The sequence below is a fragment of the Theropithecus gelada genome, chromosome 14 (genome assembly GCF_003255815.1).
Source record: "Theropithecus gelada isolate Dixy chromosome 14, Tgel_1.0, whole genome shotgun sequence".
In the NCBI taxonomy this organism is placed as follows: Eukaryota; Metazoa; Chordata; class Mammalia; order Primates; family Cercopithecidae; genus Theropithecus; species Theropithecus gelada.
Window position 1 is genome coordinate 118,293,086 of NC_037682.1, and position 72,089 is coordinate 118,365,174.

At 42.8% G+C, this 72,089-nt stretch overlaps 1 long non-coding RNA gene across 1 annotated transcript; it reads left to right on the plus strand.

The window, feature by feature from the left end:
• The first annotated feature begins 10,521 nt into the window (after positions 1–10,521).
• LOC112607226 lies at positions 10,522–41,597 on the plus strand. Its single transcript, XR_003115755.1, has 3 exons — positions 10,522–10,637; positions 38,727–38,907; positions 39,574–41,597. It is a non-coding gene; the product is annotated as an uncharacterized LOC112607226 (long non-coding RNA).
• The last annotated feature ends 30,492 nt before the right edge of the window (positions 41,598–72,089 follow it).

Consider the following 72,089-nt stretch of genomic DNA (forward strand, 5'->3'; position numbering starts at 1 on the left):
ATGAGTGGTTTTATGGGCCATGCTCTGATGAGGCATAGTCAGTGTTCACTGAGATTTCATTGACTGGAATTCAGTCACATGGTCACAGAGGGTGCTGGGAAGTGTAGTTTGGGTATATGCTCAGGAGGAAAAGGAAATTAATTTTGGTGAATACATCATAGTTTGCCAACCACACCTAGAAAAAAGGAAGAGGAAAGGAAAACAAAGGAAGGAAAAAGAAAGAGAGAGGAAGGAAAGAATGAAGGAAGAAGGAAAAAAGGAAAGAAAGAAGCAAAAAGAAAATAAAGAGAAAGAAAAGGAAAGAAAAAAAGAGAAAAGGCCAGCAAATGCTCAATTGTTCTCTAGAGGTAATTAAAACATGTTTTCTGAGGCCCAGAATACGTCAATTGGTAGAAGAATGGAATCGATGAATGTCATTGATTCCAAATGGATTTATGTGTTATCCAGCGTTCCCTTCCTTCAGAAGGGTCTTGTTCAGCACCTCCACGTACAGAACACTGTGGCTACAGTTCACTGGGGATGAGGGGAAGGCTCTCTATGAAAGCCAGTGTGGATTCACAGCCCCAGCAGAGGCTAGACTAGTGGAGCCTATTCTGTTCAGGAAGGCGAGTGGCCCAGGAGCTAGAGAGATCTTGGCCAGAATCTGGGTTCTTTGTTGTAACCAAACCTGAGGCTTACCCTGAGCAGGCAACTCCCCTTTTATGGGCTTTGTTTTCTCTATTTCCTGATTTGTAAAGTAGGAATAATAATAACTGCCCTATGTGTGTCCCTCTCTCGTTAGGAGTAAGTAATGTAATAAAGCTCTTGGCCCAGAGCAGAGGCTTAGTAATTGCCAACTGTCGTTCTCACCTACTTCGGCCTTCTCTTTAGTTGGCCTCTTGTTGCCTATGGAGCAAAACGTCACAGCATGGTGAATGAGACTGTTCTCTCTGGCTCTACCTATATTTCCAGCCTCATTTCCTGCCACATTGTTCGTTTATAGTTCTGCTTCACACCTGAACTTCTACTGTTCCCTAGGCCTACCAGGCCCTTCTGACCTGCCAGGCCAGTTCTGCAACCTGACGCCTCTGTTCCTGTCGCTCCCTTTACTTCTAATGTGGGGTCTCTCATTCTTGGCACTACTGCTGACATTTTGGCCCAGGTCATTGCTGAGGAACTGTTCTGTGCATTCTAGGATGTTTAACAACATCTCTGACTTCTACCTACTAGAAGCCAGTAGCACTCTCCTGCCCATAGTCATGACAACCAAAAATGTCTCCGGACATTGCCAAATGCCCCTGGGGGCACAATCACTGCCTGTTGAGGACCCCTGTTCTAATGTCTTGCACTCCCTTGTCTGGCAGGAGTACTAAGAAGAGAGATGCTTTGCTTTAGCAGGAGGGCAGCTTTGGGAAAGAGCCTACACATATTTGAATCCGTACCTATAATGTCAGTCCCCACTGTAAAACTTCCCCTGTCTTCTCCAAAAATAATCAAATATGAATCGCCTTGTCCTCTGTGGCCTCATGGCTCTTCATTTGTTGTTTTTTTTTTTTTTGTTTAGCATTTACTTCTCTTATTCTCATTTATCTGTCCACTAGACTTGCTGCTATCTTGTTCATCTCTTTATCCTCAGCATCTAGCATAGTTTCCAGATGCTTTTTTTAAATCACAAAGTAAATTAAAAAATATTTAAAGTTAAATGAATATATTAATGACTGCTGAGTAAATAAATGCCTTCTCAAAAGACAGATTGCTGTTTACGATTAATTTGAACAGTGGAGTTACTGTCTGATTAAAATGAAAGCTGAAAGTATGAGTGCTGCTGAGCGCTTGGGTGGGTTCAAGGAACCATAGAACTCAGGAGGTGTGCTTTGTCGGTGACATCTGGATTCCAGGAGGTGATGGAAAGAAGCTTGGGAAGTTAGAAAGGAGGGAGGGTTGGGATGACCATGGGGCTTGAAAAAGATCTGCTAGGAAATCTGGGGAAACTTCAACTGCTTTGGGGAAACAAAGCACAAGGGTATGAAATGGTGAAGCAGGTGACAGACAAGGTCCAAATGAACCACTTGGGGCAGGGCTAATAAGGGAGTTCAAAGAAGGGTGTCAGTCACGGCTAGAGAAGAAAGGGCTTCTGGTCAGAGGCCTCCCTCCCTCTTTGACCACATCTATTACCATGACAACACACTTCCCGCAAGGGCTCCAGTCCAGCCCAGCTGGCCTCCTTGCTGTTTCTCCACACCTGCTGTGCTCCCACCTCAGGGTCTTTATGCAAAGAGACCCTGGTCTCCTGCTTATCTTGCTCCCTCATTTTATTCAGATTTATGCTCAGATCTCAAGCCCTCTGACCTCTAGATCTACAATATTATCCCTCTCTACCCCTTACCCATGTTTATTTTTACTCATAGCATTAAATATTTAACTGCCTGTGATCTACTTCCTAATTGAATGTGAGTTACATGAGGACAGAGATTTTTTTTTCCACTGCTGTATCTTTGATGCCTGAAGCAGTGCCCGACGTACAGTAAGTGCTCCACAGGTATTTGCTGAATGAATAAATAGATGATAATTGGAGGGAGTTTGGTTTCAGCTGGCCTTGAAAGAGCAGAAGAAGAGGTGGGTGTGGAGCCAGCCAGTGAGTGGGGATGGAGGAGGCTGCAGATTCAGGGCCCCTTCCAGTGGTGGCCCCTACTCATCCCCTCTTACAGTATGCCAAGGAACCAGGATGCCTTCCTCAAAAGCTGGCAGGAATAAGGGAGGGCAGAAGGATTCGCATTTGGCCTGCTTCTTGTGCTAAGGCAGACGTGTTAGAAAAGATAATTGCAAAATATCAAGTGCCATGGAAACACTTATTAATACCAGGGGCTGGTGCTTCGATGGAGCCGGAGGCTTGCTCTGGCTCCAATGAACAGCCAGCAGTTCTGAAGCTCATCCAAAGTACTTGGTTTCTTGGACCCAAAATCATAATGCTCAGTACACAGTGATTTAGTGCCTTCTGTCAGAGCTTCTCAGAGCATGTCACCAGCACTCACCCTGCCCACGTCCTCGGGAGGAGGTGGCACTGAGCAGCGGGTGCGCGGTCCAGTTTGTTTGTGACTAATGTGTTTTTGGAAGCTTATACCCCCTCTTCAGCTACCCAGTTTTCCTTTTGCTTTGCGTGTCTCTGAGCTGTCTGTTTATTCTTTACAGCCAGGAATAATAACCTCTCTAACCTCCAGCATCAAAACCCTGCTCCCCAGCCAGTTGTTTTAGAGGCTCACAGCCTCAATGGGGTATGGAAGGAGGGTATGGGAGGCAGCTATAGGGACACTCTCTGTCTCTGTGTTGCCCACAGGAGGAATCTGAGTGGTAGCTTCCCTAATCCCATGACTCAGCTAGGGACAGAGGAAGGAGAAGGGAACAGGGAGACGCACTGGGGGTTCAGTTTGCTCCTGGGTGGTGCTATGTGGGATCCATACACACTTACTCCATTTCCGGGTAGGCTGAGCTTCTCTGAGTGGAACAGCAGAGGGGCTGGCACGTGGGAGACAGAGATGGGTAGGTGATGCCATGGGATGCCAGAAATAGGAAACACTCAGGACAGCCGTGAGTCACACCGGCCTCTCACATTTTTCCCTAAGTGTGGGGAGGGGAGGCAAGTTCATGTAGACTGTGCACTCAGAAAGCAGAAATATCTAAATATCTTAGCCATTCCCCAAGGATGCTGGTTTCTCTTAAGGTAATCCCTGTGTTTTCTTGATTTGATGGTTCAGGAGTGAGCAAATCTGTTGTCTTGCATGAAAACATTTTAGAGTCCCATAATGGGTACATCTTTCCTCCTTCATAGCCATTCTTGTTTTCAAAAAATTTTCTTAATCACATCATATTTTCTCTAGCTGACTTTATTGTAAGAATGCAGTATATAACACATATAACATACAAAATGTGTGTATACCAGTGCTGTGGGCCAGTGCTGGCTGAGAGGTAGCACTGTTATAATTCTTTTCTTCATCTTGGTTTTAATTTTAGAGGCCAAAGTCGTGTGCTTATGTTATTAGTAAGGCTTCTGGTCAGTAGTATCCTATTAGCAGTGAAGTGTTAGGAAAGTCAAGTTATAAGTGAATTGTTGTCTGAGCAGGGAGTCAGTGCACCTAACTCCCATATTGTTCAAGGGCTATTGTGATTCTTTTTGTTTTTTCTTTCAGGATGCCCTCATGTTTATAATAACCAGAATTTGCCTGTTAAAACATTAGGCAGCTTTGGAGACAGAAGCATATGATGTGATTTGTCTTATACCTTGCCCCATTTATTTTTATTATTTTTTATTTTTAAAGATTTAGTGACTACAAGTGCAGTCTCCTTGCATGGATATATTGCATGGGCTTTTAGTGTAACCATCACCCAAATCATGTACATTTTACCCAATAGGTAATTTTTCATCCCTCACCTGCTTCCCACCTCAAATCCATTCTACGCATATGTGAACCATCTCTCCAGTCCACACAGGGGTGGGTAGCTGTGTGGCCACAAGGCTTGGCAGAAGAGCTCCAAAACTTCTCCTTGATTTGCTTTGGCTCCTGACTAGGTTGCATTACCTGCAGGGGCATTAGCTTCTGCCCTGTTCATATTTGTTGGGCATTCGGCCACGAGCAGAGGAGCTGGAGGCTGTTGCTCAGTGAACAGAGGAATCAGGTGCAGGGAGCCGAGACTCCTTGTTGGCTGGGACTGATTTAGGTGAGCAGCTGCTCTTACCAGGGGCCACTGGGCATGCTAGCCACGGGCCAGTGTTGGCTGGGAGGTGGCATTGTTATACTTCTTTTTATCATCTTAGTTTAAATTTTAGAGGCCAAAGGTGGGTGGTGGAGGGAGGAGAGACTGAAGACAATGAGGGTATGCCAAAAGCTTACTGGAGAGTGCATGGGAGGTGGATTATCTGCTTTGCCCAGTGCACTTCCCTATTCTGAGCCTGCCCCCATCTTCTTTATGCCAGGCCATCTCCTTCTGGCCTGAAGACAATTCCCCTGTCCCATCCTCCTCACCCTCCCTACCTGCTCCCAAACCCGTCTGCTGTTATGCCTTTTGATGACTTCTCCTTAGTTGCCACGAAGAAGTGCTCATATCAGCAAACAGATGGCGGCTGAGGCATGTAGCATAAAATATATTTATCAAGGCAAACAGCTGTAGCCCATTTCATTCGGCAGAATTCTATTAAAAGTTCTCCAGAGCTACAAGCCGCTCGGAGATGGCAACCTGAACGCAGCCCGGAGAGCGGCGGCTTTGTGCCACTTTCCTCCCCCTGCTCCTTTCTTTGCGAGGCCAAAGAGATGGCGGCCAGTCTCTTGTATTCTTCCTTGCAGGCTTCAATTAAAATGCCACAATTGCACTGGCAGCCTCGACTCTCCTGCCTCCTTGGGCTGCTGGGGGGCCCTTCCTAAGTGCTCCCGCTTTCCAGGCAGACAATAATGACTCCCAGCTGCACCATTACAATTACTGGGCACTGTCTGGGGCAAGTGGCTGCTCTCTGGGCTCCTGTCCTCTCCTGTCCTCGGTCAGAGTGAACAAAAGTTTACTCACTGGGGACCAGGAAATGCTCCCTGTCCCGTCTTCAGCTCTCATCACACTTTCTTGCTGTGCTTCCTGTGTTTGGGGGGATAGCCAGGAAACTGCCATGATTTCCCCCGTCACGGTTTGGAAGAACACTGATCTAAGAGTTGGGAGACTGGGATCTATTCCAGATTCAGCCATTAATTTGCTTTGAAGTTGGGCAATCCTTCTCATTTGTCTGAGCTCTTTGTTTCCTCTTTGAGGGGTGCGACTAGATTAAAGGAGCACATTCAAGTATGTTTAGGAGCCAGACAAGTGTGAAATGTCCAGGTGTAGAAAATGCCACAGTGCATAGTGTGTGCTTTTCTGAAAGGCAGGTGCTATTCTAAAAACAAGAGCTGTACCAATTTGTAGGAGCACGTTTGGTACATGGGACTCTAGTTTGAGATCCACCAAGACTAAATATTTGCTAACATTCCATTAAGATTCAATTTTTTTTTTTTTTTTTTTTTGAGATGGAGTCTCGCTCTGTCATCCAGGCTGGAGTGCAGTGGCACGAACTCTGCTCATTGCAACCTCCGCCTCCCAGGTTCAAGCAGTTCTCTGCTTCAGCCTCCAGAGTAGCTGGGATTATAGGCACCCACCATCACGCCTGGATAATTTTTGTATTTTTAATAGAGACGAGGTTTCACCATCTTCGCCAGGCTGGTCTTGAACTCCTGACCTTGTGATCTACCTGCCTTGGCCTCCCAAAGTGTTAGGATTACAGATGTGAGTCACCATGCCCGGCCAAGATCCAATATTCTGTAATAGCTACTAAGTTACACTTGGGAGAAAAACTGAACTCCAGAGAAGGCAAATGGATATGAATTGGTAGTCTATAGGAAATTACCACTTTTTGCATTTTTTTTAGAGGAGTAATGAAAGAGGTGATTGGAGACCTTGGACATTCTACCCATCCTTGTGGGGAGTATCCATCACCTTGACAAATCACCTTGGTTTCATGGGACTGAAATAGGGGCTCTGGTGCCAGACAGGGTTCAAAGCCTCACTTTGCTCCTCAACAGCTCTGCAGCCTCTCATAGGTCGTTGAGCTATGCCTCAGTTTTACCTCAGGCAGGTTATTTAACTGCACCCGAGTTACAGCTTAGTTTCACCAATTGTGAAATGGCAGTGAAAGTAGTACTTTTTCTTCACAGAGCTTATATGAGGATGAAATTGATGAATCTGAATAACTAATCCAGAATCATGCCTGTTGTAGAGTAAGTGCTCAATAAATGCTAATTGTTATTTATGGAGATGACCTTCCAGCTTTGTTGGGTTGGCACAAAATTGGACAAGTGTGCAATGAGTGGTTCTGTGGAACTAATATTTACAAATCCCTGGCAACTGTGGTGAGGTTTATCTCATCTCTTCCACCAAACACATCATCGTATGGCTTCTGCTGGCAGCCAAGACTACTGCACACTGACAATTCCTCCCATAGATGATACACTTTTACATGCATCTTCTAATTAGATTCCTTGGAGGGAAAGAGGCAAGTAATGCCTTCCTCATTTGACAAAGGCAGAAGTACAAGTTCACAGAGGTTACGTAATTTGCTCAAAGTCACCCAGCCGGTGAGTATTAGAGTCAGGATCTGAGTCTATGACATCTAATTCTCTTGACAATTGTCTTTCCATGTTATGGGACTACTTTTACACACATTAACTACTTGCTCATGATTGGGGTTAATTAACATGTTATAGCCAGAAGAGCTCTGTTCAGTTGCAGGGTTCTCTAAACTTACGCAAAGCATCACTTTGGGTGCTTGTTTCGAACTCTGATTTCTGGGCCCCCATCCAAGCCTACTGAATCAGGATTTCCAAAGGTAAGACTCAGTAATCTGCATGTTTACCAGGCTCCCCGGGTGATTTTCATGATCAGGAATGTCTAGGAAACCCTAGGCCAGAAAATTCTGCCCAGGAAACTCACCAATCAACTTTCACCTGGTCAGATATTAGAACAGCTATATAGAAACATCTAGTAAGGTCATGACAGGAAGTGGGAAAAGAGTGTGACTAGCTCGAAGAACTAAAAGAACAAACAAAGCAAAGTCCATGGCTTGTTAATTTAATTTGCAACATTGGTATTGCATTCTTATTTACAAGCAAGGTGCCTTGTTAGGTCTTGCATGGTGAGTCAGGAGTATCATCTTGGAAAATAAGACACTTATCAGAGCCAAAGAGCATTTAGTGGTTGAAAACAACTAATGTGCTCACTTGCCTGCTCTACTTCCAAGGAAAGGTTCTGACACAAGGTGAGGTTGTTGTCTTGCAACGTCTATTAGATTGTGTTCAGTTGAACACTGCAATGAGCTTTAAGCTACTTTGTGGTCAATGAGTCTTTTGGGAATATCCGCAGAATACAGGACAATATGCCAAGAGCTGGGGGTACAGAGTAAAGGCTATGCCTAACCTCAAGAAGCCTTCTGTTCAGTAGGTGACAAAATAATTGAAATATGTCATTGAAAGATGTAATTCAGGCAGTTATAATCTCATAATAATAACACTCCAGGTAATGGTTAGCCCCCTCTTCAGTTAATGGCTTATTGACATTTTGCAAGAGAGAGACAAAATCCTCTTTGAGTTCCACACTCAGTGTTAGCTTACCAGTAGTACTTTCCAGCTTCTGCCTTTTTGCTCCTGCTTTGTTTAGTTGGCATGCTATTCCTTCATTCGCTACTTTCACTCATGGAAACTCCACCAACATGTCAAGGCTTAAATTAAATCCCACCATAACAAAATGATTTTTCAGTACAACAGGACTTGCTCATCCCGAGGAACATCCAGTGGTTCCTCCCTCATGGTCCCATGTTCTGCACTAGCTTGTTTTCTGTGTTCTTTCCCTGTCACCTTGCCAGACTTTACACTTCTAGAAGCCTGGAGCTGGAATTACTGAAGTTTCACTAGCACATTTTAGCATCGAATCCCACTCACAGCAGGTGTTAGATGATCACATAGTTTGTCCGTAGCCTATTTGTGGATGACACAGCTATGACAAGCCCAAACCTCTGATCCTTGAAGCTGGTCTGTGTGAGCTGGACATTTTTGATTGCACCAAATGGAAATCAAATTCAAATCATTTCAAGTAATAACAGGGATTTCATGGATCACATAACTGCAAAATCTGTGGGGGTAGTTTTGCTAGCTTTAGGCACAGGTAGATCAGAGTTTATAAAAGTTGTGAGGAGTCTATTTATCTCCATTTGTTAGCTCTGCTTTTGTTGAGGTTGATTTGGTTCTTGTGTAGACTCTTTACATGTGGGGGCAGAGATGGTTCCCAGCATTGCTGGGCTTATGTTCCACCTGATTAATAATCTCAGAGGAAAGAGAGCCTCTGTCCTATTCTCGACAAAATTCCAAGGCCCACCCTTCACTGTGACCTGATTAGCTACTTCCTTACACAAAGGTGAGGGCTCATTACACTCCACTGGAACTGCAAGAATGCAGAGTGGGGAGAGGTGTACACTTTTTTTTTTTTTTTTTTTGAGACAGAGTCTCACTATGTCACCCAGGCTGGAGTGCAGTGGCACAATCTCAGTTCATTGCAACCTCCGCCTCCCGGGTTTAAGCGATTCTCCTGACTCAGCCTCCTGAGTAGCTGGGATTACAGGTGTGTGTCACCACACCCAGCTAATTTTGTATTTTTAATAGAGACGGGGTTTCACCATGTTGTTCAGGCTGGTCTTGAACTCCTGACCTTGTGATCCGCCCACCTCGGCCTCCCAAAGTGCTGGAATTACAGGCATGAGCCACCGAGCCCTGCCGAAGTGTACACTCTTAAACAGAAATGAGGGGGATGGAGGCTGAGCAGGCAAGAACAACAGATATCTCACCCAGGGTTATTTAGCTTTTCATGGGAAAATATTCCACAAACTACTTTCTTTAACACTGACATCACTTCTGATGCTAAGCAGGCATTGTAAAAAATGCACACATTAATCATAAGATGAACCAATCCTGCAGCATGTAAAAAGCTCAGGGCACCTTGTCTTCTCTATGGAATGTCACAACCCATGCAAACTTATCCTAAAGAAGTAATCTCAGATGCATACCAAGAGTCAAGGCTGTTAAATGCAGCAATATTTAAATATAGATTGCAATAAAATATTGGAAATAACATAAATATCCCAAATAGAGAAATGGTTAAATACCTTATAGTTTTTTGCTATTAAAAGTGCTGTTCCTAAAATGTACTTGGTATAGAAAAATGTTCAGGAAATTATGATACAATGTTCCACAAAAATGCGAAGATGCAAAAGTATTTATATTTGACGATCCCAGATTTGTGTGAATATACACAGTTTCACTAAAGGCTGGAAGGAAATACTCTTTGGTGTTAAGAGTTCTCTGAATGGTAAAATTGCCAGTGAATTTTTTCTTCCTTTCCACTTTTCCACAAAAATTTGTTCTTCCCAAATTTTTGCACAAGAACGGTATCATTTCATGATTGAAAAAACACACTCAATATTTTTAAATACATACTTCAGTGTCAGTGCAACGGAAAACACATCCCATTGGATTTACGGTGATTGCAAGTGGGAGGACCCATTCTTTCTGGGGCAGAGGCCAGAATACACACAGAGAGGAGCTTTTTGGCTTGCACTGCCCCAGGCTAGGCAAGAGGGCATCACTGGCTTCTATTTCTCATGGGCCAGGGTTCCTGTTATTTCCATATGGGTAGTTTCTTCATTTGCTGCTCACTCAGGCTTCTGGGGAGATATCCACCCCCCTCCTTATTTACTAAGTGGGGGAGGCAGAGCAGGAGGAAGACGGAGAGAGAGAAGAGAGAGTGCCGCAATCTTTCCCCTCAAAGGACTGCAATAAAGGAGCATATGTATCAACTAAAAAAATTCCTTGGCAACAAAAGCTTTTTAATTGAACACAGTCTCTTCAGCCAACTTATGTAAATTCTATCCCAATTTTGGGCATCTATTTTGAGCACAGAGAGAAGTGGTATGAATCTTGCCCTAAAATTGTGCTCAACAGAAGGGGTGACGCCATATGGATGCCATATTATGGGAGCCTGTCACCTGCTAACCGAGATGAGAAATTACAGGTTATAATCCCCTTCCTGCTGTCTGAGGAGCCCAGGTGGGTGGGGAGCGCTTTGGGTATCAGGTACTGGGTGACCCCTTGATACTTGCCTGGGACCTCCCCACAGGTGTCTGAGAGGTCACAGGGTGAAGGGTAAGAGAAGCAGTGCCTCTAGATGGGGCGGCAGGGTCGGGGGCGGAAAGGGCTTGCTTCTGAACCCAAAGGAGCTGGATTTCCTTCTCCTCAGCCTAAATGGGAACCTGGCGGATCCTATAAAACTAACCAGCTGAGAGTTAGCGAGTGGCTCTTTGGGGACTAGACCAACCGTGAGGAATGGCCTCGCGTGGAAGTTGGGAACTGGGAGGAGGGTGATACACCTGTTGCATTGTACTATTAGTGGAAAAGATGGACAAAGAGATCCAGGGAGGACTGTGGGACCACTCTGAGTATTCTCCTCCATGGGGAGTTGTGAGTACCGCCCACATTTCCCTCTGTGTCTTAGGGACATGACGAGTTTTGGGATCTGCAGGAGGTTGGCTACAAGTCAGATAACAAAATGTGGGTAGTAGGAACTGCAAGTTGCCTGGTTTTTGTAAATGGCTTCTAATAAATCTGGAGATTTTCTCTGGAAATGCATTTATCATAGATAAAATGATTGTTTAATATGACGTGGGAAAAATCATGTGGACACGTGTTACATTTATTTGTCTATGCCTAACTTGTTTTCCCCCAAAGTCACTCCAAATCACAGGCTAAAATCCCAGGCCAATTCAATTTCAGGCGTTTATTCTTTCTCTTTCCTTGCTTCTTAAGTAGGTTTAAAAGCTTTATTGGCTACCTGAGCACACAGGTGGTTCCACCATTAACACCATGTGCTAACTTTGGATGATCTGAATCGTAGGCTGCACAAAAATGGTGTATAATTGCCTTTCTGGAAAGCTGTTACAGGACTGCACCCTGTGTCCCCAGTGCCTGGTAGAGGACCTGGAACAGAACTGATAGTAAGAAATGTTATTAAATAAATAGATACATACACAATTTTCATTGGTCCTGCCCACTTTTGCTTGGAGAGATAAGGCATGCAAGAGACCAGTGGGGTTGTCAGTGAGAAGTATTGTATCCAAGAGTTAAAGCAATAGGATAGAAGTAAAAGAGTTCTTTGTCTAAGGTCAATTGAGAATATGATGGTTGTTTCACTAAGATTCCCTAGTTTTTTTCTCTGTAAAATGAGGATGATTGTCATATAGCAAGTGATTGATAACTCACTAGTTATAAATGTCCAGATTTATTAGAAGCTACCTATAAAGACACAAATATGCCCACTGATTTGCTGTTTTTCCTTTGCTTGACTGTTTTCCATGAACCAACTCACCTGGTCCATGGAAAATATTGTTCTTTCTCTCTTATTTCCTCTCTTCCGTTCTTCCTTTCTTCTTTCCTTTTACCATACATATTTATTTAACACTTATTATATTATAGGCACCATGACAGTCATTTGGGATAAACAAGGGAAGGGGCCATGCCTGACTTCAAGGAATTTCTAAAGAAGGAAGCAAACAACCAAATCAATAGTTATACTAGACTAAGATGCACTTACATGGACATATGCAGGGTACAGTGGGAATACAGAAGTGAGATAGCTAAGTCAGATTATGAACCCCTAAAAATAGTAAATGAGGTTCCAAGATGGCTTATAAGATTGCATGGATGTGTACGAGAGAGAGAGAGAGAGAGAGAGAGAGAGAGAGAGAAGTGGAAGAGAGTAATAATTTATACAATACATTATCTGTGAAAGATAACGGACTAGAGATGACATCTATGATACTTCCACATTGTTTTGAGGAAAAACTGAAGAAATACACATGAGGCACTTATCATAATGCCTGGCTAATGAAAATTCCAAAAATAGTAGTAATTAGTGGTGGTCATAGTAATATTACTATTGTATCTTATACACATCAATGAACATTTAAGAATATCTATTATAGGTTAGGTACTGTATTAGGCCCTGAAGAAACATATGGTGTGGTAAAGAATGTGGATACACAAATAATTCATTAGCTTATAGAACATCATGTGTGAAAATAGAAATATGGAAAAGTAAATCAATAGTATAGAAAAGAGAATGCTTAAAATGGTTGGAATAGTCAGCTGGGCATGGTGGTTCACAACTGTAATCTCAGCACTTTGGGAGGCCTAGATGGGTGGATAACGAGTTCAAGAGATCAAAACCATCCTGGCCAAAATGGTGAAACCCCATCTCTACTAAAAATACAAAAAAATTAGCTGGGCATGGTGTTGCGAGCCTGTAGTCCCAGCTACTCAGGAACCTGAGGCAGGAGAATCGCTTGAACCCAGAGACAGTTAATGCAACCACAGCTGCTATCCCCGTGGAGAATGGTCTCTTAGTAGCAATTGCTGGGCCCACAGTCGAATCAATGTTGTGCAGTGTAGCTGATGGGAGGTGTTAGTTCTCTTAAGTCTTTCCTTTTCCAGGATAATCCCCTCACTGGACCTGAGGAGCAGAGAAGAGCTGGCCTCTGAGCAGGGTGCTGGGGAAAAGTGCAGGTTACATGTCCTGCACCTGCTTCTCCCTCCCCAGGAGACTGAGGAGCTTAGGGAGGCTTGAACCATCTGTATTTGACACGAATGTTTTCTCCCTAGCTGACCTCACCACTGTGACCTCACCTTGGTGGAGAGCAGCAACAAACTCACAGCTGCTGCTAATTGAAACTCAAGGAGGGAAGCAGAAATGTGTGCTATTTGGTAGAATGGGCAATTCAAGACCAATTTGGTTTTGGGATGCATTAGCTGTCTTATTTCACATATGTAACACAGATGTTTAGAGATGGATGGGACCATAGAGGTGATTCATTCCCAAATCTTCATTTTGCAATGGGGAAAAGGAAGCGTCAGGAAAGAATTGATTAAATAATGCCGTTTTATTGGGTAGTAGCTGACTCCCAGTCCATTGCTTATTCCAGTAAACAAAATTGTTTCCCAGATATAAACAACTGTGTCTACAGAAAACAAACAAATGTTTTCGGGAATCACGGCCATAGATAATCAAGGTGAAGAAAGATTTCTGAATTCTTCAGCCAGCAGGACCCAAAAGTCTAAGTTTTCCTGGAGAGGAGGTGCCTTTGCCTTGGGTTTGCCATTTCAGCAGAGATCAGCTAGTGAGTTGTATCTCCGGTCTGCAGAGCTTGTGAATGGCACAGAAAATGAGAAGGGTTTTGATGCCAGCTGAGGCCAGGTTTGTATTCTAGTTCTGCCATTTTCCTGTCTACTGTGCAACTCCAGGCAAGTCAGTTCGCTTTTCTGAGCTCGGTCTCTTCTTTGGAAAAAGTCAATGACATATGCTATGTACCTGTTCCTTCTGTCTTGTCAACAATGGTCACGTACCAGGCACAAGATGCTCAGGTTTGCTGTCTCTATGTAATGTCTCACTACATCTTCACAGTTTTTTAAATGAGGCAGCAGTTAATATTATAACGTCTATTTTACAGGAGAGGAAAGCCTGAGGTTTCAAGAACTCGAGGTTCAGTACTAGGTCTTAGAGGAAGACTTTGTTTTAGCTTTGGTGCTCTCTGCTAGGCATGGAGACCCCTGAGCAGAATGACAAGACCTTCTGTTTGAGTAACTCATGTTCTGACCAGAGAGACAGACGTGTCAGCAAGAGGTCACAATACAGTGCGCTCAGATTCTTCAGGACTTGGAGCCCTTGTTCCAGAATGGAAGGCCAGGGAAGTCTTCCAGGAGTAGGTGGCGCCTCTGCCGACCTGAAGGGTGAGGAAAAAGTGTCCAGTTGCAGAAGGTACGATACTGATAACATAGAGATAAGATAGCTTTTAAAGACCTAGATGTGTAGACTAGTTGGAAACAGATTGAGGACCTACAGGTAGTTGTGTGTGACTAGAGTAGGGTTGGGGTGTGTGTGTGAGGAGAATTAGAATTAGGCTGGAATCTGACCGCCAAGTGCCACACATACCATGTGAGGGAGGGATCTTGACCCTAAAGCATTGGGAATCCGGGATGAGTTTCAGTAGGGAGTGACATCATCAGATGCGAGTTTTGGCACGATCACTACCTATCTCACAAGATTTCTGTAGGAACAGTACAGTCTACTGTAAAACTGTTTCAGATTGTGGCTGAGCAAGAAGCCAAAATAACATACAAGGCAGCTAATTAACAGCGTTTTCCAAACCTCCGACCTAGGTGTTTCTACCTCAGCTACCTTGCATTCCTTCCTGACCTCATCACAGACACTAAGCCCAGTCTGAGTGCTATTGTAGAAGTCCAAGGCTGGCAAGAAACAGAGCAGGAGAATCGGAAACCACCGGGTGGATGGTTGCATCTCTGCAGCTCCTCCCCTTCTGGCTTAGAGAAACCTGGGTGCACTGACTGGCAGGCAAGGGTATCCTCCTCCTGGGCTCTCATCCACCCTTCAGGGAACAGCCTGGTTGGCCTACTTGCTGCAGGAGCATCTGCATCTCTGCTTAATTGGATTCTCATCTTTTTAAAAATATATTTTTGTGCGGTTGCCTAGAGGCATTCAGATAATGGGTGCATTTTTAATAGACCCAATAAGTAAATAACTGTTATTTTCTCCTCAAGAAATCCGGGAGGGACTAGAGTTCTATTGCAGCTTTGAAAACAATCACACCAGAAATTGGACTAGGAGACATTCTTGCACAGACTGTCTGGGTGATTCTCATTGTTGTTGTCAGGACAGATGAGACCCAGGTGTCACCAGACACAAGTATGAATCAGCTTGGGAGTGTGTGGCGCTGGGGCAGCTGCCCTGCCGCAGACACCTGAGGGTTCACATGCTGGCGGCTAACCCCCTCTAGTGTTGATTAGAATAGACTATTTGCAGCTACGGGAACAGACTTGCATGTTGAGGCGGTAAATCTGTGACTAGATGCCCCACCCCATGCCCTACTCTGCGTCTCAGGCCCACAGTACTGAGACCAATGGTTTAGGGTTTCTAATTTTGTGTTGCATGGTGACTCCATGACCCTTTTGGTAGTCTGCCCTGATTGCTCCCCCACAACCAAGGCCTCTCTCATTCTAGGCTGCACTGCCCTCCGCATGTCTCCCTGAGGTGTGATGCTCATTCTTATCGCCACACTGTGTTCATGCCACTCTTTCTACCCAAAATGCCCTCCCCTACTTCCACTCTAATTCTTTACATTTCAGATTTCAGATCAGGTTTCACTTCCTCTTTCCCTCCCCTACTACAAGTTCTTCTCTGCAAATCTTGCAGCACTCAAGCACCAATGTCTTGCATTTGAGATAAGCCACCTCATGCTTTTATTTAGCTCTTAATGGTTACAGAAGCTCTTGCGGGGGCAGAATGCTGACGGGCATCTTGCATGTAGCAGTTAACCCCACCTTGTTTATCCCAGGAAGCTGATGGACTACAGCAACCATCATTTAACTCTTGCGTAGGAGCAGCTTAGACATAAGGTAGTTTCTCTGCCTGCCCTCTTCAGCTTGTTGTCTCTGTCACACCAAACCCAAATCTTCTCTGACAACTTTCCAAAAAATTCTGGGTTACCAGCACTGCCAAACCCAGTGTGAATTCTATGCCTGAGCCTAAAGTATTCCATCCTAGTTCCAGACTTATTTTGAATTTGTGGTGAGCATGCAACTTAAGTGACATAAAGGGTGGTGGTTTGAGAGCTATGTCCTGTGCTGTGTATTGTTTTATGCTGTATCCAGCCACATTCTTCCTCAGAAAAAGAAAGGAGGTGAGCTTGGCCCTAATAAACAGCAAAGCTCTCATTAGAGGGAAACTCTCCAGGCCTGACCCCTTATTAAATTGATTGGATCCGTTTTACAGATTTGTCCACTGAGGCAGCCATGCCCTGATTGCATTTTAGGAGGACCACAGAAGTCAAGAAGTTCAGCTTCTGAACTAGCCAGGCTATCACCGGTTCGTTCTGCACCCTGAACTTTTACCCCTCCTGTTTTGCTAATGGAAATAGGTTAATTCAAAGTCACAAGAGCAACTTTGAAGTGGAAGCTTGCTTGAGATGAGGATTATAGACTTTATTTCTAATGAACCCTAATGGAACCTTTCTTCCTGGGAAGATGTAGAGCAGCCCTTCTGTAACTCTCCATTCAAACCTCTGCAAATGCTATCATCAGCCATTGCTAAAGCAGATCTCAGCAAGTTTCTTTGGGGCCTTATGCATCATATGTGCTCTCCTTCCTTTCCTCCCTCCTTCCACCTATGGTCTCTATTCCACTTTAACCACCTCTAATTCCTTCTTGTCCAGATTTAACAAGGTCCCTCTCAACCCCTCTCTCAGAGAACAGAAGTTAGTAGAGGGAATGCCACAGGGTCCCACTGCCTGCAGAACCTCTTCAGCTGAATCCCAAAGGAAGCTCAGCAGCTGATGGGGAAGTGATTTACAATCCTAAACACAGTTCTTTCACTGTTGGTTCTGGCTTCTTGCATCGCAAATCACTTTGCATATTAGCATTACATTGATGACATTCAAAACAGGTGCAACTGCCTATAGAACAGCTGCCGCGGCCCACTGAAAGCTTCAAGCCGAGACCCGAGGTGCATGAACCCTCCTTCTGATAAGCTTCAAAGCGGGTAAAATCATCATTAAAGGAAAATTGACTTGTAAGTACGTGAAAGATTGTAGTTATTGCATCTAACCAGAAAGAAAAGCAAGGAGCCAGCAGCCAAGGGAATCTTCTTTAAAAATGTATTCAACTGAACAACAGAAAAGAAATTGCCATCTCAAGAGTGTTATGACACAACTTTAAGATGCCAAGACAGCAGACTGTTTGTATTTTCCTGGAATAGAGGGGTCACAGCCTGGAACTGGGGCCTGGGAGGCAGCATGGTATGGAAGGCCAGGGAGCACAGGGTATAAGGTCCTACTTTAGAAGATACGGAGCAAGAGGTTGTATTACGGGAAAAAAAATGCAACCCAAAGAAGCCTGTGAATATCAGATTTGGAGCCGGCCTAGCTAATGCTGGACCCTAATATGTCACCCATGATAATTTTGATCCTGAAGGATAATTTCTAAGATGTATTCCATTTAAAAGAAAGTGACCTAAAATTTTTCACAAAAACAGGCTGAAACTCAGAAGGAGGGTAAAACTTAAGGTGGCCCTGGTCTGACTTCCACATGCAATTCTGGCTTCTACTTTTATCCCTATACTACCATTTACTGAGCACTTACAATATGCTGGGGGCCAAGTGTGTGGTTGTGAAGACCACAACCATATCTGATAGGTATAAATGTCATCTAACAAATGAGTTTAACAAATGAATAAACAAATAACTAACAAATGAGTAAACTGAGGATCAGGGCAATTGTTACCTGTCCCAAATCACACATCTCGAAAGAGGCAAAATCAGGATTTAAACACCAGCTGCCAACCCTAAAAGGGGTTGACCCTCTTTTTTCAGAGTATCATGTAATTTATTTCACAGCCATAACGAAGCAAGAGAATGTGAGTGTAGATAAAGCCTTCTCCACAATCCTCTCCTTCCTCTGGCCTGTATACAAATAGCAAAGTGATATTGCAAAAATGATGGGGAAGGCCAGGTGTGATGGCTCACGCCTATAGTCCTAGCACTTTAGGAAGCTGAGGAGAGCAGATCACTTGAGGTCAGGAGTTCAAGAGCAGCTCGGCCAATGTGGTGAAACCTGTTTCTATTAAAAATATAAAAATTAGCCAGGAGTGGTGGTGCGCACCTGTAATCTCAGCTACTTGGGAGGCTGAGGGAAGATAATCACTTGAACCTAGGTGGCAGAGATTGCAGTGAACTGAGATCACACCACTTCACTTAAGCCTGGGTGACAACGAGACTCCTTCTCAAAAAAAAAGATGAAAAATAAGTAATAAACAGATGTTCTCTTAGCACAACTTCATAAGTAACACTTTTTCAGATTTCAGCAGTGTTACTGATGGGTAATTGACACAATAAAGGGCATGTGTGTAAACCAATGTATAAGACATCAGTTGGTTGGAATGGTCTTTTGATAGACTGGCCAGGGCAGCCCCTCTTCCCAGCACCATGGCTCTGTGGGATTTAAATCCAACTGCTCAGCTGTAGTCACACCTTCATTGCTGCCTGAGCTGTTTTTGCCCATGGTTAGGAAAGGGACTGGGATGGAGAATTCTGCAGAAATAAAGCCCCAACGTGTGGGGACAGACTCGGTTTAACCCAGGTTCATGTCACTTCTGGCTGCCCTCCCATCTTCCTTGGTGAGTCAAGGAATCTTAGAAGTGGGAGGAACTGCAGGGATCACCTGGCTTACATCCTTCATTTTATAGATGAGGAAGTTAAGACTCAGAGAGATGAAGAGAATGATCCATAATGATACAGAGATCATGACCTAGGTCAGCTGACCTGAGGCCACATCTTTCAATGACCACTTCCTCATATGTCCACACTGCAAAGCTTTGTCCTAGTTGTTTCTCTGGAGGGTGTGAATGAGTGGGGGAAAGCGATCACTTCCTTCAAGAGAAGAGGACCTCTGTGCCTGTGTACAGCCATTGCCCAATCTCCTGCCCCAAGCCCAGCCTTTGTAGTGATGGAGCAGAGGCATCTTGGTAAGGGCATTGGGTCAAGCTTTCAACGAGGTTCTGCAGGCAAGGAGCTACAGCAAAGCAGATCATAGGAAACGGAGAAGCCAGGGCATCCTTATACAGTCAGGTACTGCGAGAATGAAGGAGAACAGCTCAGGCTATTGGCTAATATCTGCGTTTTAGACTACTATATGCACCAGGCCATGCACTTGGTGTCACAGGGGCATTCAGACATGAAGAAATGAACAGCATACAGCAGACAGAGGCTCAGAGATCTTACTGCACATGAGAGGTAAAAAGACATCTACACAGAAGAAAGAAAACAGACCACTTGCAATGAGTGGGGGCAGAGCTCCCTGTGGACTGGGGTCCTCAGGGCAGCATCAGGGAAGGGCGAGCTTAGGAAGGTCTCTGTGGGGACAGCATTTTCATTGTCAGGAAAAAGGGCTAGTCTGGCTTGGTCTGGGACTGTCTCTAGTCCCACACTTGTACAGCTGTCACTAGAGAAATTAGTGTTCACCTGACCTCCACTTTAGACAGAGACTCTCCCCTTCTACTCTACCAAGACTTCCACTGGGCTCCACGGCATTGCAGGATCGATTTTCCCCACCTTCTGTGTCTCCAAGTACCATCCAAATAATCACATCTGTGCAATGCTTTGGGGTTTAAAGACTCTTCAGCACCCATTGCCACAGTTCTTCCCATTACCTGTAAGGTGCATGGGGCAGTGTCATTATAACAGTGGAGGACATTCAGTTTAGGTACCTTGACTAGTAGAAGAGAAAGCTGGCCTTACGATTGTGTTTTCCGGATTCCTGCGTGAGACCATACCACCTCTTTGCCTCCTGTCTCTGTGCTGATTGTAGCTGCACCCTCCATGATCTGAGACCCGCTGAAACGTGGGCCAGGTCCTTAGGTGGCGGGTTAGCTGGAGTGACAGGCCTGGCGCGGAGACTGCGGACCATGTGAGGTGCTTCTTTTGTCAGACAGCTGTCCCAGCACAAGCGGCTGCCAAAGCTCATGTGGAAATGCGGGGGTGTCTGGGAGAACATTTAGGATTTTAATCAAGGAGCCGAAGTGCATTTGCTTTTTCATTAATCCCCACATTAATTAGTGTCATTTGCAAAAAGAGCCTGATGCACACTTGTGTCTGCTGGAGCCTCAATTGACAATCCTGGGAGGCTGTGATGCAGCCTCATTCCTGCATGCTGAGTCGGCGCTGTGCAGGAAAAAAATGTAATTTTGTTTCAAAACCTGAGGGAGGTCTCAAGGTCTCTCTAATGGAGACAAAACAACAACAACAAGAAAAATACGGGGTACAAGGTTCCTCCCGACTTATACCTTGGCCCAACGGCAGTAATTACACAGATTAGAAGTCGTGCTTAAAAAATCATCTTTCCCATGTGCCCCCACCTCACTTCCTAGTGCCCCTCATGGCTCCTACTTACCTTCCTGACAGATAAATACCTGGGATCCCCTCATTCACGCCTCAGTGCGGCTCCTTGGCACTCAACCAATTCACCTTCTGTATCTCCCCTGGAATATTCCCCTGTCTCCCTTCCTCAGGGACTGATGCAGCATTTTGGAGACTTCCAAGGGAGAGGAGCAAGATAAAAATTGGGGGTCTGGGGGAGAAGTTCTAACAATAACAGCTACATGAAAATAATATTAATATCATTTGCTTATTAAGGGCAAGCCACGGGCCCCACTGTTTTCAGCACTTCACCTGTACTAACACATTTAGGTGATGAGATCCTTCTCATTTTAGAAATGATGCAACCGAGTCACAGAGAAGTTAAGTAATCTGCCCGCCAACACTCGGGTCTATGCGGTCTCATTCCATCACTCGGGTGATGGAGCCAAAGGCCACGTTCACAACCACTAGGCTGTCCCGGCCCCTTGGTGTGATTTGTCCCCTCCTAGGGTATGCTTCTCTCATCTCTGGTCTTATTTCTAGTTGTTTCTTGACCCTTCACCATTTCCCTTTGGCCCACGACCTTCATCATCCTGGCAGGTGGCAGGGCCTTGCCCTTTGACCTCCTCCTACCTTCACAGGAATCAGCGTTTCAACATTTGTCTTTCCTAGTCTCTGGATATCAAAACTCATCAATTCCATAGCTCTCCCCCCGTGCCCTGCTACTAGCTTAGATAGCATGGCTGTCAGGCCAGAACCCCAGCAGCCTCCCCCATTGGAAGTGCCCGGGGTGGGGTGGGGTGGGACGGGAGCTGAGTGGGCAGAGTTTCATCCGCAGCGCCATGTACCCACTGTCTTCTGCCGTGCGGTTCACAGAAAAGAATGTTTATTTCACTCCTAAAAGCCAACGTGAAAACATTGGTCTCAGAATACCATGAGTTAACCTAACCGACTGTTAATGTTAATGATGAAACCCCTCCCAAATCTCCCAAATAATGCTTGGCTTCAGCGGAGACCTTTGTTTAATGAGGTAGGACAAAGGGATGTTTCATTTGTAAATTTCAGATGCTGCAGTAAAGCCCATAGGGTGTGACGTTCATGGCTTTGGGGAGTCTGGGGGATCCTGAAAATCATGCCACCCTCAGTGAAGCTAGTGTGGTGGCCCTTTCATTTTAACTCTGGGTGGGCAGAAGGAGTGTGTGTGTGCATGTGTGCGTGCAGGAGGTGGGCAGATAGGGCTGAATAGCTCCTTCCTGCCTGCTCACAGCATGCCACAGCCTCAGCCTCTGTTCTAGGTCCTCAAGCTTCCTGGGCGCTCTGGGTACACATTTGTTTATCCATCTTTCTCCTCCACCCCAAGCAGCTTCCCGTAGGCCACCTGAACTCCGCCTCTCCAACTTGTCAAAGAAGAAAGCTGCAACCATGTAATTATGACATCCTGGGGGTAATTTTAACTATAAGTCATTATTCTCAAACAGCCGATGCAATCCCTATTTGCCAGCACAAAGAGATGATTCTCACTAGCCTGAACTCACTGTCAAACATGCCAGGAGAAATAAAAAGGTGCTAATGTAATATAGCCCAGAAATAGAAAATAAGATTAGAGGCGACGCTTGAGATTTCAGGCTGTTGGGCGGGGGAAATAGCACAGGGTTTAGTTACTAGCAGAACTGTCAGACAAAAAGCCTCCGAGGTCATTAATACCAGAACCTTCATTAAGGCAAGTGGATAAAATTAAAGGGTGTTTTGTGAGGATTTAATTTTTCCTGGAGGTTCGCAGTCTCTGAAGGGCATCTGGGGCTGGCTCTGAGGCCAAGGCAGTAGGCCCTGGAGTGGGGAATCAGGATGTTGGAGTTCTCATTCTTCGTCTTCTCAGTGGGCCCGCTGAGAACAGGCTGCATGAAGGGTGCCTGTGCAGTGCTGAGCTGCAGCATCAGGGAACTGCATCTCCTCATCCCCAAGCCACGTGCTTTGAAACAGCAGGGAGTCTCCTGCACAGCTGGAACAAGCATAGCTCATCCTTATCATGGGTGGGGTGGGGCAGAAGAAAGGCTGTGGCTGAACAGGGCATCTCTGTGAATTCTGAAGACCATCCAGAGACTCAGGGCTTCTCGGGCAGTATTGGTGGAAACGTAGAAACAGGTCTGGTTTTATGCAAAGCGGAGAAGTAGGCAATGGTAGTCTTTGGTGACTTCTCATGGGTGCTTTTAGGGGTCCACTCTTACTGCTTGTACCTGTCCCTCACCCTGTTCTGGGAATGTCTTTGTGTCAGCCGGTTGTTACAAGAAATCTAATACATAAATTCCCTTGATCTTGTTAAATGATTAAGGTTCAAAGGTATTAAACAGTCCTCCCAGGAATGTTTATAGTTGGAGAAAGACATTTCTGAGGGTGAAAAGGACTTAGTAGAATATGCTTTAATGTGGAATGCAAACATTGTGCTTAGTCAGTCAGGGGGCTAGATGGGAACTGGCCTTTCCTCTGTACTCTTCTTTCTTAAAAAATTATACTTAAGTTCTTGGATACATGTGAAGAATATGAAGGTTTGTTATACAAGTGTACACATGCCATCGTGGTTGGCTGCACCCATCAATCTATCATCTAAATTAGGCATTTCTCCTAGTGCTATCCCTCCCCTAGTCCCCCATCAGCTGACAGGCCCCAGTGTGTGATGTTCCCCTCCTTGTGTCCATGTGTTCTCATTGTTCAACTCCCACTTATGAGTAAGAACATGCAGTGTTTGGTTTTCTGTTCCTGTGTTAGTTTGCTGAGAATGATGGCTTCTATCTTCGTCCATGTCCCTGCAAAGGACATGAACTCATCATTTTGTATGGTGCATAGTATTTCATGGTGTATATGTACTACATTTTCTTTATCCAGTCTATCATTGATGGGGATTTGGGTTGGTTCCAAGCCTTTGCTATTGTGAATAGTGCTGCAATAAACATACGTGTGCGACGTGTCTTTATAGTAGGAAGATTTATAATCCTTTGGGTATATGGGATTGCTGGATCAATTGGTATTTCTGGTTCTAGATCCTTAAGGAATCACCACACTGTCTTCCACAATGGTTGAACTAATTTACACTCCCACCAACACTGTAGAAGTGTTCCTATTTCTCCACATCCTCTCTAGAATCTGTTGTTTCCTGACTTTTTAATGATTGCCATTCTAACTGGCATGAGATGATATCTCATCGTGGTTTTGAGCCCATCTCCCAGCACAGCACTCGAGCTCTGCTAAGGGACAGACTGCCTCCTCAAGTAGGCCCCTGATCCCTGTGCCTCCAGACTGGGGGACACCTCCCAGCAGGAGTTGACAGACACCTCATACAGGAGAGCTCCGGCTGGCACCTAGTGGGTGCCCCTCTGGGATGAAGCTTCCAGAGGAAGGATCAGGCAGCAAAGCTTTGCTGTTCTGCAGCCTTCCCTGGTGATACCCAGGCAAACAGGGTCTGGAGCGGACCTTCTCTGTACTCTTAATGCTATTGTGTAGGGTCACAAATCAGGGCATTGGGATTGATCTTTACCTTGCTCTGGGAGGCCGAGTAAGATCCTCCTTTGGCATTCCGTAATTCTTGGGAAAGACTGGATGGTGGTAACGTGCCTGTTCTCCCACCCTGGGTGGGGGACAAAGATGGTGATGGAGTATGTTGAGGTTCTTCACGTTTTCCTTGTATGTTGATGGGAATGAACTCTCTATGGAGTCTCAGTGTTCCAGGACTTTTTGGGGGGCTTCATCGCAGTCAAATAAATCCAAACAAGAAATCCTCTCTGGGCTTCTTCATGTGGGGCCTAGGAGAGGATGTGCTTTGATTTTGTACAAATGGAGAAATGGAAATCCAGAGAGGGGCTGGGACTTTTCCAGGGTCCTAAGTTGGGATTGGGAAGGTGTCTTCTGCAGGTGATTATGCATCTGGGAGCTAAAGACCACTCAGTCCTAACCGGAATCTACTTGTGACATCCGGCCTAGGATTTTAGTAGCTTAAAAAATGTCTGGCCAAATGAAGAGCTTATAACCTGACTTTTATGGAAACCCAGCACTCATGGATATGGTGTCCAAAGCTACATGATTCCACACCTACAAGGGGCTCATTTGGGAGCATGTTAGAATGCAGAATCCCAGGCCCTATCCCACACTTGTGGAGTTGGAATCTGAATTTCAATATGTGCATACTCCAGGTGATGTTTACATAAAAGCTTGAGAAGCACTGCCCTGAAGTCACAGACTGGTCATAATGGAGATGGATTCCAGGCTAGGGAGATATTGGGCACCGGCTAAATTCCATGGCAGAGGAGTAACAACCCCGGTACTGCTTACTCACCTTGGTGCTTGGAAGATCAAACGGCACAATAAATGGAAAAGCACACGGAGGAGCACATAGTGCTTGGAAAACGTACAGCATTTTCATGCTCATTGGCAGCTGGCCGGGCCCCACCCTGTTAGCCAGGGAGTCCTCTTCATCTCCACAGCCAAAATTAATCTATTTCTCTGCTCTGGCGCCTCTAGTCTTTTTGAAACAACATCAATTTTGGTTGCTTTCATCCAAACTGCAAAGAATATTTGAATTCACATAACTGCCTTTAGTGAGATTCTCTTTTTTCCCTCCATTTTTTTTTTTTTGACACACATTTGCCGCGGTGCCTGGGACCCAGTGCAGAGGAGATTAGCTCTGTGTTCAGCCACTGGCCATGCCTCTGAGGAGCAGAGCTTTCTGTTTATCTCTTAGAAGCAGATGCTTTGGATTTTATCCCTGGGGGAATTTATCAGGGTGCCCTGAATTCTTTCATTCATTCATTCTCGTATTCTTCTCCACCCTGAATACACACACACACACACACACACACACAAGCACACACACACAGCTCTACACATCAGCCATGTCACTGTTGTTTGCTGTATATTTGGGAGGATGTTTGCCATTTAGAGTCATTCTGGAATTGTCTGTAGTTTACTTCTCTTCCCTCTAAGCACATTCTTAGCTTGGGTTTCTTTACTCCATCAGTGGCAGCCTGTCTTGGCCCCAGTCCTCAGATGTAGCCAGTGCATATGGATTTCTTCCAGTCCCAGCAGCTCTTTCATCTGACCTGGCCTTTTCAGAGCAACACCAGGGTTTTCATTTTCTTTCATACAGGCGCCCGTGTTAGGATGACTTGAAGCACTCAGAGAGAGACAGAGTCATTGCCCATTTGTTCAAAGGGTTCATTTTTCTTTTTTTTCAAGCATCAATACACATGGGCATGCAGTTACAAATGCACAGCTCTTACCATGAGCACATTGTAAATGCATGGTTAAGTGATTGATTTATATGGTGATTTATTTATGCTTTTGTCTCCATGAATGACTGTGTGTTTAGTGAGCAAGGTATGGTACTCATACAAGTATATGAGTCCATGCATGCATTAGTATGTGCTCATTCAGTACATATTAAGCACTAATGTGTTCAAGTGTTGTGTGTCACATACAGATACAGGCTCTGCTTTCAAGGGCTTTCAGTCTCCTAAAGGGGATGAGATAATACCATGCAACTTTCATACAAAGTTGAGGTTTTTTCCTCCCAAGGTTGTGGTTTAGAGGCTTTTTAGCATGCCTCAGCCACTTGGAAATAGCAAGAAAGTACATAAAGATCAGCCATGTCAGCTTTAATTCAAGACAGAAAATGAGAATCCACTGGAATCATGAAGGACATCCCAGATCCCAGGGAGGAGAACACTGGCAAACAGCCCCCAAAATAAAAGAGACTGGCTGATAAAAGTGGATGAAGCCTAGTACACAAGAGAGGAAAAGAGCCTCCGTCTGTGACTCACCTTCCCACTGGGGATCCAAGGAACCCAGGCTAAGGGGTTGGGGGGGCACTTTTGTTTCTTCCAAGCCCTGGAACTAACTTGGGGAGAGGCTTGGAGAGGCTGTGAGGGAAACACACTGGGAAAAGCTGCAGGCATTTTTCCAGAGCGGGACTGAGAGCAGGATGCCATTTTTAATCCAGGAGCATAACAAGTCAGTCATTCTTTGGTGGCCTAGCAGCAAGGCCATGCAGGCATTTTAGTCTCGGGCCAGAGACTGGATCACCTGCTCTTTAGCAGGATAGGAGGCTCCACAGCCAGAACTGTGGAAGGTGCTTCAGCAGTAGGTGCTAGAGTTGTCCTCTTCTCCCATAGCACCTGGGGGTGGGAGGAGAGCTACTAGAGCTGCAGTTTCTCCTGGGTGGTGCGACTTGCAGCCAGGGCCAGTTTGGCAACCTGGAACCAGTCTGCATGTGACATTGCTAGGTGCCCCAGCCTACTCCCCTAAGATCGTGGTGCATGGGGCCCTCTCCACCTCACCCTCAGGCAGATCTCCAGGCATTTGGAACACCCACTTGCTTGGACCAGCAGCCTGAACCACTCTACCATTCCTGGGCATGGATCACGGTGCAGCAGGGCTTTCTCTGCCCCATGCCCAGGCAGATCTCCAGGCATTTGAAGCACCCCCTCACCTAGATCAGCAGCCTGACCCATCCTTCCCTTCCTGTGTGGTGATCTTGGTATAGGGTGGGGTGTCCCTCTCTGCTCCACATCCAGGCAGATCTCCAGGCATTTGAAACATCTGCTTGACTGCATCAGCAGCCTGAGTCGCTCCAACCCTTCAGTGCAGAGATCTGGCTGCAGGGGCCCTCTGTGCTCCATGTCCAGGCAGATCCCCAGGCATCTGGATCACCTGCTCTCATGGGGTTTAGGCTGCCCCCATCCCCATGCAGAGACCTTGGTGCTGAGGAGGTTTCTCAGCTCCAAGCATAGGTACACCTCTAGGCATTTAGTGGCCACCCACTGGATTCTCCCTCAGTGCTGGTGCTTGTGCCTGCCATCAGGAGACCTGATGTAGGTGGACCTGCCCAGTCTGGCCCTGTCTTTTGTGGCCCCTGCCCTCCCGGGGGTTGAGTAGGGGGCTCAGACCACTGTGCATTCCATGAGTTAGCCCAGAGGCAACAGAGATCTTCTGTCAGAAAACAAGAATAAAGTATACCCCCAGCCATATTGGCCATAACAGGCTCATATCTATAAGTGCCGTATATTGGCTTAGAGGTTAAATGGCATAGCCCAATACAAAACCTGTCAAAAGAAGTACATAAGGCTATAGAAGCAAAGCCAAAAGACCCTACCCAGCATCCTCTACAGTCACACCCCTTGGGGGGGGGAAAGGAAAAGGAAGGAAAAAAATAATACTCTAGGGAAAGAAAGAAAAAGAAAAAAATCCTATCTGCACAAAAATAATTAAAAAAATTAGAAGTACCAGTATCTGCAGATGAGAAGAAGCCAGTGCAAGAATTCGGCCATCAGGAAAACTCTGAATGTAGTAACACCACCAAAGAATCACACTATCTATCTCTCCAGCAATGGTCCCAAACCAAATGGAAACTCAGAAATGACAGATAAACGATTCAAAGCATAGATTGCAAGAAAGATTAATGAGATACAAGACAAGGTTGAAAATCAACACAAAGAAACTTTCAAAGCAATCCAGCAAAGGAAAGAAGAGATAAACACATGAAAAATCAATCAGAGCTTCTGGAATAGAAAAACTCAAGGAATTTTGAAATACAATGTAAAGCTTTATCAATAGAAAGGACTAAGCAGAAGAAAGAATTTCAGACCTTGAAGACCAGTCTTTTGAACTAACTCAGCCAGACAAAAATACAGAGAATTTTTTTAAAACAAAATCTTTGAGAGAGAAGGAGAAAAAGCAAATAACCTTGAAAACATATTTGAGAAAATAATTGAAGAAAATTTTCCTAATCTTGCTAGTGAGGTAGACATCTAGATACAAGAAATCCAGAGAAGACTTATGAGATGCAACACAAAATGAACATCGCTAAGGCATATAGTCACCAGGTTAATGCTAAAGGAAAAAATCTGAAAGGCAACTACAGATAAAGGTCAGATCACATGGAAAAAGAACCCCAGCAGGATAACAGTTGACTTCTCAACAGAAACCTTGCAAGTCAGGAGAGATGGGAGGCCTATTTTTAGCTTTCTAAAGAAAAGAAATTCCAATCAAGAATTTTTGATTCTTGGAGAAATAAAAGTGTATCCAGACAAGCAAGCACTAAGGGAATTTGTTACCACTAGACTAGTCTAACAAGAGATCCCTAAGGGAGTTCTAAATATAAAAAGAAAAGAAATCTGCTACCACAAAAACACACTTAGTGCATAGCTTGCAGACCCTATAAAGAAACCACACAACAGAAACTACAAAGCAATCAGTTAATAACTTTATAAGACCAAAACCTCACATATCAACATTAATCTTGAAAGTAAACGGTCTAAACACCTAATTCAAAAGGCACAGAGTGGCAAGTTGGCTAAAAAAACATGACCTGTTCATCTGCTGTCTTCAGGACAGCCATCTCACAAGTACTGACACCCACAGGCTCAAAGTAAGGGTTGAAGAAAGCTCTATCATGCAAAAAGAAAAAAAAATTGCAAGGGGTCTATTCTTATATCAGATAAAACAGCCTTTAAAGCGACCACATTAAAAAAGGACAGTGAGATCAGGGACCCATAATGATAAATAGTTACATTTAACAAGAACACATAACTATTCCAAATATATATGTACCCAACATTGGAGCATTCACATTTTTTTTTTAATACAAAGAGGTGGTTCTTTGAAAAGATAAATAAAATTGGTAGACTATTAGTGAGATTAACCAAGAAAAGAAGAGAGAAGACTCAAATAAACTCAATTAAAAATGAAAGAAGAGATATTACTGCTGATACCACCAAAATGCAAAAGATTATTCAAGGCTACCATGAACACCTTTATGTACATAAACTACAAAACCTAGAGGAGATGGATAAACTCCTGGAAGTATACAACCATCCTAGATTAAACCAGGAATATGTAGAAAGTTGGAAGAGACCAACAATAAGCAGCAAAATTGAAATTGTAATTGAAAAATTGCCAACAAAAGAAGTCTAGGACCAGACAGATTCACAGTTAAATTCTATCAGACATTCAAAGAAGAATTAGTACCAATCCTATTGACACTATTCCACAGGGTAGAGAAAACCAGGGAAGGACATAACAAAAAAAGAAAACTACAGACCCATATCTCTGAAGAACATAGATGCAAAAAACCTCAACAAAATACTAGTTAACTGAATCCAACAGCATATCAAAAAGAAAATCCACCACGATCAATTGGGTTTCATAACAGTGATGCAGTAATGGTTTAACATCTGCAAGTCAATAAATATAATATGCCACATAAGCAGAATTAAAAACAAAAATCACATGATCATCCCAATAGATGCAGAAAAAGAATCTGACAAAATCTAGCCTCCTTTTATGATTAAAACCCTTAGCAAAATCAGCATAGAAGGGGCATACCTTAAGGTAATAAAAGACATCTGTGGCAAACCCACAACCAACACTATACTGAACAGGGAAATGTTGAAAACATTCCCCCTGAGAACTGGAACAAGACAAGGATGCTCACTTTCACCACTTCTATTCAACATATTACTGGAAGACTTAGCCAGAGCAATCAGACAAGAGAATGAAATAAAGAGTATCTAAATTAGTAAAGAGGAAGTCAAACTGTCGCTGTTTGCTGATGATATGTTTGTATACCCAGAAAACATTAATGACTCATCCATAAAGCTTCTAGAACTGGTAAATGAATTCAGCAAAGTTTTAGGATACAAAATTAATGTACACGGAACAGTAACTCTGCTATACCCCATTAACAACCAAGCTGAGAATCAAATCAAGAACTTGACCCCTTTTATAATAGCTGCAAATAAAAGCCCACCAAAAAACAAAAACAAAAAAGCTTAGGAATATACCTAACCAAGGAGGTGAAAGACCTCTAGAAAGAATACTACAAAACACTGCTGAAAGAAATCATAGACAATACAAACAAATGGAAACACATCCTATGCTCATGGATGAATAGAATTAATATTGTGAAAAGGACCATACAGTACTGTGAAAATAAATCTACAAATTAAATGCAATTCCCATCAAAATACCACCATCATTCTTCACAGAACTAGAAAAAAAATCCTAAAATTTATATGGAACCAAAAAAGATCCTGCATAGCCAAAACAAGACTAAATAAAAAGAAAAAAACCTAGAGGCATCACATTACCAGACTTCAGACTCTACTATAAGGCCATAGTCACCAAAATAGCATGGTACTGGGATAAAAACAGGCACATAGACCAATGGAACAGAATAGAGAACCCAGAAATAAAGCCAAACACAGCCAACTAATCTTTGACAAAGCAAACAAAAACATAAAGTGGGGAAAGGACACCCTATTCAATAAATGATGCTCGGATAGTTGGCAAGCCACATATAGAAGAATAAAACTGGATCCTCATCTCTCACCTTATACAATAATCAACTCAAGCTGTATCAAAAGACTTAAATCTAAGACCTGAAACCATAAAAATTCTAGAAGATAACATAAAAAAAACCCTTCTAGACATTGGCTTAGGTAAAGACTTCATGACCAAGAACACAAAAGCAAATGCAACAAAAACAAAGATAAATAGGTGGAACTTAATTAAACTAAAAAGCTCCTGCACAGCAAAAGTGTCAGCAGAGTTAACAGACAACCCAAAGAATGGGAGAAAAATATTCACAATCTATACATCCAACGAAGAACTAATTTCCAGAATCTACAAAGAACTCAAATAAATTAGCAAGAAACAAAACCGAGGGGTCCTACCAAATAGTGGGCTAAGGGCATGAATAAATATTTCTCAAAAGAAGATATATAAATGGCCAAGAAGCATGTGGAAAAAGGTCCAACATCACTAATTATAAGGGAAATGCAAATCAAAACTATAATGCGATACCACCTCACTCCTGCAAGAATGGCCATAATCAAAAAATAAAAAAATAGTAGATATTGGTGTGGGTGTGGTGAAAAGGAACACTTTTACACTGTTTGTGGCAAAGTAAACTAGTATAACCACTATAGCAAACGGTGTGGAGATTCCTTAAAGAACCAAAAGTAATTCTACCATTTGATCCAGCAATCCCACTACTGGGTATCTATTTACCCAGAGGAAAAGAAGTCATTATATGAAAAAGATACTTGCACATGCATGTTTATAGTAGCACAATTTGCAATTGCAAAAATATGGAACCAGCCCTAATGCCCATCAATCAAAGCATGGATAAAGAAAATGTGACACACACACACACACACAAACACACACACACACCATGAAATACTACTCAGCCATAAAAAAGAAACAAAATAATGGCATTCACGGCAAGATGGATGGAATTAGAGACTGTTATTTTAAGTGACGTAACTCAGGAATGGAAAACCAAACATTATATGTTCTCACTCATAATTGGGAGCTAAGCTCTGAGGACGTGAAGGCATAAGAATGACACAGTGGACATTGGGGACTTCGGGGAAAGGAGAGGAGAGGGTAAGAGATAAAAGACTACACACTGGGTACAGTATACACTATGTGGGTGATGGGTGCATCAAAATCTCAGAAATCACCACTAAAGAACTTATTCATGCAACCAAACACCACCTGTTCCCCCAAAACTACTGAAATAAAAAATAGAAAATAAAAAACTTATAGACTTACGAAAAGACTTAGATAGCCACACAATAATAGTGGGAGACTTCAACACCCTGCTGACAGCATTAGACATATTATTGAGACAAGAAACTAACAAAGAAATTCTAAACTTGACACTTGACCAGTTGTACATAATAGACACCTACAGAATACTCCACCCATCAACTACAGAATATATATTTCTCTCATCTGCACACAGAACATACTGCAAGGTTGACCACAGGCTTGGCCATAAAGCAGTCATAAAAAATTTAAAAAATCACACCAACTCTACTCGTGGACCACAGTGGAATAAAAATAGAAACCAATACCAAGAATATCTCTCAAAACTATACAAGTATCTGGAAATTAAACAACTGACTCCTGAATGACTTTTGGGTAAACAATGTAATTAAGATAGAAATTTTAAAAAAACTTTGAAATAAATAAAAACAGAGATACAACAAACCAAAATCTCTGGGATGCAGCAAATGCAGTTTGGAAAGAAGAATAAGTGCCTACTTCAAAAAGCTAGAAAAATCTCAAATTAACAATCTAACATCACACCTAGAGACACTGGAAAAACAAGAACAAATTAACCCCAAAGCTAGCAAGGAAAATTAGTGAAACCAAAAGTTATTTTTTTTTGTAAAGATAAGCCAAACCACTAGACCAATAGCTAGATTAACAAAGAAAAAAGGAGAGAAGATCCAAATAAGCACAAATGGAAACACAAAGGTGATAATACAACTAATCCCACGGACATACTAAAGATTCTCAGAGAGTCCTATGAACATCTCTAAGCAGAGAGATTAAAAAATCTAGAGGAAATCAATAAATTCCTGGAAACACATACTCTCCCAAGATGGAATCAGGAATAAATTAAAACATTGAACAGATTAACATGGAGCTCCAAAATGGAATCAGTATTTAAAAACCTACCAGTGAAAAGTCTTGGACCAGATGGATTTATAGCCTAATTCTATCAGACATAGAAAGAAAATCTGGTACCAATTCTACTGCAACTATTTCAAGAAATCAATGAGGAGGTGCTCCACCCTAATTCTATAAAGCTGACATCACCATGATACCAAAACCTGGAAAAGAAACAACAACAACAACAACAAACTACAATATCCCTGATGAACATGGATGTAGATATGATCAACAAAATACTAGCAAACTGAATTCAACAGCATACCAAGAAGTTAATTTACCATGATCAAGTAGGCTTTATTCCTGGTATGCAAGGTCAGTTCAATATACATAAATCAATAAGTGTGATTCACTAAATAAAAAGAATTAAAAACAAAAACCATATGATCATCTCAATAGATATGGAAAAAACTCTCAATAAAATCCAGCATCCCATCATGATAAAAACCCTCAAGAAACGAGGCGTTGAAGAAACTTACCTCACCATCATAAGAGCCGTCAATGAAAAACCCACAGCCAACATCGTACTGAATGGGCAAAACCTGGAAGCATTCCCCTTGAGAACTGGAAGAAGACAAGGATGCCTACTTCACCACTCCTATTCAACATAGCACTGGAAGTGCTAGCCAGTGCAATCAGGCAAGAGAAAGAAAGAAAAGGCATCCAAATAAGAAAAAGAAGTCAAGCTATCTCTCCTCATGGATGATATAATCCTATACCTAGAAAACCCTGAAGACTTTGTCAAAGATCTCCAGGAACTAATAAATGCCATCAATAAAGTTTCAGGATACAAAATCCATGTACAAAAATCAGTAGCATTTCTATACATCAATAACATTCAAGATGAAAACCAAATCAAGAATGCAATGTAATTTACAATAGCCACACAAAAAATAAAATACCTAGAAATGTAACTAATCAAGGAGATAAAATATCCATAACACTGCTGAAATAAATCATAGATGATACAAACAAATGGAAAAACATTACATTCCATGTTCATGAATTGGAAGAATCAGTATCATTAAAATGGACATCCTGCCCAAAGTGAAATACAGATGCAATGCTATTCCTATCAAACTACTAACGTTTTTTACAGCACTAGAAAAAAACTATCCTAAAATTGATATGGAACCAAAAAAAAGGGCCTGAATAGCCAAAGCAACCCTAAGTAAAAAGAACAAAGCCAGAGGCATCATATTAGTCTACTTCAAACTATACTATAAAGCTACAGTAATTAAAACAGCATAATACTGGTACAAAAACAGACACATAGACCAATGAAACAGAAGAGAGAACCTGGAAATAAAGCCACACACCTACATCAATCTGTTATTAACAAAAATAAACAGTAAGAAAAAGACTCTCCTCTTTTAGGAGACACTCAATAAATAGTGCTGGGATAGCTGGCTAGGCATATACAAAAGAATGAAACTGGACCCTTACTTTTTACCATCTACAAAAATCAACACATGATGGATTAAAGATTTAAATGTAAGACCTCAAACTATGAGAATCCTAAAAGAAAACCTAGGAAACACCATTCTAGACATTGGCCTTGGGAAAGAGTTTAAGTCCTCAAAAGTAATTTCAATGAAAACAAAAGTTGACAAGTGGCACCCAATTAAACAAAGTAACTTCTGCACACCAAGAGAAACTATTAACAGAATAAACAGACAACCTAAAGAATGAGAGAAAATACTTGCAGACTATGCATCTGACAAAGGTCTAACATCCTGAATCTATAAGGAACTTAATTCAACAAGCAAAAAAACAAAACAAAACAAAACAAATAATATCATGGAAAAATGGGCAAATGACATAAACAGACACTTCTCAAAAGAAAACATGTAAGTGGTTGAGAAACATATGAAAAAAAGTGCTGTACAGCACTAATCATCAGAGGAACACAAATCAAAATCACAATGAGATGTTATTTCACACCAGTCAGAATGGCTATTATTGAAAAGTCAAGGCCAGGTGCAGTGGCTCATGCCTGTAAACCCAGCACTTTGGGAGGCAGAGGCAGGAGGGTCACCTGATTCCAGAAGTTCAAAACCACCCTGGGCAACATGATGAGACTTAATCTTTCCAATAAAAGAAAAAATATATAAAAATTGACCAAAAAAAATAGCCAGGTGTGGTGGCACATGCCTATAGTCCAAGCTACACAAGAAACTGAGACAGGAAAGTTGCTTGAGGCCAGTGGGGTCAAGGCTGTAGTAAGCAATGTTCATGCTGCTGCACTCAGCCTGGGTGACACAGCAAGATCTATCTCAAAAAAAAAAAATGATCTAAAAACAATAGATTCTGGTGAGTCAGTAGAGAAAAGAGAATGCTTATACATTGTTAGTGGGAATGTAAATTAGTTCAACCACGGTGAAAAGCAGTTTGGAGATTTCTCAAAGAACTTAAAACAGAACAAACATTTGACCCAGCAATCCCATTACTGAGTATGTATCCAAAAGAATACAATTATTTATACCAAAAAGACACATGCACTTATATGTTCATCACCACACTACTCACAATAGCAAAGTCATGAAATCAACCTAGGTGCCAATGGATGATGTACTGGATAAGGAAAATATGGTGCATACACACCATGGAATACTATGCAGACATAAAAAATGAAACCACATCCTTTGCAGCAACATGGATGCAACTGGAGGTTATTATCCTAAGTGAATTAATGCAGAAACAGGAAACCAAATACACGTATTCTCCCTTATCAGAAGGAGCTAAACATTGGGTACCCATGGACACAAATGTGGCAACAACAGAAATTGGGGACTATGAGAAGGGGGAGGGCAAGATGGACAAAAGGTTGAAAAACTAACTAGTGGGTACTATGCACAGTACCTGTGTAATGGGATCATTTGTACCCCAAACCTCAGCATCACTCAACATGTCCAGGTAAAAAACCTGTGCATGTACCCACTTAATCTAAAACAAAAGTTGAAAAAAACAAGAAAATGATTAGGGTCAGGAAAGGAATAAATACAATGAGAGCAGAGGGATATAACCTTGCTTTCAGCTGGATATCAGGGATAACTCCTAGGAGTAGATGGAATTTGAGCAAAGGATTTGAACCTGTGGAAATGGACACTGCTTTCCAGGTTGAGTGAACCTGAAGGACAACGGCACCTAACTGGAAATGCTGATATACAGTGAATGGCAAGCAGTTCAGTCCGGCCAAAACACCTGGGCTGGGTGAAGGGATGGGGAGAGATGTAGTCTGTCTATGTTAGATTGTGGGGAACTCAGGGTTCAAATTCAGGAAGCTTAAATTTTGGACCTAGAGTAACAGGAGATGGGATGTTTTTGAGACAGATGAATAAGATAATCAGAGCAGTGCTTTAGGAAGATCACTCTGTAGGGATCTGTAAAACAAATTAGAGATGTAGAAGACTAGAGGCATCAAAAGCAGTTTAGAAGCTATTACAGTAATCCAGATGATGACTAAGGATTGTGTGAATTAGGGTAGTGGCAGAGGTAGGTAAAGGAAATATGAAAGACCCAACATTGACAAAGCTCAAAAAAGGGAAAGATGATGACAAGCATTTGGAGCTTGAGATGATGGAGATGTCATGACACACAGAAGGAACACAGCCTGGAAAGCTTATTTCTTTTTTGATTGGGGTAAAGGATGAAAGGTGACTTTAGTTTGGCATGCGTTGAGTTTACCGTGCTGGTGGGAACATTTAGATGGAAAACTTCAGCAAAGAATTGAACGTTTGGAAGTGGCACTCGGGACTGATTTCAGAACTGAAGTTAAATTTGATGATCGTATTTATAGAGGGGCTAATGGAAGCCTTAAAAGTGAATGCCTTGTTATGAGAAAAGTTACAGAGGAAGGGTTAAAGGACTGGCAGAGTTAAATATCTATGTTCAGGATGAGGGAAAAGAGGAAGGAGAACAAAGAGGTAGAAACACATCTGTATATTGTCTCTCGCTAGCCTGAGCACGAACACACACACACACACACACACACAATTTAGACTAAAATTCACACATAGTAAGATTACTGGTATATTCAATTCCATATAGTTGGAAGAAAACAGAAGAGCACTAGTGTCTCAGTAACCAAAGAGGTGAGGATGATTGATAGTGTCAAACATGGATAGAAGAGCAATACACGAAGAGAAACAGCTGGTTTTGTGCATGAAGATGTTATGTTTACATGGGCACAAGCACATGCATGCCTGTGGGTGTATATCTGAGTGTTTTGAGGGGGAAGGTATTATATAAGTAGACACTAGAAAAGAAATGAGATGAAGTTGTCATTCAGGAGACAGCAATAAAAAGAATCATCATATATCAGAACAAATGGATATCCAATAAAACGTTTTCTTGATTGTTATTTTGATTCCTTAAACCCTGAACTTGGATTCTGAACCTTGATTTGATTCTGTGTGGTGTGTTCAGCTAATCTTGCTTCATTTTAGGCCTCGAGTCTTTCAATAGGTGTGGAATTACTAGGTGACTTGCTTTGCTCCAGTTCTTCCTCATGTCAATGAGGGCCTTTAAGTAATTAGCCTCTTGATTATGAAATGCATTTTGAGCAGAAGCCTGGTCAGATTATTTAGTTTGTTCCAGCATATACTATACCGAATGGTGGAGATGACACTTTATTACCCATCTGAATTATTCTTTTTAAATAGGATGGGCTGTGTACTGCTTATTTTTCTGGGTTTGGAATCCCCTTACCTGAATTTAGTCAACTACACAACTCACACTGAATGTGGAGAGGAACTAATTTGGGACAAGAAACCAAGGCAAAGAATCTTCATTAGCAACAAATAGGATAATGGACTTAATTCTTAATAGTGTCTCATCATTTTTCTCCATTATATTGCATTTGATTTCACTTCTATTTCAGGCTCTCACTTCCTTAAAGTTTAGTTAACATTACACTCTCAGAACCCAATCCCAGTGAGGAATGGCTCAGGGGATGTAACTCCAGTCAATATTTAAATGCCACTCCTCCAAAGACGATGAGAGAGGCAAAGAGGATGAGATGATTTGGCCTATGTGTTGGTCATGCGCACTTTATTCCTGTAATTATCATTTTTCATTTAACAGTTATTGAATGAGGCACACTCCTCTGTGACTGCAAGAGTCCTCCCTTCCTCCCAATTTTCGTCCCTCCCTTTCCCTTCCCTCCCTCTCCTCACCTTGCCTGCCTTCCTGCCTTCCTTCTTTAATTATAAAACAACATGTTAAAGATTCTGGTCCTGAAATCTCATTCCAGTTCATAAAAAAACTAAATTCAAAGAATCTTGATTTTTTTCCCTCTTCAGGGACTTTGTCATGAATTCTTAGCTGATTTCCCTTGTGGCATACCCAGGTCACATGAGAGAGAGAGAGTGTGTGTGTGTGTGTAAGGGATGAAAACAGGCCTGTCTTTATGGAACAGGTACAGTATTTCACAGACGGCTGGCTAGTAATGGAATTCTTCTATCAAAAGCTTCTTTTCTGGATCCTTAACTGATTAGCAGATGCAAATTCTACACTGAATGCTGATAAGACCAAACCACACATATTTGGGTATCTGTGCACACACACACACCATTTTTATTAAAATGCAGACACATCTATATTACTGCTACATTCACTTCTACATAGTAGAATCTCCTTCCTCTTGCAGCTTCAAAAGATAGTTGGGCAGGAATTATTTTATAGAATGGAAGTAATTTCTATGGGGCCAAACAATAATAAGGAAATTGGAAGTCAAGGGCTATCATCCGAATGGATCTGGAGAAGAAGCTCCATCAACCATGGAAGGAAATTATGATCACTCCTGTCTTCCTGCTCCTTTGTGTATCCAGGTGTCCTCTATCAAGAGCACGTGTTTCCCTAGGCCTAGAATGGGCCTTTCTTACATCACTGTGGCCCACTCCATTCTCCAACAGAACTCTTAGCAGCTTAAACTTCAATAATGATTCTCTAATAATTTGGTTGTGTGGCTATTTCCACCACCTCCTGCCCACCTTGGAAAGGTGTATTTCCAGAGGTTAGGTCCTGGCAGCAACTTCCATGGACCCTCCGTGCTCAGAGGTGAGGGCTGAGTCAGCACTTTCCTGGCTGGACAGTTCCTGGCCCAAGCCTCTGACTTCGCCTTCCCTGGCCTTCCACTCCCTTCCTCTGGTAAGGCTCTGGCATCAGATGGAAGGACCCCAGTGGCTACAGAGGCTGGTGAATGAACAGTGAGCCTGCTGCAGAGCCTTCATTTCTCATTGTCTCTTCATCCAGATCAATTAGCCCTTCCACTACCCCATAGTGAAAAAAAGAAATGATGCATGTGAACTTGGCATTATGGGGAGGACCCTGAGGTGTAGATATTAAGTACATATGAGATTTCCTGTTTTATCATTGTCATGTATTTTTCACAGACATTCATCTCAGGACTTCCCAGAAGACAGACCCACCCCAATTTTCCTGTCCCTTCTTATTTCAGTCACTGCTCTCTTACCTTGTCTTCCTTCTCTTCCCAGGATGAAGGGGAGAATTGGAGTCTTGCACAATGAAAGGACAACATTGCTGCCAAAAGAACCATCGTGACTGTAGGCATATTTTCCACCCTCATCCTGCAGGTTTTCTGCCTGCTGTTGGCCCCTGACCAATTTTGCTCCTGGGCGGTCTGAGGTGGAACATAATTTGTAGAAAACAAATTATGCTCAACCTCACTTATAATCAGGGAAATGTGAGTCAAAACCACAATGAAATATCACCTCATGCTATTTAGGATGGCTGTTATCAAGTAGACAAGAAAGAAGTGTTGGTGAGGGTAAGGAGAAAATACAATCGTGGCAAACTGTTGGTGGGAATGTAGGTTGGTAAAGCCATTATAAAAGGCACTGTGAAGGAATTTCAAAAAATTAAAAATAAAACTGCCGAATGTTCCATCAATCGGTCTTCTGGACACATAATCAAAGGAAATGAAGTCAGTATCTCAAATAGATATTTGCACCCCATATTCGTTGCATCATTTTTTGTAATAGCCAAGATATGTGAGCAATCGAAGTGTCCATCAACAAATGAATGGATAAGGAATCATGGTACATATATACAGTGGAATATATTCAGACATAAAAAGGAAGGAAATCCTGTCATTTCTGAAGACATTAATGAACCCAGAGGACATCATACTAAGTGAAATAAGCTAGAAACATGAAGACAAAAACCACACAATCTCACTTACATGTGGAATTTAAAAAAGTCAAACTCATAGAAGCAGAGAGTAGAATAGTGATTGTCAGGGGCTTGGGATAATTGAGGAGATGTTGGTTAAAGGGTACAAACTTTAAGTTATAAGATGAACAAGTTCTGGCACTCTACTGTACAGTATGGGTGATGACAGATGTGTAATTAATTTGATGGTGGCATTCATTACACAATGTATATGTATATCAAATCATCACATTGTACACCTTGCATAAAATCTACCTTTATTTATCAATTAATTATTTCAAAATTTTTTAAAAATGGAAGGCCAAATGGGCCAAATGGAGAAACTTCTTTGTGTAGACCTGATGTCCAAGCTAGAATTTCTAAACTTTTTCTGTAACCTAGAGTCTCTTTTATACTTTTGACTTACCCATCATTCATAACAGATCTCAGGAATGCTCATCACACTGCCTATTGCTAAAAACTCAAATAAGTTATTGTTATATGAACAACCCAAGTTAATGCAGTCATTAAAGGAAAGACAGAGTCTTGACTGAAAGAGGTCATTTCTGTTTTTCGTTGTGATACTCAGATCATAACCCGTCACATGTTTTAGGGAGAATGAAAATAGGCTGGAGTTCCTTCAGCAAACAGGATGCTGTGGAATAAAACGTTCTACATGAGAATACTTAAACAAATTGGAGTGCCTGGTGCCACCATGTAAATTGTGAGGTGTCATACAGGCTGGTCTTTAGATTAGAGATTGGACTTAGTCTCTGTAGTCCTATGAGTAGAGCAGGTCGGGGTGGGGCTGGGCAGGGAGGAAGATCATCTTAAAGTGATAGACTTAGGCTCAGTGTGAGGAAGGATTTCTAAGAGTTGGAGCTGCTCAGAGGTGAAATATCAAGAGAGTGCCCTTCAGGAGCAGTGTCTGAAGACAGACCACATGGCCAATAGGGAGAGATAAGAAAGCTGGGTGGCCTTCAGCGCTTTGCTTCCAGCCCTGGGAGTCTTACTGAGATATCTAGTGACCGCTCAACCCAAAGAACAGACACATGTCTGCCGTGTCTCTCTGGGCTCATCCTGCTTATTGCAAGTGAGGCCCAAAGCTGGGGTTGTTATTCCCTCATGTTTCAGGTCCACATGCAACTTATTCTCAGATCTTTTCTGAACAAAACAGAGAGACTGTTTGCCAGATAGCTGGACCAGAATGAGGGGAAAGAAGATAAAGCCCAACTGAGAAGTCAGAAAAGCTTCACTTTTCATTAGCTCCACATTCCAAAGTGAGAAATCAATGTGCTTAGCTGCAATTTGTGGCAATTAGTCTTTGTTCTCCAACATTCTCAAAGAATGACTTAAAGACGCCCAAATAAATATTTTCAGAAAAGAGAGTAAATTTGTATTACTTAACCCAAGGAATGCAAACAAGTGTAATTAAAGTGAATACCCATAAATAAAGTAAATACATTAGTTAGGAAATGAATTAATTAGTGTTTAATTACTATCAATTACTAAAATCACTACAGAATTACTTGTAGAATGGATTGAATCTCTTGCTCCTATTAATAATTTCCATTGCTAATTGTATGCACTTGTATTTTCTTTTCTTTGGGTGCATCTTAGCAGAGCTAATAGGAGGAAGCAACAGCACAGTGAACAATGACAGGGACTTTTTTTTTCTTTGTTCAGTAAAAAACAAAAGTGGTTTGAAATATATCTGCCTGGTTGTCAAAAGCCAATGCAGGTAAGGAAGAGACACAGGAAGGAAGGTTGTCCTCGTGACACAGGGTGACCCTTGCCATTCCCTGCTGAGCGGAAGCAGCTGATGTTTGTGACAGAGTCGTAAGGTGAGGGGTGTGTGTGTGTGGGGGTGTGTGTGTGTGTAGGGAGGAGAAAGGTGGGGACTGGGAGGCTCAATGCCTGAGCTCACTTCCAGCATGCTCTGTGGAACGCATATGTAGACTGGCAGCCAGGCATCTCTACCCACTGGTCTTGGCAGGTGGGGAATAGGTTTGATGTTTACCTGGAGAACAGAGTACGTCATTTGCTGCCTTGCAGGTGGAGAGAACACATCTGACATCATGCTCCCTAAGAGGCAACACACTAGCTAGTGCGAGAAACAGATGTATGCAAATGACAGGCTGAGGGTAAGGAGTGCCTTTCCTGGGATCCACTCTGCCTGCTCACCAGCATTCTCATTTTCCTGTTTACACAACATCCCCTTTCCCCTTCCCTGCCCTTTCCTCCTCTCCCTCATGCACACAGACTCTCAAGCCAGACCGCCTAGGTTTGATTCCAAGCTTCCTCACCTGAAAGGCCTTGGGCAAATTACTTAACCTCTGTGAGTCTCGATTTCCTCACCTGTAAAATGGGGAGAATGACAGTACCTACCTCTCATGGTTCTGGTGAGAGCTCAGATCAGTGGGTGACACATCACAATCTCTGCTTTATTCATTTTCTTGGTATTTCTGCCACATATTTCTTGTGGAGTAGTTGAGGGGGTCATATGATGTGGAGATAAACTAGCTGGGAGGATGGGAGGAGTGATTTGGGAGGGAAATGAAGTTGAGGAGGAGAAATTGGTCCTTAAGTGGTTGTTCTGTTGATTAGTTAGGGTTCTCCAGAGAAATGGCACCCATAGGAGGTTTATTATGAGGGATTGGCTCACATGATTATGGAGGTGGAAAAGTCCCATGACCTGTTATCTGCAAACTGGAGGCCCATGAAAGCCGGTGGTGTAGTTCAGTCGAAGCCCAAAGGCCAGGAGTGCCACTGTCGGGGGGCAGCATAATATGGGCATCCCAGCCGAAGGAGGAGAGAGCAAACTCACCCTTCTTTTGCATTTCTGTCCTATTCAGGCCCTTTAAGGAATAGATAATGCTCGCCCACATTGGTGGGGGCAGATCTTCTTTGCTCAGTTTGTTTGTTTAAATGCTAATCTCTTCCAGAAACACTGTCACAGGTATACCCAGAGATAATGTTTTTACACCTATCTTGGCATTCCTTAGCCTAGTCAAGTTAACACATAGGAACCTAAAAAACAAAAAAGTCAGAACCTCAAAAGGAGAGTAAATGGTGATCACTAGGGCTTGGGGTTTGGGGGAAATGGGGAGAAGTAGGTTAAAGGGCAAGTACCTTCAGCTATAAGATGAATAAGTTCTGAGGATCTAATGTATAGCACGTTGACTCTAGTTAATAATACAATACTGTTTATTTGAAACTTGGTAAGAGAGTAGCTCCTAAGTGTGTTTTATGTGTGCACACGCACACACACACACATACACACGGTGACTATGTGTTGTGATGAAAGTATTGATTAATTTGATTGTGGTAACAATTACACAATGAATACGTATATCAACTCATCATGCTGTACACTTTGAATATATACAAATTTTATGTGTCAAATATACCTCAATAAAGCTGGACATTTAAAAAAAAGCTAAGGGAGAGACCAGGAGTGAAAAGAGGTCCGCCATTGCTTGACACTGGTCCTGAATTCATTTTATCATTCTGACGCATCCATTCCTGACTTTCTGGGTAACCATCAGCCTGTTAATTATCCCAGCTTAATCCCAGGATTTTCATTTGTAAAAAAGAATAATATAAATATTTGCTTCATGGCATTGCTGTAGGGCCTACCACTGGAAGTTTTTGAGTCACCCGCTGTAGTGCGAGGTGCAAAGGTTAGGCTGAATAAATAATAACTGGTATAATTGGCACTAAAATTAAAAAGCTGAAACATAACGTTAACCATTGCACTCTGTTGGTGTGAAGATAACAGGGACTCTTGCATAAGGGCAGTGGTAACAGAGCATGTCTCTGTCCTGTCCTTCCGTCCCCACTCACCTCCCCCATACCTTCCTGGGATGCTATTTGTAGGCTCTTCCTTTTCAGAAAGTGTCAGGGCCTAGGGCTCACGGCTCCATGAATCAGATCCTTCCCACAAACTCACCTGCTCTTTACCATCGGGCTGGGCTGTAGTTATTCTAGTCACAGCTGAGCTGTGGTCACTCACCTCTGCTGCCATGGCCTCAGCACTGGTTCAGAATGAGGTTAGCATCCTGGTGGGCACGTACAATGACTAAGGAGGAATGCCACCTCTTCAGGTCAACTTACCATTCACCCACAACTGGGAAGTGCAAGGCTGAAGAAGATGCTGGCTGCCTTTGAGAAGCTCAACATTTTGAGCACCCCATTGTCACTGCACAATTCTGCCCTAGACCAAAAATCAGAGTCACCAACACTGGGAAATATCTTTTAAAAGTCTCTTTGTCTAGATGGCTGTTATTTCACCTTCAGGAGGCACTCAGCAGTGATTCCGTTGAGGCTGACCTCTTGCCAAGGGAGTGAATGGCGCTAATTTCTTGGCTGTCTTCTGTGTCCCATATTATTTTAGTTCTCATTGTAAGCTCATTCATTCATTCTTTCATTCATTCATTCAATGTTCATGAGGTCCAGAATGCATAACAGTAGAGAAGACTCATTCCCGCCTCTAAAGGTACAACTGAGTACGTACTAAAATACAGTGTGATATACACAATGAGCTTTTTAGAAGACAGTAAAAAGAGGTGAAAGGTCAGGGAGGCTTCTGAGAGAAAGCAAAACTTACGCAGAGGTTTACGTGTCAATTATACCTCAATAAAGCTGGACCAAAAAGAAAGAAAGAAAGAAAGAAAGCTAAGGGAGTGGTCAGGAAGAGTGGATTGAGATCTGCCATTGCTTGACACTGGTCTTGAATTCATTTTATCATTATGATAAATCTATTCCTCACTTTCTGGGTAACTATCAGCCTGTTCATTATCCCAGCTTAATCTCAGGATCCTTGTTTAAAAAACTGGGATAATATAATATTTGCTTCCCAGCACTGATGTGGGACCAGCAGCGGGAGTGTTTTTGAGCCAGCCTCTGTAGTGCTAAGGAAAAAGGGGACCATGATAAGGTAAGTGACAATCAGAGACAAGCGAATTACAGCCTAAGCTCCCACAGAGCAGGGAGGACTTTTTCCATTTGAGGTATGAACGAGGGTCTGTGTGACTCTAAGGACATTAATTGTTCAACCACATCAAGCTATCTTTTGTTCCTTCCCGTCTCCCCTTGAAGCAAAATCTTCCTTCCTCTTCTGTTTCTTTCTCCTAATTTTTGCTGCAACCCTAAGCACCTGTAGGAAAAGGTGAGGGGGGCCGACTGCCTGGGTTGGACTCCTGACTCTGCATTTATTTGGTGTGTAACTCTGGATGCATTGCTAAACCTTTCTGAATGTAAAATGGAATACCTGCCTCAGAGCTGTGTGAGGATTAAAAGGAAAGAAAAAAAGGAAAGAAAGATATTGTTTGTAGAGAGCTTAGCATAGCGCCTGGTACATAGTAATTATTCAACAGATCATAGATAATATCATTATTGTGGATGCTAAGCTTCATTTTTGTCTCAGTTGATTGTTATTAAGCCAGGCTAATGTGTTGCTTGATGAGGCATTGGCCTAAGTTGTATTTGCATTTCAGATGGAGAAACCTGAAGACCAAAATTTATACCACCCCTAAGGAGAGCAGCCATCTTCCTCCCTGTCCTGAGCAGGAATAAACAAAGACTGAACAAACCCTTGCAGCGGGGCGGGTGGCAGGAGATGTTTCCAAGCTTTACTCAAAGAAAACGGTGATGCCTATGTACATGTAAGTGATTTGCCACTTGTGCAAAAGTCTGCACGATAGCCCTGGGGGAGAGTTCCTGAGACACCCGAGCTCGAGTCTGCAACCCTCATCTCCTTTCTGTGCCGACTCAGGAAGAAAATAAGCCCCAGCAGGAAACTCACCCTTTGAAATGTCAGAGTCCACGAAGTAAGGGCGAGGTGCCCTAAAGCATCCAAATGGCATCTCCTGCCCCAAGAACTTATCCAAGCCCTCATCCTGACACTGGGGAGGCTGAGTTACCTCCGTAGGTGCCCCCCGCAAGTGGGAGACAAGCAGCGGTCATTGGTTTTCATTTGCTGAAATCAGCAACTTAATCCTAACTTAACCAGAGCCTGAATCTCCCCCTTCCAAGGCAAGGCCTTCCCTGGGAATGATTGCATTTCGCAGGGTGCAATAAAACAAAGGGCTTCTGCTGAATCAGGCGCCAGACTCATAAGCCTGTAAATCTCCCGCTTACTCTTCAAGGCGGGGATGTTATCTCCACCCCAGCCCTCCCCGTCATGTCATGGCGCCTGCTGTTTCCACAACCTCTCCTGCTAAGAAGATGACCCTAGGTAAGGCATTCTCTTCAAATCGAAGCTATGCATGGCCCTGAGTCCTCATTCAGGAAGCTGGTGGCAGTGGGGAGCTCATGTTACAGACACGCTCTCTAGATTGCCAGATCCGGCTAGTTTCAAAATATGCCCAGGTGCTTATTGCTGCATGTTCATTGATGGGGTTGAGAAGAGGGAAAGTGGAAACCAGACCATCTAGGGGAATTCCAGTCCAGGTGTTCCCAGAGACCTACGCCGTGAATAGGAGAGCAAGGATTGTACAATCGATTCTCCAGAGACCTTCAGCTTAGCAGAGTGTGTTCAATAAAGACTGTTGGTTAGGATAAAGCAGAGAGCTAATCAGCCGAGGGAGATTTCCTTTAAGTGAGAGTTTTCAGAATCTGGTTTTAGCAAGTGTCAGGCTTGGGAAGAGGCAAGATTGACAAGAGCTCAGACCCCTGAATCACTGCTTGTTGCCCGGTTTGACTTAGTAGATAGCACACATAAAAGCCAGTCACTCCCATCTCTTGAGATGTCCGACTTTGTATTAAGACTTCCCTGGTGAGCTCCAGGTGGGGGTTTATCAGAGGGTTGGGGCCCAGGACCCGGGGCTAGAGGTCCTGCCTTGCCTCTGACTATGGCCCATGGTGAGCTCACTTGAGTCTCAATCTCCTTTCCTGGGAACTAGGGGATGGGAGTGAATTACTTGACTAGGTTCTCTCTAAGGCCTCCCCCAGTTGAAATGTTTATCTCACCTTTAGGAGGCAGAGAGCTTGGGGTATCTGGAAAGCCAGGGAGTGAAAAATATGTCCTGTTCTTGGACACAGGGGCCAATCCAAATGGCGTGTCTTTTTGTCCCTGTTTGTAAGCTGGCCCAGGAAAGCTGCCAGGTGTTTTTGGTGGAGCAGCCAGAAACAGCTCTCCAAAGCCCTCTGACAGAGACTGTGGCAGCAGAAGTGACGAGTGACAGGTCTTTTCTCTGAATGGGCACAGCCCTCTGTGGACATCTGATCTCACTCCTACCTCACTGTCTGTGTTCAGTGATGGCTAAGAGCACGAGCTCTTTGGGCAGAGAACCAACTTCCAACCTTAGTGTTGGCAAACCGTGCAACCCTGGACCACTCAGTCCTTGCCTCGTGGATCTGCTTGGAGTCAGGACATAATATCTGTGAAGCAGGAACTACCGTGCCCAGAGCTTGCTCTATGAAGATCAGCTCCAGGAGGGAGACGGTGATGTCATGGCTTCTGTTAGGTAGTAAACTTCTAGGGGGCAGGGTCTTCATCCTGTTTATCTCTGCATCCCCTGCTGGACCCACATGGTTGGCCCAGACTTGCTCAACACAAACCGATGGATGAATAAGTGAGTAAACACAGTCGGTTCATGGCCATGGGTTTTTGGCACCTGTATCAAGATAGAGATGACTTGTAGAGGAATTACCTCTGCAAAATGCCTTTCTCCAAGAAAAGCTGTTTCGGAAACTCCATTATGCTTCTAAAACAGGGATCTCCAATCCCTTGGGGCCATGGACTGGTACTGGTCCATGGCCTGTTAGGAACCAGGCTGCACAGCAGGAGGTGAGGGGTAGGCGGGCAAGCAGTGAAGCTTCATCTGAATTTACAGCAGGACCCTATCACTTGCATTATTGCCTGAGCTCTGCCTCCTATCAGATCAACAGAGACATTAGATTCTCATAGGAGCTCAAGCCCAGTTGTGAATCATGCGAACCAGGGATCTAGGTTGCCTGCTCATTATAAGAATCTGCTCATCATAAGAATCCAATGATCTGTCACTGTGTCCATCACCCCAGATGGGACCATCTAGTTGCAGGAAAACAAGCTCAGGGCTCACACCGATTCTACGTTATGATAAGTTGTATAATTATTTCATTGTATGTTGCAATGTAACAATGATAGAAATAAAGTGCACAATAAATGTAATGCAGTTGAATCATCCTGAAACCATTGACTCCTCGTGATGGTGACAACCATCACCACCACACCAGTCCATAGAAAAATTGTCTTCCACAAAACCGGTCCCTGTTGCCAAAAATGTTGGCTGCTCTAAAATAAGGCTGACCCTTCCAAAATTCTACTGATCTACCTGGCAACTCCTCAGTTCTTGCAATGCCTCAGTTCTTGCAATACCCTACTAGACAGTCAGGGGAAAGGATAACAACCTTCCTGGGACATTCCAAGTGGACTCTTGATGCCAATGCTCTGCCATCCCCTGACAAGGAGCTTTTTCCCATGGAAGAGTCTCTAACACCTCTGGAAGTTTCTAAGTCCTGTACAGCAAAGCCAGAACTCAGAATACATCTCTCAGAAGAAATGGAATAAGGAGCTTTCCTATGGGGCCAATGCAGTGACATGAGAAGCTAAGATGTGCTGCTGTGGTGGTGAGTTTTGCAGACTGTTGAGGACCTGAGGCGCCCCCACCTCCCACACACACTGTGGGCCGTGATTCATCTCTGCTGGAAGCCCAGAACGGGAGGCTCCCCAGGGTTCTTTCACACGGACCCTCTCTGTGAAAGAGAGGCGTGTGCCTCTCCCCATAAGCCCCCACTCATCCTCGCCTTCAAGGCCTTTCTATGCATTTCCAGGAGACATTTCGAGGGTTCACGGGGTGCCCTGGCTCCCAGGCTGTGCAGGCTGCCGTGTGGCAGCTCCAGAAGTAATTATGAAGGCAGAATGGGCAGCGGGAGGACCATCAGTCAACCCTGGACAGAGGCGCCTGTCCTGTGACCCACCTAGGGGCCTGTCAGAAACAGAAATAATTTTAATGAAAAGGCACAGTCCTCAGTCCTTCTAATGCTGACCAAGCAAAATGGAGGGGAGATTTTCGTGAGAGGACAGGACTCTGATTTTAGCAGCAAAGCAGCCCTGAGGGGTGGGAGTGTAAGAAATTTAGGGGAAAAAAATCCTGGTGTATGTTAACAGTTTCTTTCCCCTCTGCCTTTCTCTATCTCAAGTGACAGCAGGGATAAGGACAGAGGTGCTTTATATCCTCGGAAGTCAAACAAACAGGGAGCCATTTGTCAGAAATGGAACCAGTTTACGACACAAATGGAAAAGCACAGAAATGTCATAGAAGTGTATCTTCCAGTTAGGTGTGGTGGCTTATGCCTTTAATCTCAGCACTTTGGGGAGGCCAAGGTGGGAGAATTGCTTGAACCCAGAACTTTGAGACAGGCCTGGGCAACATAGCAAGACCTTGTCTCAAAAAAAAAAAAAAGAAAAAAAAAAGAGCGTATCTTTGGTGCTCTTCTGCTTCCTGTTTTTGCTCCTTCCATCCTTCCGTAGAGCTCAAATTTTCTGTTTCTCCACTTGGCGCCCCTTCCCTTTCCCTGAGCAGCAAAACCCACTGACTGTGAACCTCTTTAGGCCAGGACTTCTCCTTGTTCTGGCCTCCCCAGAACCAAGCACGATGCCTGCCTGGCAACTGCTGCTTTTACAGTATTTGTTAAAGGAATGAAAACCTCTTCTCAAAGCTCCCAATCACACCTCGATGTAGAGGACTGATAACAGCTGAGAGCTTTGCCTCTTCTCCTGGGACATCAGTATTTTAAAAACAGATCAAAGCGACCTGGAAAAAGTTCAATTACATTCAATGGTAGAGTTCCAGACAGCATTTGATCCTTTCCTTTGAGCAAAGGACCTTCTCCATCCCTAAAACCAAATCACAGAAGCCTGTGGCCTGTCAGGGCCACTGGAAATGGGTGAGTGTAGCATTTTGCATTTGCAAAGAACAGCTGTCAATTTTAATGCATTCATGGCCTTCTCCTGAAGGGGGAGGGGTGAAAAGCCTACTCTCTGTTGGGTGCTCCCTGAAATCATTCCATTTAAATGCAGATTGGGAGCCTTCCTTCCTCTAAGTGGTCACAGAGAAGACTGAGCAAAGTTGAAATGATAATTTTCCTTAAGAAGAAAGAGAACAGTTTGATTCATTTCCCCATGGCACCCACTGTCATTTCTTTTTACTGTAGCACTCTTCTCTTTCTGTCCCCCCGCAACACCCCTTAGGTGGCCTTTCTCATCCCCAATCACCCCAGTTTTTGCATCGATAGGCTCCTTTAATTATGCAAATCTTCCAAGCCGTTAGTATCTTCCTAGTTTAAATGGAAAAATCCAGCCCCAAGTCCTGCGGTTATCTCCTTCCTCCTATTATTTCTCCACCAGATCCGGGCCCTTTTATATTGAACCCAAGGAAAGATGAAAGGCCACATTGCTGGGAAATTAACAGGAGGGGGCCTAGATCATTAAAAAGAAGACCTTTCCCAACTTTTGATTTTCAAGAGACATTTGAAAATCTCTCCGTTCTGAGCAGCTGACTAAGGCAAAGACAACCTCTCCCAGAACAAAGCCAGAGCTTGCTCTGGTGGCCTGAGAATCCGGGCCCTTGGGGCTCTGTTCCTGACTCTTTCATGATCTTGTCCTGGAGAAGGAACTGACTGGTTTCTACTGTCTGTTCTCACAATATTTAGGGGCTAGTTGGGTAGTTTGGCCCCAAGTCTGCCAGGAAGTAATGAGCAAATGAGAATTGGGAAGCAAGCCAGGCTCTGGCTGAAATGTCCGTTGACTTGCCTCTTCTACACGAAGCTCACTGAGGGTTACCATGTGAGAACTGGACAGGCGTCCAAGATCAGAGTCAGATTAGAGTCCCTTTTAGATGCGTGTCTGCTGCCAAATGCTACCTGTGGGAGGAAGATAGTTCATTTCCTGGGAAATGCTAACAAAGGGCCTGCCCTGAAGCCCCTCCCAAACCAAAGTCCTTCGCCTTTAGATCTCTCTCCTAAGTTGTAAGGCCCCTGACTCCCTCAGGAGGAAAGAGGTCAGGGATCTGAGAATGCACAAAAATAAACCCCTTCACATTCTTATCTTCCTCCATCTCAGTGGTTTCAGAGTCTTGCTTGGGAGCATGACACTGAAAACAGAAATAGCTTCAAGAAGACTTCAGATAAGTTCATGGATAATAGAGCCAAAAATGATCACTAAAAGGGAAGTCAGAAAGATTCAGAGCTCCATCTTTAGACAGGTCAGTAGAAAAAATTCCGAAATGTAGGGGGTCAGGATGCTCGGATTCTAGTTCCAGTTTACCCATTGGTTGGTTTTATGATCTTAACAAGCTACTTTGCTTCTCTGGGTCTTAGTTTCTGCATCACTGAAATGAATGGTCTGGTCTATATGACTTTGTGCCTACCCAACACGGATATTCTCAGTCTGAAATGCGTGTGGGTGTGCAAGTGTGTGTACACAAAAACGGTGAATTGTTTTCCAATTCTTCCCTCCCCTCAAACAAAACCAAAAACAAAACAAAGGCCTGAGTAACCTGCGGACTGGACAAGGGCTTGCTCTCTGCCTGTCTGACCTTTCTGCAAACCTCTTCTTTCTTTTCTTCTCCCTTTAGCTGGAAACCCAACCACCAGGTCTGTGAAACAAAAACAGGGGAAGGAAGATGCTCTGAAATGCTTATTTAGACAGTGTCAACAAATCAAAAGAACAGTTGACACAAATGGGGTATCTAGTTACCATAGATCTTATGAAGCTCATTCAAAGAATGTAATGAAAAAAAATCAAATAATGAATCATTCAGGGAGATGCAAAGGATGGCTCCCATTCTTTTGTTCTCCTTCGTATTTCAGAAGAGAAAAATAGAAAGGAAATTAGAGCAAGAAGTTGGGGGATATTTCAGAAAGCAAAAGGGGCAATGATGAGAAGGATACAAAAAAGATCCAAGGTTAGGAGAAGAGCAGAAACAACGACTAAGTACGTCTAACAAAATAAAACATTGATGAAAATCACACAGGTGAAGAATTTTCTCAGGATGGATCTTTAAAACAATCACGGGAGGGGAAAACAGAGGGAAAGAGATGGTAGCGTGTCGGGTGGAAGGATGTACCAAGGTCAAGCTTTCCTGCTTCGTTGTCTTGCTGAAGGCACAAAGACCTGAGCCCTGGGCTAGAGAAGGATCAGTGTGATTCAACAGGGCACCAGAATGTTCCTAGGACCCCGCTGGAGCCAGGCACTCTACTCTGTGCCACACTCTCAGCTCAGGGCCAGTTCTGCCTCCACAATCCTGAATTGACCTGTGCTGAATGCTTGATTCATCAAACTCCCACTTACCAGACATCCCTTTTCCAAAGCGCTTTGCCTGACATCTGCAATGCCTTTCTTTTGGCCAACTCTGTTCTGGCATCAGTTTTTGTCTTCACAGCATGCTGTGGTGGAAGGGGTCTGGGGCATGGATCACACTGATGTGCCCTTGACTCAAACCCCTATTGGCTGTTTGATTTTAGGCAAGGTAGTTTCTTCCTTGATAAAGTAAGGCTGATAATAATATTATCTACCCTGAAGGCTTGCTGTAAGGATTAAGTGAGATCACAAATATGGAAGGATTTAATACAGAGAGGTACTCAGAAAACCTGGGTGGCCTTCTCTCCCCAAGCCAAATCTAGCTACAGAGATGAGGAAGTAGCAAGAAGCCCTAGGAAGATAAGAAATGTGTCTAAATATGCTGGTATCCATAGCTCCCCATTCTGGTCACAAGTGTGCTAATGGCTTTCCGTAGGATTTGGATCCATAATCTCTGAGTGTGTCTGATTATGCTTGTGTGATATGAGAGGATTAAAGGCAACTTCCCTCAAGTAGTGGGAGGCTTCTTGGTGAAAGTTTTAAAGCTCTGTGAGCCCTCAGGTACATCTGCTGATCATAAAAAAGGAGTTGTTTCCAAGGAGAGTGAGAAGAGCTATCCCAAAGTTGCAGTGATCCCTATCCTCCCGGGAGCCCAGGCATCAGGGACAAACACCACTGCTCACAGAATGCAGAGCCCAGTCAGCATCCATCCTCCCCTTCCAAAGGCTGTCACTACCTGTTTTCACTCCCTTCGTCAGAGGTGACAGGTTGGAGCAGGAGAGTGAGAGAAGCATAGGCAGATATTATAACATTTCTTCCTTTCATCTTTCACCCTTTTCCAGGTGGGAGTCAGTACATTGATAACTTCCAAAGAAGTGTTAGGTTAGAAAGATGTGCCCTGCGTGTATCTCCTGTAGGGATCTCCTGGGTCTGACCTGGGCTAAGAAGCCAGATAAGGAAGCCAAAGAAGGGCAGAAGCCCAGCATTTGTCCTGGGTCTCTTTCCTTCCTCAGTAGAGGAGTCCTTTCCCCTGGGAGGTGGTAGGAAAGAAAAAGTTCGTGTAGAACACAAAACTTAGCAGTGCATTTTATGGGATGTCTTATATTGTTTGCTTTACTTTTGTTCTCTTTTTTGAAGCATGGATTATTTATTGTCCTCAGATAAATTGCAAACATATCAAAACTCATGTTCTATAGTCAGCCTGATTCACTACTACTTGATGATTACTTCTCATGGTGAGAATGTGCTTTTTATCTTTTCTCTCCTCCTTTCAAAATCTGCATATAACTCGTTTTCCTCCACCGGTAAAACTTCTTCAAATAATTTTGAATGGCTACCATTCCTCCATATTGTTCCATCTCCTTAGCACATCTTTACATTTTTATGCTATAATAATGAGTTCTATTAATACATATCATATATGGGTATTATATATATGTATATATGTACGTGTGTGTGTATATATGTATTCCTTATATGCACTGATACCTCATTGGATTGTATGTGCTTGCCTGTCCATTAAACCATACATAGAGCCATTCCTAGCAGGATATGAGAGGCCTAGGAAATTACCCCATGATTTTTTTTTACGGGTAAAATCTGATTGAACAACAGCGGCTGCCTTCATCAAGGGAGCCTGGAGAGCAAACAGCAGAAAAACAGTCATCTGGCAACATGTTGCAGGAAAAAGACATTACAAAAGAATAACAAGCTTGAGGTATGCCAGGAGGGACGGGGTTGCTGCCACAGCTTGTAACCTACTTGCTAGTTGACCCTTCCTCTTCTCTATGAGGAAGTGCCGTGGGAGCCGGAATGTGCCAAACCCTGCCCATTACTCACATTGGCTTTTCTGGGATGGATTTGATAATAAGTTATTTGTGATGAGGGATGGCAGCCACTGGGGCCTGAGTATTACACCAAGTATTACCTGTAGACTGTAAACAGGAAAACGCAACTACTTTTCTGCACAATTTGTAGATTTCTTTGGCTATTTCTAGATTTTTTTTTTTTGGCTTATATTTGAAAATAATAGTGAGAATTATTTAGTAAGTAAAACAGTAAAGCCAGGTGCAGTGGCTCATGCTTGTAATCCCAGCACTTTGGGAGGCTGAGGCGGGCAGATCACGAGGTCAGGAATTCAAGACCACCTTGGCCAACAGAGTAAAACCCTTGTCTCTACTAAAAATACAAAAATTAGCCGGGCATGGTGGCAGGAACCTGTAATCCCAGCTACTTGGGAGGCTGAGGCAGGAGAATTGCTTGAACCCGGGAGGTGGAGGTTGCAGTGAGCCGAGATTGCACCACTGCACTCCAACTTGGGCGACAGAGCTAGACTCCATCCCAAAAAAAAAAAAAAAAAAAAAAAAAAAAAAGAAAGAAGAAGAATAAAACCTCTGTAATTATGCTTACTTGAGGTGAATTCCAGGTCTTGCTCTTTCTAACCATATGACTTCAATCAAGTTACTTCACTTTTCTGACACTTCGGGCAAAATGGGTTTAAACAATGCCTATTTTGAGGGGTTGTTGAGAGAATTATATATAACCTACAAAAGTATATAGCACATCTTTGGTGTATAGTAAATGCTCAATGATAGCTATTGGTATTAATATTTCCCCACTGTACAATACCCACAGTATCCAGCAATGGTACTGATGACCTGCCATCACGCTAACATATTAATGATTGTAACACATGCAAACATCACTGGCATTAAAACCATGGTCCACCCTGAGTCCTTGTCCTTGCCCTTGCCCTCACTGTGTTGTTGTCCCCCTGATTTCTCTACAGGCTTTCTATGTGCTCCTGCATCCCTCTAGCTACCTTCTGTGAAACTGAACCTCGCCCCGTCTTAAGAGCAAAGACGTGAACCCTGGAACCACTTGAGGAGCCAGAACGAGGGAGCCCCATATCCTTCTTAGACTTTGGTTATTCTCTCCATGACACCTATTCATTCACATATTGTGGGATTTCCCCATTGTCTCTTTCTCATTTAAAAGTCATGTATAACATGAATCAAAATAAGAAAACAGGGACAGTCAATAACAAAGTGTGTGGAGAACAAGGGACATAAGAGAGCACTCTGGTTCTCCAGGCTATCCGACTGGCCATACTGCTTAAGTCCTATCTTGTACCCACTGCAGTGAGTAAATTGGATTGCTGAGCGAGAAAAAAAAGTGGCATATTTTCCTTGTAGTGGAAGAACCTAAAAGGCTCTTTTCCGATTTTCAGATTCAGGTCACACAGTCCAAAACTCTTCTTATCTGCTTTCAGTATATATATATTTAACATCTTATGATGAGGTTTGATCTTCTTTAAGGCTTTGATTAAATAGTCTTTGCACTTCCTGATGTGCAAGTTCATCATTTTCTATCAGAAGATGCCTTGATGCCTCACATGGATGTTAGAATGAAAATGTTATTTTCACCCTCAAGCCATAATGGATTTTTCATCATCGACATCATTATTATTATTATTATTTTATTTTTTGACAGAGAGACAGGGGGGAACGCCTCTTCCCGCCCAGCTGGGCCCTGTGGGCTCCCCTCCGCAACCCTAAGGCGGGAGGCCGAGAGCGGTGGGGAGTCGCGCTTCATCTTCGCCCCTCGTTTGACCCATGGACTCATTAATGGAAGAACCGAGGCAAGCAAGTTCACGGGAAGAAATGCGCCCTCCCAACTGGAGGCCATCAGCTGCCCACTCGGGAACATCTCAGGGTGCCAACTGCGTCTCTGCGGGGTCACCAACCATTTCTAGGACATATGTTTGTCCTTGTGGTATTTGGGCTGGAGGACTCCAACAGAGATCAGGTGTGGAGAGCAGTTCCACAGTCTCAGAAAGAAAACCGTGGAAGTCTTGCTCTCATAGAAGTCAGGACAGCAGTCCTTTAAAGAAGCTCCTACCTGTCAAATGTGTTTGTGGCATTAACAAAAAAGGATCACAACAGTCTTCTATTGAGGTGTGGCAGTGGGTTATGTTGCCCTGTTTTCTTCTCTAATTGCTTTACATATGTATATTGCTTTATTTCCCCACCTAAGAGTGTTAGATCCTCAAGAAGAAAAACTGTATCTCCCATTTTCCCAGTATGTCATTTTCACTCAGAACAATTTGATGCACACAGTTGGAATTTAATGCATATTTGCCAGTGAGATCTTAGAGTATCAAGGAAAACGATTCCTTCAGTTCCGTGACTTTCTCCGAGGTTTGCATGGATATACTTCCGTTGTTGACATTCGAGGCATGTGAAATAGGCATCAGAGCTTTTTACCTACCTCACCGGGGACTGGGAGGCTGCATGAGCTAATGTCTAGGAAGAACTCAGCGCAGTTAACACACGCACACACACACACACACACACACACACACGCACGCATGGCGGGAGGCTTATTCCCACCTCTCAGGCTTGCTAAAGTGGAAGTTTAACAAACTCCTGGCACTTTCTCCCGGAAATTGTGTGAGAATGTGCTCCGGGCCCTTCCTTCAGTTTTTGGTTCCCAATTCTATTGTCCAAAGTTGGAAAGTAGGGGTCAGAAATAATGAAGAGAAGGTTAACCAGAGTTCATTGTATCTCAGATAATTAAGAGACCCAAGTACAAGGAATTATTCATCTCTCTGGTCTCCATCAAATGCCGGGCTATATGTTTTTCTGTAAGCCTTCCACTATAATTGGCTAAGCAGGGATAGCTCTGTTCTTAACCTGCAACAACTGCCCCCAAAACAGAGGCTGATTCAACTGTGGTAATGGGAGGAAGCTAATGGCCAGGCGAGTCTACTCCTCTGACAGCCATGGACTCTCTGGACATATGTCTTGAGGCCTGAACCTTATCTCTGATGTTCAAACACAGGCTCACATTTGGGTGAGGCACTGAAACCTCGCAGCTTGATTTTCCAAACCATGAGCGTGTACGATCAATGATGGGGTCACGGGGAGACACATACCTGATTGATCCATCAGGCTACTCGTTTTTCCAGATGTTTTCTGACTTGTATTTCAGACCTGACTTGGCATTTGAAGAAGGTCGAGAGCATAGGTTTGCCAATTCACATGCTTTTAAAGCACGTATCATTCAGCGTAATGACAGCCCCTGAGATAGTTCAATTCCACCTCCCAGTGTGTGTGCGTGTGCGCACGCGCACATGTGATTGATTGATTGCTGGTTTTGAAGCTATACAATACTATGGCCTTTTATCCTGGCCTATGTTTCATAGCACATTCCAGCTGTTCAGAGCCACAAGTTGAAAAGATGTGCTGATTGAAATGCTGACTGTACACTAGACATGCAGTCAGCCCCGTACAATTAACAAAAAAAGGGCCCCTCCCTGCTTTTCCCACTGTTCTTATTTTTCCCAAAACTATTTCTTTCCTTCCACAGAAAAGGGGAATGTGCAGAGAAGCAATTAGTTATAATTATACATGTGCTGGAGTATAGGAAAACCAGTCAAAAAGAATTTTCAAGTCCCAAAATTGTCTAATAAAAACTACCCAACAACATCATAATTTTTGGAGGAAGTTAAATTTTTATGGAGTTTGGTGATAAGAAAAATTTGCTAAAAGAGAGTGCTCTTAATCATTACACTGTCACTTTGCAAAGTAATTGTGGAATTAGGAATAATTACACTCTAAAGAAGGAAAATGAAACAATCTGCCTTATGATCTTTTAAAATAGAATTATGATTTGGACTTTCTCCATAAATCGAAAAGAAGAAAGGCATGAACTTGTGGGTGAGGTAATAACCTGGGGTCTTGGAAACCTAGGTTTAAAGCTTTAAGTACTCAATGCTGGGACTTTACCTGCTCAGCAATGGGTAGCTATGCTTGAGATAATAGGTGGGATTTTATGTGCAGCAATGTAGAGGACGCAGGGGCCCGGGATGGGCTGCCAGGTCTTCCAGCAAGTGCTAAGGCATCCACCAAGGATCATGAATGTGAACAGGATAATGAATCACTGTCTACTTCCTCTTTTGGAAAAACTGTCATATCTCTGCCAACTGAATCACACTATAACTAGTCCCAGGCAATTCAAGATGACAAGTTCCACTTTGAACAGCGTTGGGAGTCATTCTGAGGGTCCCCGTGTATAGACATAGAAAGTTCCATTTGTTCTTACACTGTGAAAATGACAGAACAAATATTATGGGGATTATGCCTGGGGAAAAAGAAATCTATCTCTAGATATTCCTGCCACCATGGAGAGAAAATCAGCAAAATTTAGAATCTTGGATCTGTTCCACTCACACTAGGATGTTGTTTCTAGAAATCTCCCGAAAGTATGGTACTGACTCTTGGTGGTAAAAGTGGAGAGGCTTAGAACTGAAATCTGGTCGGTAGAAGACTGAGGGTTAAAAGTGGACGGTCAACCCATTGAATGAAGGCCTAGCAGGAAACGGAGAGACAAAAATATAGGCATTAAGGGAATAATAGCTGAATAGTAATAATAATACATTATGTCAACAGCGGTGACAAAGGAAACACTCAATGTATTTATAGAGCTAAATAAACGACAGATCTAGGTCCCTCGTTTTGACTCTGCACAACCTTCTCAGTTGGATTTTGCTTCCGCCTAAGGATTATTTTGGAAAGAGCTATTATTATCCATGATTTATCACGCTGCACTGGGGGGAACTCGTACTTTCCACGGAGACAATTATTGAATTCTCACTGGAGGCTCTTAAAGGAGCCAGGACCTGTTCTGAGGGTTCAGGTGGGAAAGGTGTGCCAGCAGGGGGCTGCAGCCTGGCACCGTGGGACACATGTGCTGTTGACCACTTCTGTGCCCAGATGCTTCAGATGCTTTCTCATTAGGTGCACCCTTCAATCTCCTGGTTACTATAACAGGACTGGGGAGAGGAATTCACATCTATGGTTAGTCCATGCAAGAAGTTCCTCTGCCAGGTGCCCATCACTCCCAAGGAGTCACTGGTTGCAGCCCGTTCCGAGGCGTCATTGAAATAGAAACCAAGTCAAAGCCATGGCCTAGAAAGACAGTCTGGGCAGAGTTCTGCAAGTAGATTCTTTATTTGAGTAAGTATTCCTTGAAGAAGCCCAATTGTGCAGCTGTGTTTGGGTGGAGGTCATCAGAGGTTTAGAAAAAGAGAGAAGTCATGGTTAATATTAGAAAAGAGCTCTGAGAATCTGTAGGAAGGAAAATGCATTACTAGTTCTAAGCAACAACTGCGAAAATAAACAATGATAAACACCTTATTAAATCGAAAGAGTTACGTTAATAGATAATAACAAGTAGGAGAGCTAATAGCTAGCCGTTAATACAGGCCAATTTATTATTTAAAACATTTATTAAGATTTAACAATAGTCAAATAATTTTTTGTGAAACAGTTATTAAACTGAAGCTCTGCATACATTAATCAACTGATATTTATCATTCAGAATGTATCTCATTATATCCAGAAGGGTGTGTGCATATGCTTCCAAAACAAACTGGGAGATTTAAAATGAACTGTAGTTCATTTTTGCAAAGTGTACATGTGTAAAGATTATTATGTTTGCCAGCTGGGTAGCCAGACAGCGAAGTGGACTTGTCTAATTAGGAACAATTGCTGATAAATCAATTCTTTCCTTTTATAGGACAATTACAATTTGTGTGTATATGTGATTGTGTTTTAAATTCTAATTTGATTTTGTGCATTGTTCTGCAACCAAGTTAATTCTTTGAAGCCCTTTTAAATGGTACAAATTTTCCGTAAAATATAAATAGGTTTATTGCTGTTTTTTCAGTCACGCAAATAATCCAAGATCCATCTATTCACATAATTCAGGCATTAACTGTGTATAATTACTCACACGAAGCCTTCAATCTGGCTTACTATACAGAACCCCAAATACAACTTTAAATTGCTTGCCTACTATTTTCCTCTGTTATTTCTCTCCTTCTCTTTTCATCTTTGCCTATTAAAATTCTTCCTAGTCTTTAAGCACAGCTCAAAGATCACTTCCTTGGTTTCTCTCATTTAGAAGGGATCTTTCTAGCACTTGCCTCTCCACTTTTATCTCTCATTGCATCTAGCATAGTGCTCTGCATTGGGACATTAAAACGATAATTTTTATTATTTTGTATTTATTTAGTTTTTTATTTTTTGAGACGGAGTCTTGCTCTGTCGCCCAGGCTAGAGTGCAGTGGCGTGATCTCAGCTCACTGCAACCTCCGCCTCCCAGGTTCAAGCAATTCGCCTGCCTCAGATTCCCGAGTAGCTGGGACTACAGGTGCACACCATCATGCCCAGGTAATTTTTGTATTTTTAGTAGAGACAGAGTCTCACCATGTTGGCCAGGATGGTCTTGAAATCCTGACCTCAAGTGATCCACCTGCCTTGGCCTCCCAAAGTGCTGAGATTATAGGCGTGAGCCACCACACCCAGCTACTATATATATATATATATACACACACACACACACACATATACACACACACACACATATTTGAATAAATGAGTTTCCTGAGGACAGAAGTGCCTAGTCTCCCTGTTCTGGCTGACACCACAGCTCCTGGAATAGACACATGGAAAGAAGATGGACACTGAAGGAAACTCAAATCCACATGTGGCCAAATGAATTCAGGGGAGTGCAATTTACTTACAAGGAGAGGGAGGACGTACAGCACATCCTAGAATAACATCGGTTCTTTCAATATCATTTTGTTATAGTGCTGAAATCCATCCTGTGTGGAGTTGGCATGTTCTCCCCATGTCTGCAAGGGTTTTCTCTGGGTACTTCGACTTCCTCTCAAATCCCAGAGATGTGCCTGATAGCCTCACTGGTGTGTCTACGTGGTCTCAGCATGTGTGTGTGTGTGTGTGTAAGTGCACACCCTGCCATGGGACAACATTCTGTCTGGGGCTGGCTCCCACCTGGTGCCTTGGACTGGATGGACTGAACTAGGTGGGTTGAGAAATGAATGAATGAATGAATGAATGAATACAATGATTATGCAGTAAAAATTTATAAAGTCTATGATAGTAATACAAATACATGACAATAAAACGATGCCGTATAAAAGTGTTCAGTGAGCCCACCATGTTTCTGATCATTTTTGAACTGTATGATGGTAGGAGGCTCTCTGACAATTTCCCCTTTGCAAACATTTATTTATTCCTGGATTTAACTCACCACCACTATGACTGCCGACTCACTGATTCACCAAAAGGTGGGTAAATACGTATCTTACTTGTTTGTACTAATCTTTCTGAAATGCATAGATCACATGTATTTCAATGTTTACTATTAGAAGTGTTTTGGGTCTTTCTTTAGAAGTTCAGTGACGTTTTTGTGACTAGAAATATGCTGTAGGAACTTTGCTCTTGTTTATATCAATTGGCCTACAGTAAAATTGGTTTTGTTAGATGGTGTTTTGCCTAAAGTTGTAGTTTCTGAGAACTTATCGACAAAGTTAAGTGAGGAATTGCTGTAGTAGTCATCATCTTTCTTCCCAAAGTCTGTGATTTGATTGGCCATAATTGCCTGGGGGAAGTATTTTTACTTTTTGGTTTGCAAATCTTAATCTTCAACAATTAAGCAGGAAAACATCTGCCACCCACAGTATGGGGCAGCAAGGTTTCCATCTGGTGGATGAAGTACGAGGCCTCTCTGTTCACGCATACTCAGCAGAGGCAGCAGTGGGTGACAACCTCTGGGCTGTGCAGTCCGGGTCAGGAGATCTGAGAGAGCCTGCTGCACCTCTGAACAATTGCACTCACACACCACAAGCTGTACCTTGTCCAATTAGTCTGCAGGGGAGCAGAGACCCGGGGCTTGCATTGTTCTAACGGCCTGTTTGTGTACGGTGTGGGGAGCAGTTTTAAATATGGTTTCAGTGTTGCAGAACCTTGAATTCTAAGTGACCGATGTTTCGGTGCTCCTCACAGGTCCGAACAGCCTAAGGTGTTAAGAAAGAGAAATGCGTATTGAATTTCAGCTCTACCTTCTGGTCAATTTTACCTATAAATCACCTTTTGGGGATCAGAGGAGTCTGTCATCATCTGATCAGACAGTGTCACTGGCTCTTTCAGTGAAGTCTTCTATTGTAAGAATTTAAATGCCTATCCATGAGTAACTTGATCAGATTCCCTTAGTTGACATCACACTGGCAGAGAATAACATATGTTGGGTTCAACCTCCTAAACTTGGTAAGTACAACTTGACCACTTACAACTATAAGAAGATGTCATCAATAGGATAAAACGTACAGAAGATTTCAAATCACTGAAGATTTTATCTCTAAAATATTTCTCTCTGAAATGTTTTGGTCCCCATTATGTAGCTGTCACCACTTTGGTTCAGGACAGATGACTTCTTGCTGAGGTTAAGATAATCTTTGCTTGGTTTCTTCACTTCTTAACTTTCCCCAGTCCAATCTAGTCTTTCCATTTTGTCAGAATTTTCTTCCTGAAGTTCTGATCAGCTCTCCCAGTTACTTCCAACGACTCTGCTGTGGGTTTCATGCTGTTACACACCATGGCTCACTCTCTCTCTCAGACTTTATCTCCCCCATATTGACTGCAAGTATTTTATGAGTTAGTCTGATGGAGCCAACCCACTGTTCCACACTCTTGGCCTCGTGCCTCTCCCGGTCTGTGTTAGCCTTGCTACAAGGCATTCTCATGCCTGGGTATCAATAGCACAACATTTGATCCATTCGTTAAGGCCCATCTCAAACCATGTCTCCCCTGACACCTTTCCAGAATCTTACTAACTAGGATATTTGCTGTTTCTACTGAGCTCTTATTACATACCGAACTTCACTCAATCTGTCCTAGAGTCATTTGTGTATTTATTTTAGTTATGTACTCCATTGTTTCCCGAAGTGTTTTCCTGGAACCCTAGACCTATGAGATACGATGCTAGTAGAGTTCAAAACTTAAACAAGTCCGGGCGATGTGGCTCACGCCTGTAATCCCAGGACTTTGGGAGGCTGAGGCGGGTGGATCACGAAGCCAAGAGATCGGGACCATCCTGGCCGACATGGTGAAACCCTGTCTCTCCTAAAACTATAAAAATTAACTGGGGGTGGTGGCACGTGCCTGTAATCCCAGCTACTAGGGAGGCTGAGGCAGGAGAATCACTTAAACCCAGGAAGCGGAGGTTGCAGTGAGCAGAGATCGTGCCACTGCACTCCAGCCTGGCGACAGAGTGAGACTCCATCTCAAAAAAACAAACAAACAAAAACAACAAAAGAAACTTAAACAAATTTGCAAAGTGCTGTAGTCATTTTTCTCTTCTTAAAGCTTTGTAAGGCATATCAGCATGGCAACGGTTATGAGAGGCTGGATAGTGAAAAAACCTGTATACTTGTGTTTAATCTGAAGCTTCTGAAATTTAATTTGTTCATGAAATACCTATTTAATGTAACATCTTTTAACTAGTATTCCACGGAAAGAACTCATTCTGGGAAATCTTTTCCAGTGTATTATAAAGTCTTTGAGAGTAGGGAATCTCTTTTATCTTTGACTGTCCCATAGTGTCTAGCAAAGTTCTTGTATGTAATAAGTGCTCAACGAATATAAGCTGAAATAAGTTTTATTGGCACCATGAACTATTTGGGCTCCCTAGGAATATAATTTATTATTCTGATTTTATAATTTGTTTTTTTTGTGTCAACATGGGCAAGACATTTTTTGTTTCTTTTCTTAATTCTATGGCATATTATTCTATTTATAAGATAGTCATGAGGTTATAATAACTATGATGTACTGATAAAAGACATGAGAAGGGTTGGGGGCAAAGGAGTAATAATATAAGGTGCTAAGTAAAATATCACATGGTATGTCGCATTTCTCTGAGATGATCTTATTTTTGTCTTGTCTAGTTTAGTGATGATTGCAGATGCTCTTGTTTATAGACCAATTATATATATCTGTGCCAGATACCACATTGAGCATTTTACACATATTATCTCATTTTGTCTTTGTAAAACCCCCAAGAGATAAGCGTTCTCATTCTTATTTTTTAAAATAAGGAAACTGAGACTTCAGTAACAAGGCACAGGGTTCCAGACTTGGTAAGCAGTAAGGCTGTTTCACACCGGAGCCCACTTTCTTCACCATCGTGCTAGGCTCACTCACGGGGCTGAACTCGGGACCTCGTGGGCATCCCTTCTCTCTCCCCATTCTTCACTGTCTCTGCTCAGTTGGACCATATTTCCCACCTGCTTACTAACGACAGTCTGTCGCTATGGGCAGCCTTCAGCGTTAAACTGTTTAGGTAACTGAAGCTCTTCTTCTCATTCCATTCCTTGACTACTTGGTGAGGTTGTGGGGAAGGCAGAGGAAACAGATCTGCAGCAGAAGCCTGTGCAATGCACTGAAGGTTTGTGTTTCTCCAGATTCATGTGCTGAAACTTAACCCTCAATTGAATGGCATTTGGAGGTGGGATCTTTGGGAAGATTCGGGAAGCTCTGCACTCATGAATGAGATTAGTGCCCTGATAAAACAGGCTCAAAGGAACTCATTCTACATGTGAGGACCCAGCGAGAAGGCACCAGCTGTGACAGTAAGTGATACCTCACCAGATACCAAATCTGCCAGTGCTTCATTCTTTGCCTTCCAACCTCCAGAAGTGTGAGAACTAAATTTCTGTTGTTTATAAGCCACCCAGTCTAGGGGACTTTGTTATATCAGCCTGAATAAATGAAGGGAGCCTATATCCTGGGCTTTTGCTATTTAAACATAGTTGAAATATAAACCCTACCCCGACAAACAGTCTGAAATATTTAGATTTACACACCAGGTAGATTCAGTGTGTAATGGATGTGATGTCTAAAATTTATACAGTTTGGGGGACTCTTTTTAAAAATGCAAAATTACAAACATAAAGTGCGTTATGGAGCATAGGAATAGATTCTTGCGAGAGGCACTGAAGTTCACTCAAGTTCAAGATTTAGTAACTTCTGGTTATAGTCCCACCATCTGCCCCAAATGTAGAGTCCTACACCAGGGACTCTGCAAGTTTTGAAAAGTAGAAGACACTTTTCTTATCCATAGTGAATTTAGCATTCTTATGCAAACATGGTTTGAGAAGAGTTACAAAGTAAATTGTCAGTGAGTGGCCATCGACTCAGTGCCCTGAAGAGATGCTGAGTGAAAATTGAGTAATTTACCAGATTAGATCATCTCTCTGCTAAGAATACCGCGAAGTCCCTTTAGACATGGGTGGTCACTTGTCCAAGTTAGAACGTAAGGAAAAGATGCCATAACTATATTAAGAATTGATAGACTTATGTTAGTCTCCATATTTGTAATTATGACATCTGGTATCACAAATGGAAATGCAGAGACTTGACTTTACATGGTCCTTACAGAGCAGTTTGCTGTTTCAGGACAGAGGCAGTGGGTCTGGCTTTCCATGACCCACCTGCAAGTACACTCCTGTGGAAGATGACCTCATGCCTGTAGGAGATCTGTGACCTATTTGTGGGGCATCTCTGAAATGTCATGCTCTGACCTCTCAGGGTTTTCCTTCTAAGCCATTTACATTTATGCTCATCTAGCAAGCAGGATACCCATTACAGGACACTCCAACTCTCATTTCGAGAATGCTCCAGTGGCAATGTCCTCCAGGGATGCCTCAAAAGCAGATTATCTGCCCATATTCAAAGCTTTGCCCAGCCTCTTTCTAAATCTCCATGACCTTCAGAAAGGTCAAGGAAATGTTACAGAAGATGGATCAGATGCAACTGGAGGGTACAAGTAACTGTTCCCACTCCAGAAGGCATCACTGCAATTGTGCTATACTTTGCTCATTTCACTCCCTCCACCAGAGTTTTCTTAAAGCGTGAGTCTCCCAGGCTTGGCATGTATTCTGTGGACCTTTATTCATATTTGTAGGATTAATTTAATATTAAAAGAGGGGAGATAGAGAGATTGACATCAAGATTGTAGGCTCATAAAACATTCATCAAAACTTGGAGATTGCCTGGTTCACCTTCCATTTTACTTTATTTTTAAAAATTTTATTTGATTGCTTTCATGCTAAAAAGATGTAAGTTCAATCTGGCCATATTTTAGAACTTCGGAAAATGGAGAAAATCAAAAGAATATCATTCATCATCCTAATGTCCTATTATAGCCAATGTTATCAATTACCATATGCATGTTTTACCTACTTGTAATGGTAGCAATGAGAGAGCATTGTTCACTTTTATTTTTGTTTTTAAACTTAACAAGACAGATGAGGTCACTGAGGCCCTAGATCACACAACTGTGTAATATCCACCATACACAGTGGATAATATTGTTATATTAACCAAAAATATGCATCTCAATTTCTTTTCTTTTTCTCCTGGGTCTCCCTTTCTTGAGCTCACTCAGTGGACAGGCTCTGAAATAAAACTACCTGAGTTTGACTACCCACCCATTCCCAAACAGTGTGGCATGAGGCAAGTTACTTAAACTTAGGCTGACTCTTTCCTCATCTGTAGTATAGGGTTGGTGTCAGAATCAATCAATACAATGAAAGTAAATACACCAATACTGGATTCATCCCTTGTTCCCACGGCCTTTGGCTTGAGCAGTCAGTCAGTAGGGAGCTCTGGCAGGTAATGGAAGGAGGAAGAATAGTGAGGTCAGGGAGTTAATACCCTGGCCTCTCTTCCTGGCAAGTACCCTGGAGCTGGTTGTGTCCCCTGATTAAAGATCACTGCTTCTTTCAAGGCAGCCAACTCTAAAGAATTCTTTCTCACCAGGCTTAATAACTGCTTCTTCCCTTCCTTGTTCCTTGTGGCCTAGGGGTGCTATCAGCTTAACTGCAATTAAGCCCCAGCTTACTGTACCGTCCCTTGTGGTTCCCCCAACACCCACACAGTATAAACAGTCCCTTTGTTATAAACCCTCCTAGAACATTCCTATTTTGAGTATACCATCTGTTTTCTGTTGGGACCCTGACTGATACAACATGTTAGTGTTACTTCATCGCCTTTTCAATGAAAAATGAAAGTACAGGTTTTAAAAGACATAAAATTAAGATGGTCTATTTAACTCTTGCACGATCTGGTATGAAAACTGCTAAGAAAACAAAGCTGGGCCTGCCGAGAGCAGGATGCAAACAGCCACAACGGTGCTTCCCATGTTCCGGATAAGAGCCTACCGACTTGGCATGTGTCATACTATTCATCTTCATGGAAAGTCTGCAAGGTAGATATTAATGTTGTGGGACTTTTCCTTAGTTCAACTAAAAGCGAGGTCCTTGTCACACGGCCATGAAAATTTAGGCTCACAGACAATTTGAAGAGAGAGAAAAATGGATTTATTGGGCAAAAAGGAAAAAAAAGGGAAACAGAGACTCTTAGGGAGCGAGAGAGTGTGCTTCCTGCCTGTGGACTTCCCACCTTGCAAACTGAATTCCAGGTACCACACAGGAAGAGGAGGGGCCAGGCTCCTCCCCACCGCAAATGGTGCGGACTTCCGTGGCTCCTTCCCGGTATGCTCCCCAGTCCACAGGCCAGTTGGAGTTTTGCGAGGGAACTCTTCCCACCTGGCTGTCTCAGTGACAGTATTTACATTTTGGAGGTGAGAAGAATTAAGACGCAAGCAAACTCATTAAGTCAGCAGGGGCAGGCCTGACTTCTGAGCTCCCTCAGAAGCTTTGCACCACTATACCAGTGGTTCTCAAAATGTGGTCCAGGCCAGCAACATTGACTTCATCTGAGAAAGTGTCAGAAATGCAAATTTGGGGGCCCCACCCCAGGCTGACTGCAGCATAAACTTTGGGCTTGGGGTTCAGTAGTTTGTGTTTCTGCAATTCCTGCAGGTGATTTGGAGACATGCTAAAGTGAGAACAACTGCACCAGTTGGTGGTTTAATGGTTCCCCCTTCTCTACTGGATTTGTTTTGAGGTCACTTTGAGAGCTGGGAATTACACTCGGGATATCACATCTTCATAAGACAATACAAGTAACCATTATCGTGCAGTCCCTTAGAATTTACAAAATGCTTTCATGTCCGTTACCTTTTTTGAGGCAGTGAATTCCATGGCTAAGTGAACGGAACTCTCCTAAACCGTGTCAGTTGGAAAACCAACTCTGTTCTCTTGAAAGTCAGTTATCTAATCTGTAAACTTCAGCTTCCTCGTCTGTAAAGTGAGGATCATCATAGTGGGCGCCTACTAGGATTGCTGGGAGGATTAAATAAGAAACTCACATGCAACACAATGCTGGACACATAATAGACACCCAATCAATGCTGCTATTATTTTCATGAAAATCTTGAGAAGTGGAGATTCTTAAAGGTGAGGAAACACCTGCTCAGGCATGCTGACCTGTCTAAAGTGGAGCTGAGAGTCAAAATCAGATCTCCTGAATGTAAGTCCTTCTTTTTTCATACTCCTTCTGAAGCTGCCTTGAAAGTCTAGCTCTTGCAATGTCCTAGTTAACTGATGGATGATGACTCTGAAAGATAATATGCCCGAGGAGTATTTAAGGACTCAACTATGTCTTCAGCCCATATGAGTAACATTCCCCTCAGAGTCTCCAACCAGATTCTGTCCAGTCCACCTCCCTGCCAGGTGTCTGGTGAACCTCAGAGCATCATTTCTGAGGTTCGCCCTTTTCCCGTCCTGCTCTGCTCTCCATGGTGACTTCTCATACCCCGGGCACACTTTCTCCTGGAGAAAGTAGAGAGCTATGAGTCAACGGTCACAGAGGAAATGGTTCATTTGGCCTCTTCAGTCCAAGAGACTTCCAAAACTATTGAGAAGGGGGCCAAAAAGGAATGGAAAAGTTAATAACTTTCTTATTTTAAAGCTAAACCTTTATAAACTTATCACGTGTGCTTTTCCTCATGGAGGATTAACAGCCTGACAAGGTTGAACTTTGAAAGAAAAGCTATTTGTGACTTACGGGGGAGCTAGCGGGGGGGAAAAAAAAAAGGTCTTGACTTTAAAAACAAAACAAAACAAAAAATGCCCAAGCAAACCCAAACGCGTTAATTTTTCTCAGGCCTGTAACTCAGAAAAGGCACTTCCACTTTGGTTGAAACTTTGCAAATGACTCTCCTCTGAGTCAAAGTGAGGTGGGAGCAAGAGGCCTCCTGCAAAGAATTGGTCCAGCAATATTTATAAGAGTTGGAAATAAAGGTCCAGAGGGGAATTGTTCTCAAAGCCTGAAATGATGGAACTGTTCCTGGCAATTCCTTCCTTTATTTCCAATATCCCAAGGCAATTATGGTAACGTTTCACCAAATCTGACCAACCTCTTTTCAAATTCCCAGTGATTTACATAAGAGTTTGAAATTGAGCTTACTTTTATAGGGATTTCAAAGCAAGTTAATAACATAAATAAGGCTTTAGGAAGTGATGTTAAGGACAGAAGTGCCTCTGACATTAGAGTTTGTGTCCCAGAATTTATTAGCTGTACACCTCTGGGCAGATTACTTCTTAAGATGTCAGTTGCCTCCTTTGTAAAGTGGGATAATTATAATGCACTGTTGTTAGACTCAAATGGGAACAGTCTGATCTGATAAAAGTTAGTTATTTCCATTACTATTCGTAAAAACAAGCATTGGAAATTGTTTTGGAATTAACAGTGAAATGCTAGGTACATAGCATTATTTCTGTGAAAGCAAGCCCCTCAGGAGCTCTATTCAACAACAATTTTTAAACCTGAATTTCGTGGTTAATCATACTTAAAAGAAACTATTTTTATCCAGCAGAACTACTTTATTATATATGTTCAGATTTTAAAGTTTCATTAATTTATTAATTCAGATTTTAGAGAATGCAGAATTCCTTCCCCCACTTCCTCTGGTCTACAATAATGAGAATTTTTGTATGTACTATTTTTGTCATCTTGGGACCTCCCAAGGTGCTGGAAGAGGGAGCAACATGAATTCAATGTATCACCATCGCTATTAGCATTTCTGGTATTATTTGTCAAGGTGGGGTTATTGTTTCTGGCCCCATAAACTTTACAACAGGAGGGGCAGATGGAAGAATCAAACCTGAGCGGTCAGATGGGCACAGCTAACAGCACACAAGGGCACAAGGGAGACTTTGCATGGGAGGCAAAAAGGAAAGATTTGTGGTCAGGGTAGTTGGTTTGGATGGAGTTTGTTAGGCTAAAAATTAAGTAGGGTTCTAGAGGAGATGAGTGACATCAGAAGGGGTACTGCCTATTTTACAGAAATGACTCATCCATGAGAAAAGGCAAAGAACATCAGTAGAAAACCTGAATCGTTTATTATAGTGTTATGTCTACAATTTATGGTCAGAGTCAGTTTGACTCTCATCTTTACAGAGAAAATAACACTTGATAACTCTGAATCCAAACTGAAGGAGGAAATGTAGTAAGTAGCAGGGAAATAGTGGTGGGGCACAGGAAAATTGTAAGTGAGCTTCTAAACATAATCGTGCTCCAAACTGTCAAACATCATAACTAGTGTGTTTTTTATCCAAAGTGCTTGAAGCTGTTTCATAAATTCCCTAGCACCTCATTATTTGGGTAGAGTTTCTAAATTTTGGATTTTTTAAAATGCAGTTTTGTTATTTTTAAGTGCTTGAGATACCTGGAAGAAGAAACTGATCCCTCCAGGTTGTGACTTAGTATTTTTCAAACCTCAGAATACATCTTGTTAGTGGGTCACGAAATCAGTATGTATGGGTTGGGCTAGACTATTTTTTGTATTCTTAATTTGGGACATTTTTCATGTATTATTTGTTACTTGATCATATCAATATCATTTTGATACTTATTGCATCATCGACTATACAAGTATTATGTTGTGAATTTTTCAATTTGCTTATATACGTGCAGTTTCACACATCTGTGTATTGTGTGTGCATACCAGAATGTAATGTAAAATATATTTCTTACCATAGGTCATGGTAAAAACAAGTTTGACTTTCTTTATGCAAAGAATACTTGAACATTAATTTATTAGTGGTTTGAATAAACAGTTCTAAAAATAGACTGTATTATTTAGTTTAAACAGTGCCACTACAAACTCATTTACACTCTTATTATGTGTACTTGGCCCAGCCCAATGCTGTGCAGCTGGCATAAGAACCACCTGGGGAATGTTTCCAAAGCCTGTGTTCTAAGGCTCTACCTAGCTCAGTAGGTCTGGGGTGATTTCCAGGAATCCGTAGTTTTAAAAACAAGTACCTCAGGTGACTCTGACATATTGCTTGGGTAGTACATCACTAGTGCAGGAAATAATTTCTTTGGTTGATGGGGGGCGATGATAAAGTAAACATTATCCTGGTGCCCTTCCAAATTTTTTTTAAGTTGATTTGCGAATGTCCAAGTTAATAAGCTTCAACTCTAAAAGTGATGCCATTTACAGATAAATGAAGCAAAACCTGAAGAGAAGGACTTAGGTTTAAGACCAAGGACTTGAGACCAAGGACTCTAGTTATGCCCAGGGAATTTTGCAAACCTGCCCACAATCTCTACCCCTTGATAAATCTTTTCACGTTTTACTTTAGCCAACACATTTTCAGTTAGTTTGCATTTTGAATGATTTATATTTTTTCATAAGTTTCATGGGAGAGAA